This window comes from Indicator indicator, chromosome 1 (assembly GCF_027791375.1).
Source record: "Indicator indicator isolate 239-I01 chromosome 1, UM_Iind_1.1, whole genome shotgun sequence".
Lineage (NCBI taxonomy): Eukaryota > Metazoa > Chordata > Aves > Piciformes > Indicatoridae > Indicator > Indicator indicator.
The window spans coordinates 2,667,088-2,737,976 of record NC_072010.1 but is presented as its reverse complement, the minus strand read 5'-3'; the positions used below and the strand labels follow the sequence as shown (position 1 = coordinate 2,737,976).

General features: G+C 49.2%; 1 protein-coding gene across 1 annotated transcript; it reads right to left on the bottom strand.

Moving 5' to 3' along the window:
• Window positions 1-28,560: 28,560 nt before the first annotated feature.
• Window positions 28,561-50,558, bottom strand: TSKU (tsukushi, small leucine rich proteoglycan). The gene is made up of 2 exons (XM_054386874.1): window positions 50,527-50,558; window positions 28,561-29,635 (listed from the first exon to the last, which is right to left on the bottom strand). The coding sequence occupies exon 2, from the start codon at window positions 29,626-29,628 to the stop codon at window positions 28,570-28,572; it is 1,059 nt and encodes a 352-aa protein (XP_054242849.1). The 5' UTR covers window positions 29,629-29,635; window positions 50,527-50,558; the 3' UTR covers window positions 28,561-28,569.
• Between the last annotated feature and the right edge of the window lie 20,331 nt (window positions 50,559-70,889).

Genomic DNA, 70,889 nt, shown 5'->3' with positions numbered 1-70,889 from the left:
CATTAGCACAAAATCTTTTAAAATTAAAAGGGTTAATTAAAATTAAAAGAGTTACACCCCTCTTCTTGGTCTCAGCAGCCTGGCTCAGAAACCCAAGACCTGCCATTTCCTTTGAGTATCTTTTTTCTGCCTGCAAATGAAGCCTGCCTTAATTTGCTCATCTCCAATGTCTTTCCACTGGTTGGTTTTGCAGGGTGTCCATAGGGAATGAGCAGGCAGGAGCTTATTCTTCCTACTACCTTGTGTTGTGGCAAGTGTTATGGGTTTGTTATGATCCCAGCCTTCTGCTTTCTGCCTCAGTTTCCCCATCAGTAGAAGGAAGAATATGAAACCAGCTTTGGACAACGTGGGGATAACTGCTCTCCCGGACTCCTTGGGCATGCTGAGCTTCACAACTTCCTTGAGCACTCTTTACCTGAGGTCTTGCCCTGCTTCAGAAACAGAATACCTGTGACCAAAGGACAGGGGAGATCAGCTTTCCTATCAGTGTTTCTCTGCAAACACAGAGAGGCTTTCAGACAGGAGGTGAACTCCTTGATTGCCTCCTGAGCCTCCATTAGAGCCCTGCTCCATGTCTGGGGCTTTCTCCCAGCCTTCCCAGCCCCTTTGCACTTTCCCCATCTGCTCTCTGGAAGGGTTGGTCCTCTTCTGTCTGTGGTGGGTTGAAAATTCCCCCCCAACATTAACTTTGCCAGACCAGCTCAGTTGGAAGCAAATGAAAGCTGTATTTACAAGCAAAACTACAACCTACACTGGAATGCAATGAATATGTACAAAATATCCAAGATTTACAACATTTACAGGCATTTACAATTAATGAACAGCACAAGGACCCCCACCCCTGGCCAAAGACCAGGGGAGCTGCAACAGCTTCTCCCTTCTCTGCCTCCTCCTCTTCTCCCCTGTACACAAGGGACAAGAGACAGAAGCACAGAAGTTAAAACCAGTCAAAACAATGCAGCCATGGTCAAGCAGAAGCACAAAGTTAGTATCTCCCAGCCCAAGGAAGTGAAAAGATAGAGAGATTATTTTGGGAACCAAATCTTATGGCAGATATCTCTCCAATGGGATTGTTTAGAATTATCATTATTTCCCTTTTTACACCCAATAGTGATCTATTTTACATTTTGCCACTTTTCTGTTCAAGATCTGTGAAAAAATTTTAAAGGCATGGCCTAAATGTACCACAGTGTCTCAAGCATGGAAATAGCTCCCAACTTCATCCCAGTTCATTGTGAAGTGTCAGTAACTGATGGGTTCTTGGTGTGAGGAGGGAACTGTTCTCTCCATGGGCAGAAAGGGCTGTGTCTTTTAATACAGGGAACATGAAACCCCCTGATGGGGTGACCTTCCCTCCATCACCACCTGGTCTTTTGGCATGCAATCACAGAATCAGTCAGGGTTGGAAGGGACCACAAGGATCAGCCAGTTCCAACCCCCCTGCCATGGCCAGGGACACCTCACACTACAGCAGGCTGGCCACAGCTACATCCAGCCTGGCTGCAAACACCTCCAGGGATGGAGCCTCAACCACCTCCCTGGACAACCCATTCCAGGCTCTCACCACTCTCATGAGGAAGAACTTCTTCCTCGCTTCCAGCCTGAATCTCCCCACTTCCAGCTTTATTCCATTCCCCCTAGTCCTGTCACTACCTGATGTCCTAAAAAGCCCCTCCCCAGCTTTCTTGTAGGCATGGGGGATGTCTCTCTTGATAGATGTGTGCAGTGCACAACATGACACAGTTCTTCTGAAGGCTCAGCTCTGATCTTGTAGCCACAGACCTCTCTGAGGGCTAAAGGATGATCTCCAACTCCATGTCTTTGCTGGGACACATGCCCCAGCCTGGCTTTGCACCTTGTGCAGGGACGAGTCAGCCAGGTCTGTGGCCTTCATGCCCACTTTGTACCTGCTAGGCTTGAGCACTTTGGGTCTGAGCTCCCTGGTGCCAGGAGGAATGTTTTGATGCCCAGCACATGGCTGCCCCACACTGCCTGAGCTCTGTGCTGATTACAGCCCAAGGGTGAGCTTTAGTTCATTGAGTTTCCTGCAGCACTGAAATTCCATCTCTGCTCTGGCAGAAAGCCCTGGGCAGAGAGGGAGTTACAGTGGCAGTGCTTTAACCTAGAGCTTTTACTTCCTTTTTCTTTTTCTCTTTTTCTTTTTTTTCTTTTTCTTTTTCTTTTTCTTTTTCTTTTTCTTTTTCTTTTTCTTTTTCTTTTTCTTTTTCTTTTTCTTTTTCTTTTTCTTTTTCTTTTTCTTTTTCTTTTTCTTTTTCTTTTTCTTTTTCTTTTTCTTTTTCTTTTTCTTTCTCTTTTTCTTTTTCTTTTTCTTTTTTATTTCTTTTTCTTTTTCTTTTTCTTTTTCTTTTTCTTTTTCTTTTTCTTTTTCTTTTTCTTTTTCTTTTTCTTTTTCTTTTTCTTTTTCTTTTTCTTTTTCTTTTTCTTTTTCTTTTTCTTTTTCTTTTTCTTTTTCTTTTTCTTTTTCTTTTTCTTAACTTCTTTTTTCTTTTTTTTCTTTTTCTTTTTTCCTATTTTTTTTCTTCTTCTTTTTTCCTATTTTTTCTTCTTTCCTTTTCTTTTCTTTTTTTCTATGTTTTCTTTTTTTAATTATTTTTCCTTTTTTACTATATTTTTCTTTTTTGTCTGTTTCTTTCTCTTCTTTCCCCCCCCATTTTTCCTTTTTTCTTTTCTTTTTCTTCATTATTTTTTCCTATTTTTTTCTTTTTATTTTTTCCCTATTTTTCTTTTTTCTTCTTTTCCTTTTCTTTTTCCTTTTCTTTTTCCTTTTCTTTTTCCTTTTCTTTTTTCCTTCTTTTCTTTTTCCTTTCCCCTTCCCTTTTCCCTTCCCTTCCCTTCCCTTCCCTTCCCTTCCCTTCCCTTCCCTTCCCTTCCCTTCCCTTCCCTTCCCTTCCCTTCCCTTCCCTTCCCTTCCCTTCCCAAACCTTCCCTTCCCTTCCCAAACCTTCCCTTCCCTTCCCTTCCCAAACCTTCCCTTCCCAAACCTTCCCTTCCCAAACCTTCCCAAACCTTCCCAAACCTTCCCAAACCTTCCTTCCCTTCCCAAACCTTCCCTTCCCTTCCCTTCCCAAACCTTCCCTTCCCAAACCTTCCCTTCCCAAACCTTCCCAAACCTTCCCTTCCCAAACCTTCCCTTCCCTTTCCAAACCTTCCCTTCCCAAACCTTCCCTTCCCTTCCCTTCCCTTCCCTTCCCTTCCCTTCCCTTCCCTTCCCTTCCCTTCCCTTCCCTTCCCTTCCCTTCCCAAACCTTCCCTTCCCTTCCCAAACCTTCCCAACCTTCCCAAACCTTCCCTTCCCTTCCCAACCTTCCCTTCCCAAACCTTCCCTTCCCTTCCCTTCCCTTCCCTTACCTTCCCTTCCCTTACCTTCCCTTCCCTTCCCAAACCTTCCCTTCCCTTCCCAAACCTTCCCTTCCCAAACCTTCCCTTCCCTTCCCTTCCCTTCCCAAACCATCCCTTCCCAAACCTTCCCTTCCCTTCCCTTCCCTTCCCTTCCCTTCCCTTCCCTTCCCTTCCCTTCCCTTCCCTTCCCTTCCCAACCTTCCCTTCCCTTCCCAACCTTCCCTTCCCAACCTTCCCTTCCCTTCCAAACTCCCTTCCCTTCCCAAACCTTCCCTTCCCAAACCTTCCCTTCCCAAACCTTCCCAAACCTTCCCTTCCCAAACCTTCCCTTCCCTTCCCTTCCCTTCCCACTTCCCCCTTCCCCCTTCCCCCTTCTCCCTTCTCCCTTCTCCCTTCTCCCTTCTCCCTTCCCTTCCCCTCCCTTCCCTTCCCTTCCCTTCCCTTCCCTTCCCTTCCCTTCCCTTCCCTTCCCTTCCCTTCCCTTCCCTTCCCTTCCCTTCCCTTCCCTTCCCTTCCCTTCCCTTCCCTTCCCTTCCCTTCCCTTCCCTTCCCTTCCCAAACCTTCCCAAACCTTCCCTTCCCTTCCCAAACCTTCCCTTCCCAAACCTTCCCTTCCCAAACCTTCCCTTCCCAAACCTTCCCTTCCCTTCCCAAACCTTCCCTTCCCAAACCTTCCCTTCCCAAACCTTCCCTTCCCTTCCCAAACCTTCCCAAACCTTCCCTTCCCTTCCCAAACCTTCCCTTCCCTTCCCAAACCTTCCCAAACCTTCCCTTCCCTTCCCTGTAAGGGTGACAGACCACTGGAGCAGGCTGCCCAGAGAGATTGTGGAGTCTCCTTCTCCAGTATAATGGAAAATCCATCTGGAAATAATCCTAGACAACCTGCTGTAGATAGTTTAGCAGGGAAGTTGGACTAGATGATCTGTAGAGATCCCTTCCAACCCCCACCACTCTGTGATTCCATGATTCTGTGCCCTTACAGGGATGAGCAGTGAACAGGAACCTCCTTATCACTAATACCCAGGGATTTCCAAGAGGCCTGAACTGAAATTGGATTTTGTGGTTCAGTGATCAAAATGAAGAAGATAGCAAAAAAAAAAAAAAAAGTTTAAAAAAAAAATCATTTCTCTTTGAAGGAAAAGGGAGTTTCAGGAAAATGATTAAAAAAGCCTCACCAAGTAATAAAAATCACCTGAAGTCACCTCCTTGTGACTCAGTGTTTCCTTTTTGTGCATAATGAAATATTTTGGGTTTATTCTGGATTATGCATGTCTTAGCTTTATGGGTTTTTTATTTTACCTTTTTATTTTTTTTTCTTCTTCTTTTTTAAAGATACATCATTAAAGGCAAAAAAAACAAAACCCAAAAAACCCAAACAACACAAAGCCAAACAAAAAAAAAAAAAAAAAGAAGGAAAACTCCACATTTGGGCAACCACATTTTATTTCTGATGATGCTGGAATGGGACTTTGGAGCATCCTCCGCATCCAAGTGCAGGAGGCCACGGGGCAATCTGGTTTCAGAGGCACTTTGAGTCCTTCTGAAATTCCCTTTCCTCTTTAGATGACTTGTAGATGGTTCTAGAAAGATGATCAAGAAGGTCCTTTTTCACAGCTGAGAAACTGAGTCAGAGAGAGCTCTTTGCCTTAAAGAAGTATCTCCTTGCTGCAGTCCCTTCGATCTGGAGCTTCTCTGGCTCTTTGGAGTTCATCTCAGCTGGCTTCAGATGTCTCAAGTGTTACTGTCCCCATCTGTACCAATCAACCCTGGATCTCAGATGTCTCAAGTGTTACTGTCCCCATCTGTACCAATCAACCCTGGATCTCAGATGTCTCAAGTGTTACTGTCCCCATCTGTACCAATCAACCCTGGATCTCAGATGTCTCAAGTGTTACTGTCCCCATCTGTACCAATCAACCCTGGATCTCAGATGTCTCAAGTGTTACTGTCCCCATCTGTACCAATCAACCCTGGATCTCAGATGTCTCAAGTGTTACTGTCCCCATCTGTACCAATCAACCCTGGATCCCTCTGAAATCAGTGAGGAGAAACAGGCACCTTCAAGACTTGCTCCATCTGCCATACTTGGACACTTCTCCACATGGCTGAATGACTCTCAGCTTTTATTCTTGGTGGCTCTTGGCCATTGCTTTCCCTGGAGATGACACCATCCAGAAGTTTGCCTTGTTTGGATAGATTCTAGCTCTGACCACACCCCATTGTGACTTGCAACCCTTTCTCCCTCACAATCACTCTATTTGTCTGCTCTTCCCTAGTTTGCCTTCTTGTCCTCCTTCTGTTTCTGGCTCAGCTGCATGATCTCCCCCTCTACTCCACTCTGCTGAGACCCCACCTGGAATCATGGAATCATAGAATCAGTCAGGGTTGGAAGGGACCACAAGGATCATCTAGTTCCAACCCCCCTGCCATGGGTAGGGACACCTCACACCACATCAGGCTGGCCAGAGCCTCATCCAGCCTGGCTGCAAACACCTCCAGGGATGGGGCCTCAACCACCTCCCTGCACAACCCATTCCAGGCTAGTACTGTGAGTACCGTGGCCAGTTCTGGAGCCCCTATTACAAGAAAGATCTGGAAGTGCTGGAATGTGCCCAGAGAAGGGCCATGAGGATGAGCAGAGGGCTGGAGCTCCTCTGCTATGGAGACAGACTGGGAGAGTTGGGGCTGTTCAGTCTGGAGAAGAAAAGACTCCAAGGAGAACTTCCAGTATCTGAAAGGGGACTACAAGAAAGCTGGGGAGGGACTTTTTAGGATCTCAGGTAGTGATAGGACTAGGGGGAATGGAATAAAGCTGGAAGTGGGGAGATTCAGACTGGAAGTTAGGAAGAAGTTTTACACCATGAGGGTGGTGAGACACTGGAACAGGTTGCCCAGGGAGGTGCTGGAAGCCTCATCCCTGGAGGTTTTTGCAGCCAGGTGGCTCTGGGCAACCTGCTGTAGTGTGAGGTGTCCCTGCCCATGGCAGGGGGGGTTGGAACTGGCTGATCCTTGAGGTCCTTTCCAACTCTAACAATTCCATGATCTTGTTGAGTTGGTGGAAGAGTGTGTTTGGAGGCTGCTACTGCTGAGTGTCACATGAGATCTTTCTTGCTCACCTCGTGTCCTCAGCAAGATTTTAACCCTTTGGACACCTTTCCCTCCCCTGCCAGTTTAGCACAGACTGTGTCTCTTTATTGTTGTTGCAATACAAATACCAAACAAACCTCCAACCCCTCTAAGTAGTTCTGTGATTCATATGAGGTTTGAAGAAGTGTGGAGGCTTATCTGTCTTCCAGTAGGCTAATGGGAGAAGAGCCAGGAATTTCTGAGCTCTCTTCCCAGCACTGGCTCTATGTTCTTGAGCTGGGATCTCAGCCTGGATTGTTCATTTCCCCTTAATTTGCCTGGACACATCATGTAGCAGATGAAGATGGATCCTTACACAGGGGAGTTTATGCTTCCTAAATTCACAGACTGCACAGGCAGCAGGCACCATGAGGATCATTCTGTCTGACCTTCTGTATACAGAAAATAGATTTTTTTTCTTTTTCCCCCAGAAATTGGATTAGAGAATCTCCTTTCATAGATACCTAATCTTTATTTCAACATAAGAGGCACCAGTGACTTGGCAGCTCCCTTGATAAGCTGATCCAATATTTAATTACCCTCATAACAGTGGGTTGGTGTCCACTTCAAAGGTTGAATTTATCTAGTTCTATCTTCCATCCATCATGTCTTCTTACTCCCCTTATCAGCATGGCTCCTCCTCTGTTCCTGTCAGTCAGCTTTGCCCTGTGTAAATACTCACATGCAATGACCCTCCTCATCCTTCTCTTTGATGAATAAGGTTGCATTCCAAAATCTTTATGTTGGCAGTTGTGCATCTAAATAAAGTCTGAGAACCATAGATTCATTTTGGTTGGAAGAGACCTTTCAGATCAACAAGTCCAACCATTAACCCAGTACTGCCAGGCCACCACTAAACTGTGTTCCTCAGCACCACATCTACACATCTGATAAATACCTCCATGGATGGTGACTCCACCATTTCCCTGGCAGCCTGTTCCAGTGCTTGACAATCCTTTCTTTGAAGACATTTTTCCTCATAACCAACCTAAACCTCCCCAGGTGCAATTTGAGGCCACTTCCTCTTTTCCCATCACTTGTTTTTTGATCAAACCATAGAATCATAGAATCATAGAATCATAGAAACAGAATCATAGAATCCTAGAATCCTAGAATCATAGAAACATAGAATCATAGAATCATAGAATCATAGAAACAGAATCATAGAATCATAGAAACATAGAAACAGAATCATAGAAACATAGAATCATAGAATCATAGAATGATAGAATCATACAAACATAGAATCACAGAATCATAGAAACATAGAATCATAGAATCATAGAATCATAGAATCATAGAATCATAGAAACAGAATCCTAGAATCCTAGAATCCTAGAATCATAGAATCATAGAAACATAGAAACAGAATCATAGAAACATAGAATCATAGAATCATAGAATCATAGAAACAGAATCCTAGAATCCTAGAATCCTAGAATCATAGAATTATAGAAACATAGAAACATAGAATCATAGAATCATAGAAACATAGAAACATAGAATCATAGAATCATAGACTCATAGAATCATAGAAACAGAATCCTAGAATCCTAGAATCATAGAATCATACAAACATACAATCACAGAATCATAGAAACAGAATAATAGAATCATAGAAACATAGAATCATAGAATCATAGAAACATAGAATCATAGAATCATGGAATCATAGAAACATAGAATCATAGAATCATAGAATGATAGAATCATACAAACATAGAATCACAGAATCATAGAAACAGAATCATAGAAACATAGAATCATAGAAACATAGAATCATAGAATCAGAATCATAGAAACATAGAATCATAGAATCATAGAAACATAGAATCACAGAATCATAGAAACAATAATAGAATCATAGAAACATAGAAACATAGAATCATAGAAACATAGAATCATAGAAACATAGAATCATACAAACATAGAATCATACAAACATAGAATCATACAAACATAGAATCACAGAATCATAGAAACATAGAAACATAGAATCATAGAAACATAGAATCATAGAATCATAGAAACATAGAATCATAGAATCATAGAATCATAGAATCATAGAATCATAGACTCATAGAATGGTCTGGGTTGGAAGGGACCTCCAAAGGTCACCCAGTCCAAGCCCCTCTGCAGTCAGCAGGGACATCCTCAACTAGATCACCTTGAATATCTCCAGGGATGGGGCCCCAACCACCTCCCGGGGTAAACTGTTCCAGTGTTCCACCACCCTCATAGTAAAGAACCTGCTCCTGATATCCACTCTAAATCTCCTCTTCTCTAGTTTGAAGCCATTGCCTCTTGTCCTAGCACTGCAGGCCTTTGTAAACAGTCTCTCTCCAACCTTCTTGCAACCCCCTTCAGGTACTGGAAGGTTGCTATTAGGTCTCCCTGGAACCTTCCCTTCTCCAGGCTGAACACCCTCAGTTCCCTCAGCCTGTCCTCCTAGCAGAGATGCTCCTGGTGATCATTTTTGTGGCCCTCCTCTGGACCTGCTCCATCAGCTCTATGTCCTTCCTACATTGAGGGCTCCAGAGCTGGATGCAATACTCCAGGTGAGGTCTCAGCAGAGGAAAGTGGCAGAATCACCTCTCTGGATCTGCTGGCAATGCTGCTTTTGATGCAGCCCAGAATCCCTGGCCCTCTGCTGTTTCACCAGTCTCTGGTGTGTGGCCACTGGCCTGTCACCTCCCAGCAGCCTTAGCCTGCAGTCTACTATCACAAGAAGGTGTCCTATCTGCAGGACATTTCTTTGTTTTGGATGCTCAAGACCTTTTTGGACCTCTTCTGGCACATCAGCTTGGCCTGGCTCTCACCCATCCCCAGCTCACTGCAGTTCAAGGCAATCTCTCACCCTTTAGGAATGAAATACTTTCTGATGGACTATCTGCTCTCCAAGGCAATATCCCTTTGACTCTCTCTCCCTCTGTGGATTCACCTGTGCATCAGCTCAGGATGTTTCACATCCTACAAACCAAACTCTGTGGGTCAGAGGAAGGCAGCTGAGTGGGAGTGGGTCCAGAGAAGAGCAATGAAGCTCGTGAAGGGTCCAGAGGAAAAGTCTAATGAGGACTGGCTGAGGGAACTGGGATTATTTCATCTATCTGGAGAAAGGGAGGCTGAGAGGAGACCTCATTGCTTTCTACAGCTTCCTGAAAGGAGGTTGGAGCTAGGTGGGGGTTGGTCTCTTTTCCCTAGTAACAAGCAATAGAAGAAGAGGAAATGGCCTCAAGCTGTACCAGGGGAGTTTTAGATTGGATGTTAGAAGAAATTTCTCCAGTGAAAGGGTTCTCAAACACTGGACTAGGTTTCCTAGGGAGGTGGTTGAATCCCCCTCCTGAAGGTGCTGAAAAGTGGCAGAGATGTGGTGCTGAGGGACATGGTGTAGGGGTGGACTTGGCCATGCTGGGTTAATGGTTGGACTCAGTGATCTTAAAGGTCTCTTCCAACCAAAACAATTCCATGATTCTATGATTCTGTGATTCTATGACTCTTCTATGATTCTGTGACTCTTCTATGATTCTGTGACTCTTCTATGATTCTATGTTTCTATGTTTCTGTGACTCCATGCTTCTGTGATTCTATGCTTCTATGATTCTGTGATTCTATGACTCTTCTATGATTATGATTCTGTGATTCTGTGAATCTTCTATGATTCTATGATTCTTCTATGGTTATGATTCTATGATTCTATGACTCTTCTATGATTCTGTGGCTCTTCTATAATTCTATGATTCTGTGATTCTATGATTCTAGGATTCTATGATTCTGTGATTCTGTGACTTTATGATTCTATGATTCTGTGATTCTTGACTCTATGCTTCTATGATTCTGTGACTCTATGATTCTAGGATTCTATCATTCTGTGATTCTGTGACTTTATGATTCTATGATTCTGTGATTCTATGACTCTGTGACTGTATGATTCTATGACCTGCTCCCACATACCCCATTTACTTGTCAGTCCCCTTGCAGTCCTTCTGCACCTTCCTCCAGTGTCTCCTTCCCAGCTTGGGAGGAGGTGCACAACAACTTTAAGGGGAGACTTAGACTCAATATTAGAAGAAACCTCTTTACTGAAAGAGTTTTCAAACATTGGCACAGACTCCCAAGGGGCATAGTTGAATCCCCATCCCCAGAGCTGTTTAAAAAGACACAGAGATGTGATGGTTCCTGAGCCTGCCTTGGAGGTTTGAGCTCTTTAATCATAGACTCCTAGAATCAGTCAGTGTTGGAAGGGACCTCAAGGATCATCCAGTTCCAACCCCCCTGCCATGGCCAGGGACACCTCACACTACATCAGGCTGCCCAGAGCCTCATCCAGCCTGGCTGCAAACACCTCCAGGGATGGAGCCTCAACCACCTCCCTGCACAACCCATTCCAGGCTCTCACCACTCTCATGGGGAAGAACTTCTTCCTCACCTCCACTCTGAATCTCCCCACTTCCAGCTTTACTCCATTCCCCCCAGTCCTGTTACTACCTGATAGCCTAAAATGTCCCTCCCCAGCTTTCTTGGAGCCCCCTTCAGATCCTGGAAGGCCACAAGAAGGTCACCTCAGAGCCTTCTCTTCTCCAGACTGAGCAGCCCCAACTCTTTCAGTCTGTCCTCATAGGAGAGGTGCTCCAGCCTCTGCTCATCCTGGTGGCCCTTCTCTGGACACCTTCCAGCATGTCCATAGCCCTCTTGGAACAGAGGCTCCAGAACTGGATGCAGTACTCCAGGTGGGGTCTCAGCAGAGCTGAGCAGAGGGGGAGAATCACCTCCCTTGCCCTGCTGGCCACACTTCTCTTGCTGCAGCCCAGGCTCTGCTTGGCTTTCTGGGCTGCAAGTGCACATTGACAGCTCCTGCTGAGCTTCTCATCCCCCAGCACCCCCAAGTCCCTCTCCTCAGGGCTGCTCTCCAGCCAGTCCCTGCCCAGCCTGCATTTGTGCTTGGCATTGCCTCCACCCAGCTGCAGGACCCTGCCCTTGGTCTTGTTGAACCTCCTGAGGGTTGCTTGTGCCCACCTCTCCAGCCTGTCCAGGTCCCTCTGGATGGATCCCTTCCCTCCAGCCTGTCTGCTGCACCACACAGCTTGGTGTCAGCAGCAAACTTGCTGAGGCTGCACTCAATGCCACTCTCCATGGCACCCACAAAGATGTTGACCAAGCCTGGTCCCAGGACTGAGCCCTGAGGGACTCCACTTGTCCCTGGCCTCCACTGGGACATGGAGCCATTGACAGCCTCCCTGGACAGCCTATTCCTCTTTGCAAATGCCTGGAGAGATAGAAAGAGGGCCAATGGCTTCAAACTAGAGAAGAGCAGATTTAGATTGGATGTTAGGAACAAGTTCTGCACCATGAGGGTATTGGAACACTGGAACAGGTTGCTCAGGGAGGTTGTTGGGGCTCCATCCCTGGAGTTATTCAGTGAGGCTCAATAGGTCTGTGGGCAACCTGATCTAGTTTGGGATGTCCCTGCTGACTGCAGAGGGGGTTGGACTAGGTGACCTTTGGAGGTCCCTTCCAACCCAGAGCACTCTGTGATTCTGTGAAAGGAGTGTGGGTGGTGTCCTTCATTTCCCAGTGCCACTGCCTTGAGCCATGGTGAATGGCTTCCTCTCTGGGGAAGAACGTTTCCTTGCATGAATGAATTTGGTGGCTGTGCTCTGTCTCTGGTGATCTTGCTGCCACACACCAATGCAGGTGTCACAGGACATCTGCAGGCACTGCCTGACAGTGATCTGCACTCATGCACTCCTTCTCCAGGGCTTTGCTTCTGGAATGCCCAGAGACTTGCTGTGCTTTATTATTTAGCAGTGACTTGGATCCCTGATGTAGGTGGCAGTGGACTCTGCTCCTGGCACCAGAGTTGGTGCATTGGCTTCTCTTCCTGACAGGATTATCTCAAGGTTGGAAGAGGTGCCATAGAATCATTGAATGTTTTGAGTTGGAAGGGACCTTTGAAGGTCATCTAGTCCACCTCCCCTGGAGTCAACAGGTGCATCAGGTAGTGAGGTGGATTGTGGTTCAAAGAAATTCAGAGAGTTGTGGTCAATGGCACTGAGTCTAGTAGAGGACTCTATCTAGTGGAGACCCTCAGGGGTCAGTACTTGGAGCATGGAAACTTGAGAAATTTTTGTTTTCCCAGTGAGGGTGACAGTACACTGGAACAGGCTGCCCAGGGAGGTTGTGGAGTCTCCCTCTCTGGAGATACTCAAGACCTGCCTGGCTGTGTTCCTGTGTGATCTGCTGTAGGTGATCCTGCTCTGGCAGAGGGGTTGGACTGGATGATTTTACAATCTCCCTTCCATCCCCTAACATTCTGTGATGACTCTGTGATCTTTACCCAGAGCAGGTTACTCAGAGCCCCATCCAACCTGACCTTGGTTACTTCTGGTGTTTGTTTTACCATCTCTCTGGGCAACCTTGGCCAGTTTCACAGGTATCTCACTGTAAAAAAAAAAAAAAAAGAAAAGAAATTCTTCCAGTCTAAATCTCCCTTTTTATTTTAGCCATCACCCCTTGTCCTGTCACAACAAGCCCTGCTAAAAAGTCTGTCCCTGCCTTTCTTATAGCCCCCCCTTTAAGTGCTGAAAGGCTGCAATAAGATCTCCCTGCAGCCCTCTCTTCTCCAGGCAGAACAACCCCAACCCCCTCAGCCTGTCTTCACAACAGAGGGGTTCCAGCCCTCTGGTCATCATTGTGACCTCCTCTGGCCCCAACAGATCCCTGTCTCTCCTGTACTGAGGAACCCAGAGCTGGACCCAGCAATGCAGATGGATTCTCAGCAGAGCAGAGGGCTGGATTCACTCCTCTTTACCTGCTGGCCACACTGCTTTGGATGCAGCCCAGGGTATGATTGCCCTGCTGGGCTGTGAGCACACAGTGCCAGCTCATCTCCGACTTTTCATCCACTTTAGCACTCCCAAGTCCTTCTCTGCAGGTCTGCTCTCCATCCCTTCATCTCCCAGTCTGTTCTGATACCAAAGATTACCCTGACCCAGGTGCAGGACCTTGTACTTGGTCTTGTTGCACCTCCTGAGGTTCACACAGACTCACTTCTCAGTCCAGGTTCTGCTGGAGGGCAATATTTTATTATAAGAGGTCCAGAACTCTCAGAACCAGGAGTTACAGGCAGGGATCTAATCTCTTATTTCCCCCCATGAATGCATGCAGCTTTGGAAAAGACACAGACAACCTGTGTCACCCTCTTGGCAGCTGGGGGTGTTGGCAGCACTGCTCTGCTGCAGTGGCTGTGAAGGGGATGGAGCCACAATCAGCTACCCTCCCCAGACCCAAATCCCCTCTGAGCTTCACTTCTACCTGTCCCAGCCCAAAGCCACCCTGACTGGAGTTCACAGAAGCTCTGCTCTTACCATTATTTATCTAGGATGGGGCAATTTCTGTCCTTATCTCCTGCCAGCAGAGCATCTTCTGCTGTCTGCTCCCTGGGTAACCTGCCAAGCATGGCAGGTGCCTGGGAGGAGAGCAGGTCCCTGCAGTGAATGCCTTGCTCAGCTGATAAAAATGCTATCTGCTGTGTCCCAGGCTCTGCCTAGTGCTGGAAGGTGGTTAATGAGGGAACCACCTTCCAGCAGAGGCTCAGCAGCTCAATCATAGCTGATACACAGAGTCATTGCCTGCCAGCCATTAATTTTGGGGCCTCATCTCTGGGGGCAAGGTCAAGGAGTCGTCTGCTCAAGCTGCAGCTAGCAGTGATTCAAGTTAGAGGCCAAGGAGAAGGTTTAGATTTGACATAAGGAAGAGTTTTTTTATGGTAAAGGTAAAGGTAAAGGTATGGTAAAAGTAAAGCTAAAAGACACTGGAACAGGTTGCCCACAGGAGCTGTGGATGTGTTCATCCTGCAAGCATTCAGGGTCAGGTGGGATGGGGCTTTGAGCAGCCTGGTCTAGTGGAAGATGTCCCAGCCCATGGGCTAAATGATTTTTTTTCCCAACCCAACCAATTCCATGATTCTATAATTCTAAATCTCTGTCCTTGGACAACCGAGAACTTGCAAGGAAGTGTTTGAATCTCAAGGATCTTTGGATACACAAAGAGGTTTGGAATCTGAACAGCTCTCCTCTGACTCCCAAGTCTGTAGCTCCCCTGGGCAGACACACCAGCTTGCTCTGTCCATGCTGAACCAAGAGGGTAGGGAAGTGCAATGAGGAAAGAACCAAGCTGGTGGGACAGAAGCCAGGCAGGTCCAGCTGCAGCCAGAATGCCTTGGCCAGGTGTCAGCTGAGCTTAGTGCCAAAGCTAATAAGTCTGCCAGGAGCCAAGGTTTCCTTGCTTGGATATAAAAAGTAGGCTAATGGTGCTTGGCTGGCTCCAAAGGTCTGCTGGAAGCTGCAGAGCTCTGCTCAACCACGTGAAGCTGCTGCTTCAGACAGGACAACCAGCATCTCTCCTGCAGTAGGTAACTCAGGGATCTGAGGCACTGAATTGTCACAGAATTACAGAATGGTGAAGGTTGGAAGGGGTCTCTGAGGATCATCCAGTCCAACACCCCTGCTAAAGCAGCTACACCCAGAGCAGGTTGCACAGGATCATGTCCAGGTGAGTTTGGAATCTCTCCAGAGAAGGAGACTCCCCAGCCTCTCTGGGCAGCTTTTTCCAGTGCTCTATCACCCTCAAAGGAAGGAAGATTTTCCTCATGTTCAGGTGGAACCTCCTGTGTTCTAGTTTGTGCCCATTGCTCCTTTGTTCTGTCAGGGGGCATCAGTGGAAACAGTCTGGCCCCATCCTCTTGACCCCCAACCCTTTAGATATTGATAAGCATTGGGAAGATCCTTTCTTAGTCTTCTCTTCTGCAGGCTGAAGAGCCCCAGGTCTCTCAGCCTTTGCCCACAAGAGAGATGCTTCAGTCCTCTCAGCAACTTCATAGCTTCCATTGGACTCTCTCAAGTAGTTCTGGCACTGGGGAGCCCTGAACTGGAAATGGAACTGGAGATACAGCCTCACTAGGGCAAAGCAGAAGGGAAGGAGAACCTGCCTCAACCTGCTGGCCACACTTAATAACCCTCAGCATACCACTGGCTTTCTTGGCCACAAGAGCACACTGCTGGCTCTTGGTGAACTTGGCCACCAGCACTCCCAGGTCCTTCTCTGGGGAGTTGCTTTCCAGCAAGTCAATCCCTAACCTCTACTGGTGCAGGGAGTTATTCCTCCCCAGAGGGATAACTACACTCCTACTACCCTTGAACTTCATTAGATTCCCTTCTGCCCAGCTCTCCAGCCTGTCCAGGTCTCGCTGAATGGTATCACAGCCTTCTGCTGTGCCACCCACTCCTCCCATTTCTGTGTCACCAACTTGTTGAGGGTACATCCCTTCATCCCATTTACCTGGACCTGAGCAAAGCTTTCCACACTGTCCCACACCACATCCTGGTCTCCAAACTGGTGACACATGGGTTTCATGGGTGGACCATGAGATGGATAAAGAACTGGCTTGATGGCTGCACCCAAAGAGTGGCTGTCAATGGCTCCATGTCCCAGTGGAGGCCAGGGACAAGTGGAGTCCCTCAGGGCTCAGTCCTGGGACCAGGCTTGGTCAACATCCTTGTGGGTGCCATGGAGAGTGGCATTGAGTGCACCCTCAGCAAGTTTGCTGATGACACCAAGCTGTGTGGTGCAGCAGACAGGCTGGAGGGAAGGGATCCATCCAGAGGGACCTGGACAGGCTGGAGAGGTGGGCACAAGCCAACCTCAGGAGGTTCAACAAGACCAAGGGCAGGGTCCTGCAGCTGGGTCGAGGCAATGCCAAGCACAAATGCAGGCTGGACAGGGACTGGCTGGAGAGCAGCCCTGAGGAGAGGGACTTGGGGGTGCTGGGGGATGAGAAGCTCAGCAGGAGCTGTCAATGTGCACTTGCAGCCCAGAAAGCCAAGCAGAGCCTGGGCTGCAGCAAGAGAAGTGTGGCCAGCAGGGCAAGGGAGGTGATTCTCCCCCTCTGCTCAGCTCTGCTGAGACCCCACCTGGAGTACTGCATCCAGTTCTGGAGCCTCTATTACAAGAGGGATATGGACATGCTGGAAGGTGTCCAGAGAAGGGCCAGAAGGATGAGTAGAGGGCTGGAGCACCTCTCCTATGAGGAGAGACTGAAAGAGTTGGGGCTGCTCAGTGTGGAGAAGAGAAGGCTCTGAGGTGACCTTCTTGTGGCCTTCCAGTATCTGAAGGGTGCTCCAAGAAAGCTGGGGAGGGACTTTTTAGGATCTCAGGTAGTGACAGGACTGGGGGGAATGGAATAAAGCTGGAAGTGGGGAGATTCAGGCTGGAGGTGAGGATGAAGTTCTTCCTCATGAGAGTGGTGAGAGCCTGGAATGGGTTGTGCAGGGAGGTGGTTGAGGCTCCATCCCTGGAGGTGTTTGCAGCCAGGCTGGATGAGGCTGTGGCCAGCCTGCTGTAGTGTGAGGTGTCCCTGGCCATGGCAGGGGGGTTGGAACTGGCTGATCCTTGTGGTCCCGTCCCACCCTGACTTATTCTATGATCCAGGTCATTGATGTCTGGCTTGACAAAAGGGTTTTCCTGTAGTCCTTCTCTTCTGCTGTGGCCTGAAGAGAGAAAACAAAGGAACTACCACCTCATTTCCACCAGGCTGCTGGTTATTGTTGTGCTCATGATTACTGTAATTTCAGTGTCCCCTTGGTGACTGTAGGATGGGGTCCCTGCCAGTTGTGCTGCTGCCATTCTGCTCTGGGAAGCTGGCATGACACTTTACAGCTCTGCTTTTACCTTCAGCAAGAGGGAAGCTGAAGCAATTTCAAACAGAGCTTTTGAATGCCTGAATTCATTGCCCATGAACTGCAGGCTGTGACTGGGGGGATGTCCTCCATGCTTAAAGGACCTACCACTGCTTTTCTGAAGCTGCTGGAACCCAGCAAACTGTATTTGGAGACCCACCATGGAGAAGTCCTATTTTCCTCCCAAAGGAACAGAACAGAAATCCACTGTGAGCCTGGTAGAGCTCTTTTCTAGGACAGCATCAAGTGCCCAGCGTCCTCCTGTGGAGCAAAGACTTGCCTGCCTGTGTGTGAACATAAAAACAGCTGAGGAGCAGATGCAGAAGCAAGAATATTCTTATGAGGACAACTTTGGGGTGGAAATGTGCCTCACTGGTGGCTTCCAATCCAGTTGTGACACAGCCTCCAAAGTGAGAAGCCCACTGGACTTGCTCAAGTGCTTCACACACTGTTAGGGCAACCTCACAGCAAGCAGCTATGGACTAGATGGAACCAGTGTGGGTTCCTGAAGTGATCAGTGAGAAAATACAGCTTTGTGGTGAAGCCTTGGGAAAACTGACTGCAACCAAGTCCTAACCTTCCAATGTTTCTGTGGTAATATTCTCTTTGGAGGTCTTCTCTGGGGCAGGGTCAAGAAGCAGTGTTGATCTGGGAGGCTGAGGATCACAGAATCACAGAACCACAGAATGCATTGGGTTGGAAGGGACCCTTGAAGGTCATCCTGTCCAGCCCTCTGCAGTGAGCAGGGACACCTCCAGCTAGATCAGGTTGATCAGGGGCCCAGGATGCTGCAGGGCATTTAAAAAAACAGTGGTAAAAATAGCACTGTGGCTCACTTGCCACTGTGGATTATGCAGGCATTTCCCAAGGGATATCACAGGGCTCTACCCTGTGCCCTCCTCCTTTCCAGTTTATTCAAGGGGATTTTCACCTCTGTGGTCCTCAGGATGCAAGGTCCCAGATGGCACAAAGACAAACAGGCAGCTGTTGGGTGGGTTGGTGCTTTTGGATGGCAGTCATCACTTTACAGACAAATGAAATGAGAAAAATTCTATCCCAGTCTCACAGTATATCAGAGGTTGGAAGGGACCTCAAGAGATCATCAGGTCCAACCCCCCTGCCAGAGCAGGATCACTTAGGGTAGTCTGCACAGGAATGCATCCAGGTGGGTTTGGAAAGTCTCCAGAGAAGGAGACTCCACAACCCCCCTGGGCAGCCTGTTCCAGTGCTCTGTCACCCTCACTGGAAAGAAGTTTCTCCTCATGCAGAGCTGAAATCTTGAAATCTTTCCTGGGAAAAGGAAGAATTTTTATACTGGTGATTTGGATTAGAAAGGGAGGGAAACATCCTGCCCCTTGTGGTCCTGCAAAAGGGGCTGTGGGGAAGGACCAAAACAGGACACAGTTAAATAACCACAGAATCACAGGGGTTGGAAGGGACATCTGAAGACCATCTAGACCAACCCTCCTGACAGAGCAGGAGCACCTGGAGCAAATCACACAGCACCATGTTCAGGTGGGTCTGGAATGCCCCCAGAGAAGGAGACTCCACAACCTCTCTGGGCAGCCTGGTCCAGTGCTCTGCCACCCTCAAACATTTCCTTTCCTTTCCTTTACTTGGAACTTTCTGTGTTCCAGTTTGTGTCTATTGTCCCTTGTCCTGTCCTGACACTCACCATTTAGGTATTGATAAGATCTCCTCTCAGTCTCCTCTTCTGCAGCTTAAACAGCCCCAGCTCTCTCAGCCTTTCCTTCCAAGGGTGTCTCCATGTGTGCCTCCAACTCCAAAAGAAGGAATGGACCCAATTTAAGTTGGACTCAATGATGTTTCCCCACCAGGCTATTCTGTGACCCAACTCTTTCATTGGGCAGTGTAATGACATAAATTTAGGGCCAGAAGAATGTTTGGACTTGATGATCTAAAAGATCTTTTCCAACAGAAACAATCCTATTATTCTAAGGAGCCAACAGGAATTTGTTTTCCTCATCATATCTCACAGGAAAAGCTACTCCCTCTTGAGGAGTTTCTTACCTTAATCAGAGCCAGCAGCTTAGCAGGGCTGAGAATTACCTCCAGAGAGGCCCAGAAAATAAATCTCTCCATTATTTGAAGTTTGGGGACCACTGAAGCATTGAGAGAAACGATGGCAGTGAGCATGGCTAAAGCAAAATAGGAATAAAAAGGGAGGAAAAAAAAAGAAAGCAAGCCTGCAGAAACATCCTAAAGGTTATGGAGCAGCACAGATTGATTCATGCTTTAAGAAGAGTTCTCAGATGTTTGCTCAATGCTATGGGGTTTTTAGGAGTGCAGCTGAGCTGTGGTAACAGTAATGCACTTGTAGAATCATAGAACTGTCAGGGTTGGAAGGGATCTCAAGGCTCAGCCAGTTCCAACCCCCCTGCCATGGGCAGGGACACCTCACACTACATCAGGCTGCTCACAGCCACATCCAGCCTGGCTGCAAAAACCTCCAGGGATGAGGCTTCCACCACCTCCCTGGGCAACCTGTTCTAGTGTCTCACCACCCTCATGGGGAAGAATTTCTTCCTAACATCACTTCCCTGTTGGCCACGCTCTTGCTGGTCCCCACGCACTGCTCAGCAGCACATCACTGCCAACCTCATTGCTAGTTAAAACCCAGCAGCCCTCACCTGCTGGGCTCCCCTCACAAGGGGCTTCTGGGAGGAAGAAGCCATGAGTTTGCATTAACCTACAATGAAGCAAAGCAGTTCAAAGAGAAGGAAAAGGAGGTTAACAATCTCTTTGAAATGTAGGTTCAAATTCCCAGCACGGCCCCAGTCCATTGCCAGCCAGCGCCGTGGCACACATCCACTGCTAACGAGGAAGCAGAGGGGGGCACCTGGCATGGAGGTCCAGCAGGCAGCAGGCAGGGAAAGTTTCCAGAAGGAAAACTGTGTGGATTTTTTTTTTTTTCCTCAGGCTAATCCATCCCCATGGTGTGCACCCAGAGGGAGAAGCTGGAGCACTGGAGGGCTGGTGGCAGCGCAGCCCTCTGCCCCCATCGCAGCTGGCAGGGCTTTTGGGAAGGATGTTGAGCCCCTGGCATGACACGCTGCTGCTTTCTCCAGGGTCCTTCCCCGTGGCAGAGTGAACCACTTCTATTTTCATGGCATTAATGAAAGGCAGCAGAGGGGTGGGGATGGGGACAGGCCGGGGTGGGGGGACGGGACTGGCTTGTTCTGGCACTGAGGGTTGTGTGCACACAGGCATACCAATGCTAGGAGACAAAGCCTGTGATTAAGGGCTGCTTCCCCTACTCCCTCCTTGTTGCAGGGAAGGATTTATCTGATGGCCTAGTTTCAGCTCCAGTTTTCCACCTTTTAATCAGGTTCCCAGGTCTCTTGGCCCACTCTCTGGGATGGTGTGGCAGGAATGATGCTACAGTGCTACCTCCAGAAACATGTAAGGAGCAGAGGGTGTCTCTGCCCCAGAGCTTTCCCAGGAGGCAGATCCTGGGGCAGCCAGAAGAGCTATGCCCGACCATGCAGCATTATTTTCTGGCATGGCAAGAGTGCATCTGTGCTTTTTTTTTTTTTCCCCAGCCTGACCAAGCCAGGGTGTGTGGAACAAACGTGCTGGAAATAAAAAAGCTTCCTGCAAAATGGAAAATGTACAGAGGAGCAGCTATTTATAAAAGGGACAGCACCTACTGCTGCTATGAAGTCAGTCACATAATCAGTCAGCCAGGGACTTCTGTAGGCTGACAGCTGACAGCCAGGAGAAACACCTCCAGCAGACTGGCAAGAAGAAAATGGGGAGGTTTTGGATACCAGGAGGTTCATGTTTTCAAATAAAGAGAAGAAAGTGCTCCTACACTGGCCTGGGCACAGTCTGGATGTGGGGAAGCAACCCTCTTTCCCAACAGGCTGGAAAGGAGGGGGAGATGCTCCCTCCAGCAGGAAGAGTCCTGCAAGCAAACGCCAGCTCAGCCACTTCTCCCTCCCCACCACACCCCAGCCTACCCTTCTGGCCCAGCCTCCGCTGAGGTTTTCCTGCTTCTAAAAATATTCAGCCTCCAATTAAAATGCCCATCTTGCTTGCCAGGGCAAATTTATTCAACCACAGAGCAGAGCTGGTCCTGGAGACAGCCAGAGCTTGCAGCTAGCCAGCCTGGCCAGCTTTCCTGGCATGGGTGGCTTGGGTGATGTCTGACAGCAGGGTTTAGTCCGTCATGCTGTGTTACCAAGCTGACAGCAGCTGCAGGAAGCTGACATGAGAGCCTCCTCAAATTTACCAACCCTGAAGCTACTGGATGTCCTTTTCTCCTTGGTGTAGACATGTCCAGAGAACAGCCACGAGGGTGATCAGAGGGCTGGAGCACCTCTCCTGTAAGGACAGACTGAGGAGGTTGGGGCTGTTCAGTCTGGAGAAGAGAAGGCTCTGAGGTGACCTTCTTGTGGCCTTCCAGCGTCTGAAGGGGGCTCCAAGAAAGCTGGGGAGGGACTCTTCAGGGTGTCAGGGAGTGATAGGACTAGAGGGAATGGATCCAAGCTAGAGCAGGAGGTGGAAGCCTCATCCCTGGAGGTTTTTAAGGCCAGGCTGGATGTGGCTCTGAGCAACCTGATGTAGTGTGAGGTGTCCCTGGCCAAGGCAGGGGGGCTTGGAACTAGATGGTCCTTGGTGTCCCTTCCAAGCTTCGCAATTCTGTGATTCTGTGACATTGGTGCTCTGTTTCTGGTGTCCTGTGGTGGACAGAGAGAAGCCATGCATGGGTGATGTGGGGGCTCATGCTCCTGATAGAGGCTTGTGATCTTTTTGCTATCCAAGAAGGCTTCAGAATGGTTATTTAAGCAGCAAAAGTCACTAGCAAAATAAGAAGAAATTAAGGCAAGAAGGCAAAGGGTTACTGGGAGGCATTGGAATGGGCTGGGCAGGGATGTGGTTGAGTCACCACCCCTGGATGTGTTTCAAGGTGGTTTGGCTGTGGTGCTTGGGGATATGGTTTAGGGATGAACCTTGTAGAGTAGGGTTATTGGTTGCACTTGGTGTTCCTGAGGCCCTTTTCCAACCTGAATGTTTCTGTGATTCTGTGGGAGGAACAAGGGCCACTACAGTGCTGGAGAATCTTGTAAATTCATAAGGAAGTGAGAGAATCCAGCTTCAGACCCATCACTCCCAGGGTAGTGACCTTCCCCAGGACAGCAGGACACTCTCCATTGCTCCAGCTGAGCCCGCATCCCAGGGCAGGAGGGATCCCATCCAGAAGGGATGTGATGGTGTAGCCTCATGGTGACAGCCTAATGAAGGACACCACTGGAGCACTCATCTCCAAGGTTTGGTGATGGCTTTTCCCCTACAGTCCAGTGCAGTGCTGGGAGCAAGATCTGGCCTCTCCTGGAGATAACAACCTCCAGGTACGGTCTGACTGCACTTGGTAGGCCATGCTGGAGGGTAGGGCAGTATTGGAAAGCAGACAGGGAACCAGCAGGCTCTTCCAGGCAGCCTGCAGCTCTGCCTGCCTGGCTGGAAGATGCAGTTGTTCCTTCAGGCTTGGGAGGACTGGGAACACTGCAGCTTCCTGGAGGCGGTTTCCTCCCTGGGCTCTGCTTGCATCACTTCTATACACTGCACTGAGAAGTGCTTCAAATTAAATTTGCTATTTAAGAACAGGCAAAGCCCTCCTGAGAGGTTTCTGTTTATTCTTTGGTTGCAATAGCTCTGCGTGCTCTTAGCCCTTCAAGCAGCAACCCCTGCTCCTCAGAGAGTGGTGTTGAGACTGGACCGTGGCTATCTTGCTGCCAAAAGCTCTGTGGTCTGGCAGCATGCAGCTTGCCCTGCCATGGGATCCCTCCTGCACCCAGAAGCTTTTCCCTACCCCCCTGGTCTTGAGAAAAACCTTGTGGGGTCTCCCCTACATCACTCACTCTGCAAATCACAGAATCCCAGCATGGTGGAGGTTGGAAGGGACCTCTGGGGATTATCCAGACCCCTTTTCGTGCTAAAGTAGGATTGCTGAGAGATGCTTGCACAGGATAATGTTCTCCAGAGAAGGAGACTCCAAAAGCTTGTGTGGCAGCCTGTTCCAGTGCTCAGGAAATAAATATTTCCTCATGTTCTAATGCAACCTCCTGTGTTCCAGTGTATGCTTGTTACCCCTTCTTCTGTCACAGGGAACCACTGCAAAGAGTCTGAATCCATCTTCCTGACCCCCACCTATTAGATGTTGATAAGCACTGAGAAGTCTTCTCCAGGCTAAACAGCCTCAGGTCTCTCAGCCTTTCCTTGTAAGAGAGATGCTCCTGTCCCACCATCACCTTTGTAGCCCTCAGCTAGATCCTTTCCAGTAGTTCCTTGTCTCTCTTGAACTGGGGAGCCCAGAACTGGACACAGTACTCCAGATGTGGCCTCATTAGGGCAAAGTGGATGGAGAAGAGAGACTTCCTTGACCTGCTGGACACACTCTTCTTAATGCACCCTAGGATAGCACTGGTTTTGTTGGTGCCATGATTAACTTCTCCAGCCTTTCAACTCTATCAGATCATGTCCTGGGCTTGTCAAATCCATACAGAGATCCTCAATATCTGTAACAAGCTGAGCCTGGAGCAGGAAAATTGCTCAGGAGACTCTTGTGCTGCTTCACTGCCACGCGTCCATAATTTCCTTTGAGTCAGCCAGCAAAGCTCTCAGTCTTTTCTGCCAGGGAGGAGCCCAGCAAGCTGAACACAAGTGGGACTAATCCTGCCCTGAGTCTGGAGATGTAACACCCACCAGGCTGATGGGGCTGAGCAGCTCAAGGCAAGAAACCATGCTGCGCTTTGAGCCCAGCGACAGCTGCTGCCCTCGCAGCGCTGAGGGAATAAATCCCTGGGATCTGGGTTTATTCTCCTCCAAATCACTTTATTTTATTCTGACTAATCACAAAGCCTTACAATGCTGCAGAGGCTCTTTCCAATGCAAACCAAAAGGAAAAAACCTCAGCTAACACAGTAGCCACGTTTTGCTGCTTTTCTAAGGCTCGTTGAGCCAGCAGCTAGTGTGCCTTGCAGTCTTCTGCTGGATTGTCACATTGGGTTGGCAACTTAACCACAGTGGCACAAAGACAGCAGCTCTGACAGGCTCTGACCCCTGAAATGTTTCATCTACCTACAGACTTAGAAAACTAAACAACTTCTTCCAAACCTACATTTGCTGCCAGCAGAAAAAGAATTCTCTTAAAAGGGCAAGATTCACTAAAAAAAAAAAAAAAAAAAAAAAAGAGTGAAAAAAAAACCCTCTTCCTCCCAAGCTGTCCCCATCTTGCTCTGCAGTTGGTTGCTGGTCCCCTTCAGATCCTGGTTGCTGGTCCCATTCAGATCCTGGTTGCTGGCCCCCTTCAGATTCTGGTTGCTGGTCCCCTTCAGATCCTGGTTGCTGGTCCCCTTCAGATTCTGGTTGCTGGTCCCCTTTAGATCCTGGTTGCTGGTCCCCTTCAGATTCTGGTTGCTGGTCCCCTTCAGATCCTGGTTGCTGGTCCCCTTCAGATCCTGGTTGCTGGCCCCCTTCAGATTCTGGTTGCTGGTCCCCTTCAGATTCTGGTTGCTGGTCCCCTTTAGATCCTGGTTGCTGGTCCCATTCAGATCTGGTTGCTGGTCCCCTTCAGATCCTGGTTGCTGGTCCCCTTCAGATTCTGGTTGCTGGTCCCCTTCAGATTCTGGTTGCTGGTCCCCTTCAGATCCTGGTTGCTGGTCCCATTCAGATCCTGGTTGCTGGCCCCCTTCAGATTCTGGTTGCTGGTCCCCTTTAGATCCTGGTTGCTGGTTGCTGGTCCCCTTTAGATCCTGGTTGCTGGTCCCATTCAGATCCTGGTTGCTGGTCCCATTCAGATCCTGGTTTGGTCCCTTCAGATCCTGGTTGCTGGCCCCCTTCAGATTCTGGTTGCTGGTCCCCTTTAGATCCTGGTTGCTGGTCCCCTTCAGATCCTGGTTGCTGGTCCCATTCAGATCCTGGTTGCTGGTCCCATTCAGATCCTGGTTGCTGGCCCCCTTCAGATCCTGGTTGCTGGTCCCCTTCAGATCCTGGTTGTTGGTCCCCTTTAGATCCTGGTTGTTGGTCCCCTTTAGATCCTGGTTGCTGGTCCCCTTTAGATCCTGGTTGCTGGTCCCCTTCACATTCTGGTTGCTGGTCCCATTCAGATCCTGGTTGCTGGCCCCCTTCAGATCTCTGCCTGCACACAGTTCCATTGCCTTTTTAAGACAATCAGTGTTTCTTGTGACTGTGAAAGGTGGTCCAGCATTGCAGGAGCTTCACAGAGGGGGAGAAACCCCAGCAGTGAAAGGGTTAAAATCCCACCCTAAGACCTGTGATTGAAAACAAGATGGATGGAAATGATGGGAACACTGGAAGAGGCTGCCCATGGGGGGTTGGAGTCTCCCTCTCTGCAGATATTCCAAGCCCACCTGGATGTGTTCCTGTGTGATCTGGTGTGGGTGCTCCTGCTCTGGCAGGGGGGTTGGACTGGATGATCTTTTGAGGTCCCTTCCAGTCCCTAACATTCTGTGATCCTGTGAAAATGTGCCAGAGGGATTTCAGTATCCAAAGGGAGTTGCTGACTCCAGCTTTCATGCACTCACTGAATTGCTAGGTGGACAAGAGAGTTTCCATCTGCAAAGACCTTTGGGGGTATGAGGATGAAGATTGAGCTTCTCCCCACATTCCCAAGAAGTGTTATGGGATGGATTTATACCTGCATCCCTTTTGCACGGACCCCCCTAAACCAGCTTCAAACAATGAAGGTCACCCTGATGCAAGGCTAGTGTGGAGACCAAGCTGCAGATCAGCCCCAGCAGGACCCTCAGCCACAACATCCCTTCCCATCCCCAGGGCAGAGTGTGCCAGATGTGGATCAGACCTCAGCAGACATGTGATGCCCAGTGACAGGACAAAGGGCAATAGGTGGAAGTTGAGACATGGGAAGTTCCATGGGAACAGAAGGAAGAATTATTTCCCTGTGAGGGTGACAGAAGACTGGAACAGGCTGCCCAAGGAACAAAACTAGAAGTGGATAGATTCACATTGGATGTGAGGAAGAAGTTCTTCCTCATGAGGGTGGTGAGACACTGGAACAGGTGGAAGAAGCCTCATCCATGGAGGTGTTTAAGGCCAGGCTGGATGTGGCTGTGAGCAACCTGATGTAGTGTGAGGTGTCCCTGCCCATGGCAGGGGGGTTGGAACTGGCTGATCCTTGAGGTCCCTTCCAACCCAGACAATTCATTGATTCTATGAGATAAAAATGAGTAAACCTCTGAAGACCAGGGCTTTTTATCAGATGTCAGCTGGCAACCAAGGAGCTGTGTGAGAGAAAGAAAAGCCACAACTCTGGAAAACCCACACAGCCCCAAGCCCTTTTCCCTGCTAAGCAAAGTGCTGCAGGATCACAGGTGTCAGTGTTAATTCTTCCCCTGGTGCATTCTGGAGAGCCTTTCTGTGCTGGAAATTGCCTCACACAAGCTCAGCTGAGTCACAGATCTGACCTAAAGATGGATAACATCAGCAGGGAAACAGCTTACTCCTACGCCCTCTGCATCTTGGTTTGATGAGGTCATCGAGACAAGAATCTCTGTCAGAGTTTTCTTCTGAGTGTACCCAGATAAGGAGGAAGGATTTTTTTTATTGGGGTTTTATTATTATTATTATTTATTTATTTTAAGCTGGGCTACATGATCTCTTCACTTTGCAGCTTAGGTAATTTGCTTCAGCAGAGGCTGGTTCCTAGAGATGTGGCTGCTAGAAGCATAGAATGGTAAAGGTTGGAAGGGAAGGGGTTGGAAGGGAGCTCTGGAGATCATCTAGTCCAACCCCTTTGCTCACAGAGGTTTGCCTAGATCAGGTTGAACAGGAACACATCCAGGTGGGTTTTAAAAGTCTCCAGAGAAGGAGACTCCTCAGCCTCTCTTGAGCAGCCTGTCCCAGTGCTCCATCACCCTCAAAATAAAGAAATTTCTCCTTAAGTTCAAGTGAAACCTCCTGTGTTCTTGTTTGTACCCACTGCCCCTTGTCCTCCCAAGGTAGATCCTTCTGCTTCCCTTACTCTGCTTCACATTGCCTCTGAGCAATGGCTCCCTAAGGACAGGATGTTGCCAAGGCTGGACCTAAAGTATTTAGGCATTGAAAGGATCAAGGTGGGAAAACGGAGAAATCTGTGGGCAAACAGAGAGAACAGACTGAGAGAGTTGAGGCTGTTCAATCTAGAGAAGAGAAGGCTCTGAGCAGACCTTCTTGTGGCCTTCCAGTATCTGAAGGGGGCTACAAGAAAGCTGGGGAGGGACTTTTTAGGGTGTCAGGTAGTGATAGGACTGGGGGGAATGGAGCAAAACTAGAAGTGGGTAGATTCAGATTGGATGTTAGGAAGAAGTTCTTCAGCATGAGTGTGGTGAGACACTGGAGCAGGTTGCCCAGGGAGGTGGTGGAAGCCTCATCCCTGGAGGTTTTGAAGGCCAGGCTGGATGTGGCTGTGAGCAACCTGCTGTAGTGTGAGGTGTCCCTACCCATGGCAGGGGTGTTGGAACTGGATGATCCTTGAGGTCCCTTCCAACCCTGACAATTCTATGAAAATTGTGGGCAAACAGGGAGAAAATTGTGGACAAAGTTCTCAGCTCACCATTCCTTGCACACCTATGCAAATAACATGTCAAAAGCAGCACATTAGGAGCACCCTGCGCTCAGGTCTGTCTGGAAATGTTTCTTCAAGACTGAAAGTGCCTGAGAAGGAACAGGGTGCTGGTGATGAAGGCAACATCTTGAAGGCACTTCCTGGGGAGTGGTAATGAAAAGCAGGGTGATGGATGGGCTTGTAAGCAAGCAATTACAGAGTTGGTATGCTTTACCCAAGGAAGTGGTTGAATATCTCCAGGGAAGGGGCCCCAAAGTGAGGCTCAGCTTGGCCCTGGGGCACCTGATCTAGTTGGGGATGTCCCTGCTGAGTGTGGGGAGGTCAGACTGGATGAGCTTTGGAGGTCCCTTCTGGCCTGGACTGTGCTATGATTCTATGTTCTGGAGAGAGGTAGCTTTGCTCCTACTAGCATGTCTGGGGCATGAAGGCTCGCTCCAGACCAACTGTCCTGCCCTTGGAGCTGCAGGACAGCTTGGTGCCCACTGCCCAATCTGACCTCTGGTGAGCTAACAGGCTTGGAGAAGGACCTCACTGCCCCAGCATTAAAACCTGAAGCATACAGACGAGACGGCTCAGGATCGGAGAGTTTATAAAATCCACCAAGAACCCAGTGTTGGCATGTACAAATAGATATAAATTATGGACAATTTACAAAAGGCACACTGCAAGCCAGCTCAGTCTGACCCCTGTACAAATCCCACCACCCTCCCTCCCTCCCCCAGCCCTCCTGCTGAGCTTTCATCACAAAACGTAAGGCGCCGTCGCCACGGATCCGTGGCTGTCGTGGCAGCTGAGGACCTCTCTTCTGGTCAGCCCAGTTTGTCGGTGGTACTGTCCTTCTTTGATGGTCTTAAAGCACTGTATGTCCTTCCCCAAGGTGATGCTTTTGATGGCAGGCAGGTATTTCAGCACAGCTTTTGGCAAGGCTGACACGCCTGTCCCGGAAAGGTTGAGCTCTTGGAGGGAGTTCAGGCCAAAGACGACTTCAGCAGACAGCGTCTTCAAGTTGGGATTGTTGGATAAATCCAGAACTTGGAGGGCTGGTAGATCCTTGAAGCTATAAGGAGCTAACTCTCCAAAGCCATGCAGGCCACTGAGGGACAAATGAATCAAATCTTTCAGCCCTGTGAAGTCTCCTTTCTCAATCTTGAGCAGAGGGTTGCCGTCAAGATTTAAGTATCGGAGAGGAAGCCCTTGAAGGTTTGGCACTGATGTGAGCCTATTCTCAGAAAGATTTAAGTTCTGGATGTTGGGGCTGCTCTTGTCACGCTGCCTTGTAACTGTGGTGAGCATATTATTGGATAGATCCACGCTCAGGGGCTTCCCTTGGCCTTTTGAAGCAAAAAGGTCCATAGCTATACCCGAAAGCTTGTTGCTGCTCAAATCTATGTCGCTCAGAGGAGAACTGGAGAAGCAGTCCTCAGGGAGGACTTCCAGAGAGTTATGGCTCAGATCCAAGGACTCCAGGTAACGAAGCCTGGAGAAGGTTGTGGAGGAAATCTTGGCAATTTTGTTGTAGCTCAGGTCAAGGCTCACCAAGGTGGTGTATCCAGGGCCAGTAAGCATTGACTCGTTGATTGTTTCCAGTTTGTTCGATGATAGATCCAAGTAGGAGGTATCCAGAGGGATTGGGACAGGAACAATGTGGGAGCCTATTCCACTGCAGTCCACCTTGGTCAGGCTAAAGCTGTCAAAGAGACCAAAGCTTTCCACTTCACAGTGACAACCAGGGAAGCAGGTTTTGGTGGCACCAAAACAAGGAAGGAGGAGCAGCAGATTGAACCAGGCTAGGAAATGCATTGTTGACCTGGAAAACAAGAGGAGAAGAAAATAGATTTAATTGTCATAGAAACTGCTTTACTGCAGAAGTCCAAGAGGTTTGAGTTGTGCAGTCTTCTCCTCTGCCTTTCCAAAGGGATAGATTAAGTAGAAGCTTAAATAGGATGGATGTCCAAAACAATCACAAAATCATAGAATGGCCTCAGGTTGGAAGGAACCTCAGAGATCATCTGCTCCAACCTCCCCACCATGCACAGGGATGCCTCTCAGCTAGACTCAGATGCTCAAGGCCTCAACCAACCTGGCCTTGAACACCCCAAGGGAAGAGGCATCCACAACCTCCCTGGAGCTTATTCCAGAGTCTCACCAGCCTCCTACTGAAGAACTTCTTCCTAAGATCCAGTCTAAACCTACTCTCTTTCAGCTTGAAACCATTCCCCTTATCCTATCTCTAGACACCCTTTATGAAAAGTCTCTCTGCAGCCTTCCTGTAGGATCCCTTCAGGTATTGGAAGTCAGCTCTAAGGTCCCCCTGGAGTCTTCTTTTCTCCAGGCTGAACAACCCCAGCTCCCTCAGCCTATCCTCATAGCAGAGGTGCTCCAGCCCTTGGGTCATCTTTTTGGCCCTCCTCTGGACTTGTTCTAACAGCTCTGTGTTGTGCTCATGATGGGGACACTAGCTCTTGTGTTGTGAACCCCACTGGGAAATGAATGGAGAAAATAAGTGGGGTCAACAAGCACTGCAGGTAGAGCCAAGTTAAAACACAACTGGCAACCAGCTGTAAGAGCAGCAGGCTGCCCTACAGCAAGATGTGTCCAACATGCATCCTTTTGACTGGGCCATGTGTGAGGTTGACCAACAGCTCAAGCACTAAATTTGCCACAGCCTGGCACACTTCAGCACACAGAAGTCTTCATGCCAGGGCATCCTTGTGAGATTTGGGAGCACCCTGCATGGACAGGTTGGAGAAATTATTTAAACTGTGAGCTCAGTGGGAGCCTTGGGTGTCCAAAATGCTTTCAGGGACGGAAAGCTTAAAGCTGTGTTCAAACTTCCTATAGGTGACAAAGATAGCAGCATCATCAGAACATCATGGGTCCAGTTCTGGGCCCCTCAATTCAAGAAAGATGTTGAGTTGCTTGAACATGTCCAGAGAAGGGCAACAAAGGTGAGGAGGGATCTGGAGCACAGCCCTGTGAGGAGAGGCTGAGGGAGCTGGGGGTGTTTAACCTGGAGAAGGAGGAGGCTCAGGGGAGACCTTGTTGCTCTCTACAACTACCTGAAGGGAGGTTGTAGCCAGGTGGGGGTTGGTCTCTTTTCCAAGGCAACCAGAAACAGAACAAGCTATGCAGGGGTAAGTTTAGGCTTGATCTTAGAAAGAAGTTCTTCCCAGAAAGAGAGATTGGCCATTGGAATGGGCTGCCCAGGGAGGTGGTGGGGCCAATGTCCCTGGAGGTTAAGAAAAGCCTGGATGAGGCACTTGGTGCCATGGTCTAGTTGATTAGATGGTGTTGGGTGATAGGTTGGACTGGATGATCTTGAGGTCTCTTCCAAACTGGCTAATTCTTAATCTTGATTCTTATTCTTAATTCTTAATCATCCAGGATGAACAGCTAGGAAAGCCAGCTCCCTGCTGCCCAAGTGGACTGCAGGTCTCCTTTGCTTAGACTTTAGATGCAAATTTAGAGGTGTTTAGGTAGGTAAGGCTACTACTTTCTGTCAGGTGGCTAGAAGTAGCCCTCCTTGGGTTAGCAGCAGGCAGGACAGACAATGGACACTTGGCTCTTCACCTACTGGAGCAGAGGAACCAATCTGCTCAATCTAACCCAGGCTTTGCTGTGATGGACCCAGCCTTCTGCACAGGCACTGAGTGGAGAGAGCCAATTTGTTTCCTACAGAGCCTCTGGGGAGCTTTTGTTAATTACATTAAGTAGTCTTGCTGATGAATGATACCAGCAAGCAAGGAGTTCTCTCCATCACTGGTTTTGCTTCTTCTCCAGCTGAGGAATTTCAGTCCCTCCACTGTTGCAGCTGAGGGAGGAAGAGAGCTTATCTGCACCTCAGCAGCTTTGTTGGACCTCTTCAGATCAGATCCTAACAGCTCCTCCACACAAGTGTGAGCAACAGCAGCTGTGTGGTTTCAAGAGCCAGACAAAAAAGCTTCAGCTCTGCATCTCTGGAGAGGGTACATGGGAGCATGCCAGCATCCTGCAGGTCAGCAAGCTCAGCAAGGGCTGCCTGCCCTGGTTCCCAGTCATGGCTGACGAGTTCATAGAATCCTAGAATGGGCTGAGTTAGAAGGGATCTCTGAAGGTCATCTAGTCCAACCCCCCTGCAGTCAGCAGGGACATCCTCAGGTTGCCCAGAGCCCTCTTGAGCCTCACCTTGAATATCTCCAGGGATGGGGCCACAGCCACCTCTTTGGGTAACCTGTTCCAGTGTCTCACCACCCTCATAGTAATGAACCTGTTCCTAACATCCAATCTACAAATGCTCTGCTCTAGTTCGAAGCCAGTGCCCCTCATCCTATCACTGCAGGCCTTTGTAAACATTCTCTCTGCAGCCTTCTTGTGGCCCTCTTCAGGTACTGGCAGGCTGCTATTAGGTCTCCCCAGAGCCTTCTCTTCTCCAGGCTGAACACCCCCAGCTCCCTCAGCCTGGCCTCAGAGCAGAGCTGCTCCAACCCCCTGAGCATTTTCCTGGCCCTCCTCTGGACCTGCTCCATCAGGTCTGTGTCCTTCCTGTATTGAGGGCTCCAGAGCTGCACACAGCACTGCAGCTGAGGTCTCCCCAGAGCAGAGCCAAGTGGCAGAATCACCTCTCTGGCTCTGCTGCCAACACTGCTTTGGCTGCAGCCCAGGCTGCCCTTGGCCTTCTGTGCTGCAAGCTCACACTGCCTGCTCCTGTCCAGCTTCTCATCCATCAGCACCCCAAAGCCCTTTTCCACAGGGCTGCTTTCTATCATGCTTTAAAAAGCCTACAGGAGGCTGGCAGCTGAAGTTCCCACCAAAGCAGGCAGACAGATCCATCACCACCTCTCTTTGGCTACACTGCTGGAGATAAGCAGAGGCTCACGTGCCAAGCACTCATTTAGCCAAAACAAGAGCAAAAATATCCCCTTTAAAGCTGTGCTCCCATTCCCACTTCAGCTCCCCTGGTCTCTATTCTCACTCTCCCACCAGTCTTTAACAACACTTTATTGACTTCCTCCCAGGATCATCTTTGCCACAGAGCCTTTGATCCGGCTGAGGCACTTTCCCCACAGCCCTTGCACCTTCCCAGAAGCATTTCCTAGAAGTTCAAGCTTCCTTTCATCTTCCTTCACCCATCCCTTGGCAGCAGTTTCTCTCCCTTTCCAGCATGGTCTTCCTGGCCTTGTTCACTTTCCCAGGAGAACAATCAGGGACTGCTTGCCAGTGTGTAAAAGGAGTGCAAAGGGAGAAAAGTGTTGCAAACACATTGTCCTGATCACTGATATGATTTGTCTGGTGGTAACTCCCAGATCTGCAAACAGAGAGCAGGGGTTGGGACTCTGGCCAAAGTGCCTGCAAGCAAATCATTGCTGAAGGCCAACACGCAGTCCTCTGGGGTCTGTTAGGCTATGAAACAACAGCAAACCAGTGAGATGAGCTCTGGTCCCAGCCCATCCCAACTGTTCTGTGAGGAAACACACATGTGGGGAGGGGGGACACAGAGGGTAGAGCTTCCTTCTGCAGACTTGTTTCCAGATATCCCTTTGCTAATGACATCAAAGCTGATCCCCTCTGGCTCTGTGCAGACAGACCATAGCTTGCTCCCTCCTGCAGTTTCTCCTAAATTAAATACTTCTTTCTTTTCTTTCTTTTTTTTTTTTTTTTTTTCATGGAGCTGCAGTTGGAATGCACTGAAATGGTTTAGTACCTGGGGAAATCACAGCAGTGGGGAGCTCTTTGGGAACTCAAAAAGGCAAAAATGCAAATGTTAAATGTCTCACAGATGTGTCAGCTCAGTCTAACAGTATTTCTGCTCCCAAATCCCACCTGGTGGTTATTCCCAAGATGGAGAGTGCCTCTTAACTTTTCCTTTCAAAACCCAGCTCAGCTCTTCATGGTATTCTGTTGGCTCTGGTGGGAGCTGGATCAGACCCCAGCAGATCCAAAGACACATCAGTGTAAGACTTGGTTTTCTGAGCACTGCTAAGACCTTCATGGGCCCTGCTGGGCCACCTGAAGAAAAGCAAGGGGGCAACCTCCAAAGTCCCAGTTTAACTTGGAACAGGCTTTTTAATCATAGAATCAGCCAGGTTGGAAGAGACCTCCAAGATCATCCAGTCCAACCTATCACCCAGCCCTGTCCAGTCAACCAGACCATGGCACCAAGTGCCTCATCCAGGCTTCTCTTGAACATCTCCAGGGAGGGTGACTCCACCACCTCCCTGGGCAGCACATTCCAATGTGCAACCTCTCTCTCTGTGAAGAACTTCCTCCTAACATCCAGCCTAAACCTCCCCTGGCACAACTTGAGACAGTGTCCCCTCCTTCTGCTGCTGGTTGCCTGGGAGAAGAGCCCAACCCCCACCTGGCTACAACCTCCCCTCAGGTAGTTGTAGACAGCAATGAGGTCTGCCCTGAGCCTCCTCTTCTCCAGGCTAAACACCCCCAGCTCCTTCAGCCTCTCCTCACAGGGTTTGTGCTCCAGACTTCTCCCCAGCTTTGTTGCCCTTCTCTGGACACCTTCCAGTCCCTCAACATCTCTCTTGAATTGAGGAGCCCAGAACTGGACACAGCACTCAAGGGGTGGCCTGAGCAGAGCTGAGTACAAGGGAAGAAGAACCTCCCTTGTCCTGCTGGCCACACTATTCCTGATGCAGGCCAGGATGCCATTGGCTCTCCTGGCCACCTGGGCACACTGCTGGCTCCTGTTCAGATAGGTCCTGTAACAACAGGACAAGGACTACATGTTCTAAACTGAAAAAAAGAAAAAAAAAAAAAGAATAAAAAGGAGATTTAGATTGAGGAAGAAATCCTTCACTCTGAGGATGGTGAGGATCTGGAACATGTTACCCAGAGAAGTGTGGATGCCCCATCCCTGAAAGTGTTCAAGGCCAGCTTGGATAGGGTTTGAAGCAACCTGATCTAGTGGAAGGTGTCCATGCCTTGGGGCATGGCAGGGGGGTTGGGACTACAACTGGGAAGGTTGGTGAGACATGGGAACAGGCTTCCTGGGGAGGAGGTGGAGTTGCCATCCTTGGAGGTGTTCAAAAACTAAGTAGGTGTGGCACTTCAGGACATGGCCTATTGGTCTTGGAGGTGTTGGGGAGAAGGTTGGCCTTGATCATCTTAGAGGTCTTTTCCAACCTTAATGATTCTATGACTTTACATGATCTTCACTTTCCAATCCAAACCATCCTGGGATGCTATGAGGTGAGAAGAGAATGAAAAGCCAGAGCTGGGCTTTGATATGCAGCTGCTCAAATCCCTTTTGACATGTGAAATTCCCTTCCCAGTCAGCCTCAGAAATGATCACTAGAAGTGGGCAGATTGAGTCCCACTGTAACACAGAATCATAGAATAGTTTGGGTTGGAAAGGACCTCCAAAGGTCATCTTGTCCACGCCCCTCTGCAGTCAGCAGGGATATCCTCCGCTAGATCAGGTTGCCCAGAGCCCTGTAGAGCCTCACCTGGAATATATCCAAGGATGGAGCCTCAACTACCTGCCTGGGCAACCTTTTCCAGTGTCCCACTACTTGTTCCTAACATCCAACCTAAATCTCCTCTTCTCTAATTTCAAACCATTGCCCCTCATCCTATCACTGCAGGCTTTTGTAAACAGTCTCTCTCCAGGCTTCTTGGAAGCTCCAGCCAGCAGCATGTACAAAAAGCATCCCAGAGCAGAAACACAGCACACAAAAAGCTCAGCTGAGGCATTTGCACAGCATTTAGGGCCTCTTTCCTCTTCACAGCACTGCCCCAGATTCCCCCCTGTTGGCTCTGCAATTGCTTTGTAGATGAGATGCCATCCACTAGCACCAGTTCAAGAGTCCCTGATGGAGCAGCACAAAGCATTCATAGGCTAACAAGCCACTTGGAGAAGAGCTTTGATGCAAGCTAGGAGAAATAATGGCACTGGTCATCTTCCAGGCCAAGAAAGAGACTCCTTGCATTGCCAGAGAATCAATGAAGAGCTTAGTCAGGTAGAGGCACGCTTTGTCATCATGTGGAGCAATCAATAGCTCTCTTTGAAACAGGGAAGGAAACAAGCCACAGGCATCTAGAGTTCATCTGTGTACAGCCTGCGCTTGAAACCGCATCAAATTGCCTTGGGATTGCTGCCTGCCAGCTGCTCTGTTGATAGAGGCAGGAAGCCAAGGTGTCCCCTAGCAAAAGGAAGAGGAGTTATCCTCCTGCAGCACATGGAGGAAAGACCACAGGCCTGAAACCCTTGGCGCCACCACAGAATTATAGAATCTTGGAATCACGGAATCCTGGAATTATGGAATCATAGAATCTTAGAATCATAGAACCATAGAATCTTAGAATATTAGAATCTTAGAATCGGAGAATCTTAAAATAATAGAATCATAGTAGAATCTTAGAATCATAGAATCAGAGAAGCTTAGAATCATAGAATCAGAGAATCATAGAAGCATAGAATCAGAGAATCATAGTAGAATCTCAGAATCATAGAAGAATCATAGAATCATAGAATCTTAGAATCATAGAATCTTAAAATAACAGAATCATAGTAGAATCTTAGAATCATAGAAGAATCATAGAATCTTAGAATCTTAAAATCAGAGAATCTTAGAATCAGAGAATCTTAGAACCATAGAATCTTAGAATATTAGAATCATAGAATCTGAAAATCGTAGAATCATAGAATCTGAAAATCGTAGAATCATAGAATCTTAGACTCATAGAAGAATCATAGAATCTTAAAATCATAGAATCATAGAATCAGTCAGGGTTGGAAGGGACCACAAGGATCATCTAGTTCCAACCCCCCTGCCATGGGCAGGGACACCTCACACTACAGCAGGCTGTCCAGAGCCAAAAGAGTCATTGAGAACCTCAGCCTTTTCTACATCACTTGTGACCATAGAATCTTAGAATCATAGAAGAATCATAGAATCTTAGAATCATAGATTCATAGCATCTTAGAATCACAGAATCATAGAAGAATCATAGAAGAATCATAGAAGAATCATAGAAGAATCATAGAAGAATCATAGAAGAATCATAGATTCATAGCATCTTAGAATCACAGAATCATAGAAGAATCATAGCATCTTAGAATCACAGAATCATAGAAGAATCATAGAATCTTAGAATCATAGATTCATAGCATCTTAGAATCACAGAATCATAGAAGAATCATAGACTCTTAGAATCACAGAATCTTAGAAACACAGAATCTTAGAACCACAGAATGGTTTCTGTTGGAAGGAACCTTAAATATCAGCTAGTTCCAACACCCATGCCACAGGCAGAGACACTGTCCACCAGCCCAGGTTGCTCAAGGCCTCCTCCAACCTGGCCTTGAACACCTCCAGGGAGGGCTCATCCACAACCTCCCTGGGCAGCCTGTTCCAGTGTCTCATGACTTTCGCTGTCAAGAATTTCTTCCTAATCTCCAGTCTAAATCTCTTCCAGCTTAAATGCGTTTCCCTTTGTCTTATCATAACCTTTGAGATCATCAAGTCCAACCACTCCCACAGAGTTCACAATCCCACAACTGCTGCTAAGCCACTATCTCTAAACTTTGTCCCATCCACTCACCTTTTGAACACCTCCAGGGTGTGACTCCACCACCTCCCTGGGCAGCCTGTTCCAATGCTTTACAACCCTTTCTGTGAAGACGTTTTTCCTAACAGCCAACCTGAACCTCCCCTGGCACAACCTGGGGATGGTGAGCACAAAGCCACCAGGAGAAAGCAGCCCACTTTTGGGCTGGTTCAGCCATGACTTCTTCACATTTCTATGGCTGTTGTGGCGTGGAGAGATGATAAGGATAAACTCTGGCCATCTGGCAGCTCTTTGGGGGCTTGTTATGCCCACTGGTTTCTGCAGGAGCTTCTGGGGGTGCAATATTTGCTCCCACACTTCAGGTTGGCCAAGGTGGCTGCAGGGATTTGATCTTTGTATCTCTCTCATCCTTTCTGCAGAGCACATCTCCTGAAACAACCCCAAGGAGACCAAGTGGTGGGTAACAGAGCCAAGGTTGAACCAAGATCCTAGCAGGGTGCCAATCTTCTCCCCCAAGCCCCACATCTCTGCCTAAGCCTACAGGTGCCCCCATGCCTGCTCCCTGCACTGTCGTGTGGCAGGATCTGGGCAGAAACCTTACACTGAGGTTTCCCTGCCAAAAAAAACCCAAAAAAACACTGAAATCTGACTTAAAAACCAGACAGCAGAGGAAATCCAAGTCTCAGCTGATGGCTGGGGGGGTGGGAGCAAGGAAAGCCTTGCTGTGGTGGTGCTGCAAATTCATGCTTCTCACTGTGTTTGATTTCCTCCTTCTCCTCTTCCTTAAAAACTTTTCTCACTCATCTCCCCTCATCCACAGCTGGGACTTTTCCACCTCATTCCCACCCAAGGTAGATGTACTACCACGTCCCACCCTGGATGGAAGCCCATTACCCAGGGACTGGTTCCCCCCCTCAGGAATGTGGAGATGAAGAGGATGCTACCTAAGCTACCTTCCAGTTACCCTGGCAACCACCAAGTCAGAAATCCCTAATTAAAAATAATACAGAGGGAGGTGTTTGAAAGTTGGCTGTTTGATGGAGTCAGGATACAGCCTCCCCTTCTCATGCTGCACCCCTTGGCCTCTTTGAATGTGTCATTTGGCAAAGTGTCAGCTGAAAGGCAGCTGGAGTTAGGGCTGAACACCCAAAGGCATCCAATGAAGGTGGAGAAACCCCAGGAGGTCCCTACAACGAGGTGAAGAGAAAGAAATTGCTGCAGAAGGGGTTGAAACCCACCTAAGATCAGAGCCATCCTTGGAGAAACCCTATTCCTCCCTTGTCTGTGGTGGGACAGGATGTCCAGCCTCCCTGGAACACTGCTTCCCACTTCATCCTTGGCTGCTTCCTCCAAACCTAAGTCCCAGCCAGCAACCAGGTGCACTCAGGATTAATCAGGTTTTGTTCACTCATCCAACAACAACCACCACCACCAATCCTGATTTTCCTTTTCTCCCTTTGGTGGGTCAGTTTTCCAGCAAACTGGACTGCCCAGCTCCAGGGTTACCAGCTTGGACACAGGAATGGGGAGAACAGGACCTGTCTTTTCAACAACCACCTGCCATTAGAGCAGATCAGGTATGACATGAATCCCTGTGCCTAGGATGGTTAACAGCTGGGCTCAAAAGATCTTAAAGGTCTTTTCCAACCTAAAGAGTTCTGTGATGTGCTCTTGGTCCAGAAAGCCTGGGCTGCATCCAAAGCAATCCAGAAGGTCAAAGGAGGTCACTCTGCTCCTCTGCTCAGCTCTAGTGAAATCCCACCTGCAGTAGTTGGTACAGCTTTGCAGTCCTTGGCACAAGAAGCTCATGGACTTGTTAGAGCAGATCCAGAGGAGACCACAACAATGATCCAAGGGCTGGAACCCCTCTGCTGTGAGGACAGGCTGAGAGAGCTGGGGTTGTTCAGCCTGAAGAGGGATCCATGGAGACTTTATTGCAGCCTTTCAGTACTCAAAGGGAGCTATAAGAAAGCTGGGGACAGAATTTTTATCAGGGCCTGTTGTGACAGGACAAGAGCTGATGGTTTGAAACTAAAAGAGGGAGATTTAGACTAGGTAGAAGGAAGAAATGTTTTACACTGAGGGTGGTGAGAGAACTGTCCTAGGATACCCAGGGAAGTGGCAGATGCCCCATCCCTGGAAGCATTCCAGGTCAGGTTGGAGGGGGCACTGAGCAACCTGCTCTGCTTGAAGATGTCCCTGCTTTCTGAAGGGGAATTGGACTAGATGACCTTCAGAGATCCCTTGTAGCCCAAACTATTCTTTCATTCTATGACTCTAAGATGATCCTGGTAATTTCCAGGTTCCCTGCTGGCTAGGGAGGCACCTTTTAGGATCTCAGGTAGTGACAGGACTGGGGGGAATGGAATAAAGCTGGAAGTGGGGAGATTCAGGCTGGAGGTGAGGAAGAAGTTCTTCCCCATGAGAGTGGTGAGAGCCTGGAATGGGTTGTCCAGGGAGGTGGTTGAGGCTCCATCCCTGGAGGTGTTTGCAGCCAGGCTGGATGAGGCTGTGGGCAGCCTGCTGTAGTGTGAGGTGTCCCTGGCCATGGCAGGGGGGTTGGAACTGGATGCTCCTTGTGGTCCCTTCCAACCCTGACTGATTCTATGAGCAAATAGAGCAACCTTTACAGGAAAGAGGCATAAAGTCCACCTCCTCTATCATGAATTCATTGACTGAGGATGGAAGGGTTGGATTAGGACAAATACTTCATCAGGAAGAAAATTTGGGAATTGTCTTCTGCCTCTTGCATCAGCCAAGTGAAAAAAAACAAAAATCCTTTATAGTGTGGCCCAGAAGTCCACTTGGCTGCATTCCCTAGGGGATAGGGGAAAGGGAACATTATTGGAAAGCAAAACAAGCTTCACAGATCATAAACCCTCCAGACTTGGGGGAAAAAAATTTAAAAGGGAAAATAAAAAGAAGAGATTTGCCTCTTTCTTTAAATACTTGCAAGAGGCAACTGGGATCAGAGCTCCAGCAGATTGCTCTGGAGCACCAGGAGGCTCCTGAGTTTCTTCTGCAATAAAAAAACTGCTTTAGAGATGTTGGTTTTTTTTTTTCCTTTTCCCCTCCCATTAATTACTTTGCAAAATAGGAATAATTACCAGATAAAATGCAGCACTAGCAACAATTGCACTTCCCCAGTGTGGCCTGAGTCCAAATGGCTCCATGGATGCAATCACAGCTCCATCTCTAGATCCCATACACCAAAGTCAGCAGGCAGCAAAACTGGCTCAAACCAGCCTATGACCAGAGACTACTAATCCCTGAACTTGCAGGCACACATCCCTCACAGGATAAAGGAACTGCTGCTGACAAACTTAGTATTTCTGGCCTGGGTTTTTTTTTGGTGTCAATGCATTAAAAGTAAAGATCAGCCAGGCTTTTTGCTCTGCAGGAAGGATCCCCACATGCCTACAGCAAAAAGCTGTGCTTACCCCTCTATAAAGCTCATTAAATCAATTAATTCTTCCTCACAAAGGAGTTTTGGTGACAATGGGAATGGGACTTCTCTGACCCATTTGTTATTTTTTGCTGTTTGCTGCTGCAAATATGCCTGGTCCTGGTTTTATACTCGGTGTTTGTGGCTTCCATAAATCAATTAAATCAATCAGTTCTTCCTCACAAAGGAGTTTGGGTGTCAATGGGAATGGGACTTTTCTGCCCCATTTGTTATTTTTTTGCTGTTTGCTGCTTTGCTGTTTGTTGTTTGCTGCTGCAAATATGCCTGGTCCTGTTTTTATTCTCAGTGTTTGTGGCTTCTTGGGTTTAGGGAGAGCAGAGCTAATGAGAATCCAAGAAGTATCTGCTACTGAGGTTTGAGCCTTCACTTGCTGAGGTGGGCTTAGGGGAGCTCAGTGGAGTTATTCTAGGTGTCAGTGACAGCAGGATGAGAATTAGTCTCTTGGCTCTTCTAAATTCAGCTTCAATTCAGTTCAAATCAGTTCAAGAGAGACAGAGACCTGCTGGAGAGAAGCTAACACAGAGCTACAAGGATGCTTAGGGGACTTGAGCATCTCCCCTGTGAAGAGAGACTGAGAGCCCTGGGGCTGTTTAGTGTGGAGAACACAAGACTGAGAGAAGATCTGATCAATGTCTATCAATATGTGAGGGGTGGGTGTCAAGGGGAGGGGGCCAGGCTCTTTTCAATGGTGCACAGTAATAAGACAAGGGACAATGGGTTCAAACTAGAACAGAGAAGATTTCAGCTCAATGTGAGGAGAAACTTCTTTCCAGTGAGGGTGACAGAGCCCTGGAACAGGCTGCCCAGGGGGGTTGTGGAGTCTCCTTCTCTGGAGACTTTCCAAACCCACCTGGATGTATTCCTGTGCAGACTACCCTAAGTGATCCTGCTCTGGCAGGGGGGTTGGACCTGATGATCTCTTGAGGTCCCTTCCAACCTCTACTGTGATACTGTGATTTCATGCAGCCCTCCTTTGGGTGGTAAGTTATCACCCTTCACTTCACAATGATGTTTAATCAGTGGGAAGTGCAAAGCTCCTTGGACAGCAGAGCCATCCCCAATTATCCATCATAATGTAACAAAGGGGATGTGTAACCCAGTCCTGCCCTTCTCCCCACCCTATTTTCCCCACCAGTGTATATAAGGATTGGGATGGGGAGAAACCCAGCCACTGGGAAAGTGCCTTTAGCTCTTACGACTCAGTGAGAGTTGGGGTTGTTCAGTTTGGAGAAGGGAAGGCTCCAAAGGATCTGGAGGTGTTGGAACGTCCAGAGAAGGACCACAAGGGTGATTAGAGGGCTGGAGTTCCTCTCCTGTGAGGACAGACTGAGAGAGTTAGGACTATTCTGTCTGGAGAAGAGAAGACTCCAAGGAGACCTTCTTGTGGCCTTCCAGTATCTGAAGGGGGCTACAAGAAACCTGGGGAGGGACTTTTTAGGGTGTAAGGGAGTGATAGGACTGGGGGGAATGGAGCAAAACTAGAAGTGGGGAGATTCAGATTGGATGTTAGGAAGAAGTTCTCCAGCATGAGGGTGATGAGACACTGGAACAGGTTGCCCAGGGGGTGGTGGAAGCCTCATTCCTGGAAGTTTCAGGCTGGATGTGGCTGTGGGCAACATGATGTAGTGTGAGGTGTCCCTGCCCATGGCAGGGGGGTTGGAACTGGATGATCCTTGAGGTTCCTTCCAACCTTGACAATTCTATGATTCTATACAGAGACAATGAGGGCTGGAACAGGACCTAAAATCAGAATCTGTGCCACCAGAGTTCCTGTGGTTGATTTTTCTTTTTCCTGATTTCACAGGAATCCCTTGAAAGGTCCTCAAAGATCATCTGGTCCAACCTTTCTTGGGAAAAAAACATGCTCTAAGCAAGAGGACCAAACACCCTGTTCAGCTGAATCTTCAAAGTGTCCAATGTTAGCAACGTTATGCTGCAGTTACCTGAACACTCTTTTGTTTTGCTCCATTTTCTTGCTCACTAAGGAAAATCAGAATTGAATGCAGGAAATGAGGAAAAAAAAATAAAGGAAAAAAAATGAAAGAAAAGATTCCTCTATGAATTCCTTTCTGCTTTAATGCTTTCTTAATAGTGGTTATAAAAGTATCTCCTTCACATTCAGTCAAGAGCTCCACCACCAAAGGGGAAGTTGTTAGCAAGCAATTAACTCAGTGGATCTACATTACCAGGCAGCAGAAGAATAAAACTGGTGGAGTTAGAGAATGGTTGGACTTGATGATCTTAAGAGCCATTGTTTTCAACCAAAACAATTCCATGATTCTGTTAAAACACAACAGGATGGATCTAGGGATGGAAAGGAGAAGACATCTCTCCTGCCTCAGGGCTGAGATGTGGCTGTATTTAAGACAGACCAAAGTGGGAGACAGGAGGGGATGGGTGGGATCAGGACAGGATTTATTGTCTCTGACCTGTGGGTCACCAAGGATCACAGGAAGTAGCCAAGACAAGCAGATCTTGAGCCAGTGGTTTATTTGCTCTGTGGGGTGCCTTTCCTCCCTTCAGGTGATTTCAAGAGGACACGAAACTGCTATAAACAGAGACAAGATGCTGCCCCCAGATCCAGAGAAGAACCACATTACCCTGCATGAAGTCTGTCTTTACAAGACCTTGAATATCACAAAACCAAACCAACCCAAACCAAACCAAATGAAACCGAACAAAACCCAACCCAAACCAAACCAAATGAAACCAAACAAAACCCAACCCAAACCAAACCAAATGAAACCAAACAAAACCCAACCCAAACCAAACCAAATGAAACCAAACAAAACCCAACCCAAACCAAACCAAATGAAACCGAACAAAACCCAACCCAAACCAAACCAAATGAAACCAAACAAAACCCAACCCAAACCAAACCAAATGAAACCAAACAAAACCCAACCCAAACCAAACCAAATGAAACCAAACAAAACCCAACCCAAACCAAACCAAATGAAACCAAACAAAACCCAACCCAAACCAAACCAAACGAAACCAAACAAAACCCAACCCAAACCAAACCAAACCCAAACCCAAACAAAACCAAACCCAAACCCAAACCAAACCAAACCCAAACCCAAACCAAACCAAACCCAAACCCAAACCAAACCCAAACCCAAACCAAACCCAAACCCAAACCCAAACCAACCCAACCCAACCATGGAATTTGAGTTGTGGGTAACTAGAAGAGGTGAGAAAGGGGAAAAAAACTAAGACATCATTCCTTATTTTCCCCAGATCTGAGTTGTCTCTGTTCTCTTTTCTCAGCTACAAACAGAGAGAAACTGCTGAACCCAAACCACAATGATTAACCAGCATCCCACCCATCCTCTCCATTCCTCAGGGAGACTTTTGGAGACAGTAGAGGAGATGGGAGAGATAAGGTTAGCAAGAGCAAAGCCAAATTTCTGAGCACCAGAAGCATTTCACCACCCCAAAGCCAAAACTGAGCAGCCCCTCAAAACCACCAGGAGGGCTGTGGAGAAGACACATTGCGACTGATCTAGAGAGAACTCAGCATCCCCCAAACCCTACAGCTTCACACTAAGGGTTTGTTTTCAAACATGTGGCAGCCCTTGCTCAGCTGAAACAGCCTCTGCTCTGTTTATTTCTTTAAAGTGGAGAAGAAATTGAGAGACCTCTTTAGAAAAGAAGCAGAGAGTCCTATTAAAATAATCTTTGCTCCAACTGTTCATGTCACAAATCCCATCTGCTTTGCAAGAGGCCACTGGTAATTCATCACCCCTAGTGTTTAAACAGCTAACAGTTTATTCCATTTGTGCAATCTCCCTCCTCCAGCATCCCTTTATCCACCCTCCCCCCTCCTCCCAAGCAGGAAATCAAGGTGCATTTGGGGCTCTGACAAAAGGAAACCTGTGCCGGCAAGTCTGACAGCTCACACGATGAATTCCAGCTGATTTACACCCCTGGCTGAAACGTGGACAATTTGTGTCACTCCAAGAGCTGTGTGCCTCAAAAAGAAAAAAAAAAAAAAAAAAAAAAAAAAAAAAAGGGCCACATCTTGGAAGGGAACAGCAGCCCAGCTCCTGGGAATTTTGCCTTGAGTGGGGAAAAAAGTTGATGCTACGTCTGGAAAATTAGGAATGAAATCATCATCACGGCAGGGATTTGCACAAAAATCCCCTTCCCTGCTCAGACCAGGAAGCTGTCAGGTTACAAGTGGTTTTATCTGGGATGGGGGAATAGTCTCCCGTGGCTTTTGAAAGCAATTTCGCTCACCAGCCTCCTGCCGAGCTGTGCTTGTGCCCGGAGGAGGCGTTCCCAAAAGGAAATGAGGTTTGCCAAGCCTCGGGAGCGGCTGCAGGCAGGGGAAGGCAGCGTCGGGCCAGCGATGGGACCTCCTTCCAGCACTGGGGGAGGGAGGGGGAGTCACGGCACTCAGTGGGAGCAGAGGGGACATGAGCATCCTGGTCCCACAGTTCCCTCCTGGTGGGATCACTCGAACTGGGAGCATCATCAGCCACCCGGGGTTCCCAGCAGCCCAGGAAGCACGGGATCAAGCAAGGTGCCCAAGAGGAATGCAGGACCTCAGGGCTTCCTCTGCAACCTGCTTTAGATGAACCTGGCTCTGGCAGGGAGGTTGGGCTTGATGATCTCCAGAGGTCTCTTCCAAACCCTATTATTCTGTGATTTTGTGATTCTCCTGCTCCAGCATCACCCAAGGGTGAGCAACTCAAGTCCTTTAACCTCCCATGACCCCCTGCTCCGCTTTTTAACCATGAGCAATTCCAGGAACAGGAGGTTTTGTTATCCCAGCACTCACTGAGTGTAACAGAGACCTCATCTCAGCCAGGAACACAAATATTTTCTTAACCACCTCAAACTCAGCCCCAGTCAGACCTTTATCAGAAAGCCAGCGACACATCCCAGATCAGGAGGGCTCCTGCTGCAGAGGAGTTGTTTTGGCACAGCCAAGAGGACAGAGCAGCCCTTCACCGTGCCACTTCACAGCAAAAGCAGAGGGTTACACCAAGTTTTACTCCACAGAGCCACAGAATGCTAAGGGTTGGAAGGGACCTCTGGGGATCATCTGCTGAAGCAGAAGAGGCTGCCCAGGATCACAACGTCCAGGCAGGTTTTGAATCCCTCCAAAGAAGGAGACTCCACAACCTTTCTGGGCAGCCTGTTCCAGTGCTCCATCACCTTCTCAGGAAGGAAGTTCTCCCTCAAGTTCAAGTGAAGACAGCCCTAATGCATTCAGTTATAGAAGGACCTGATGAAGCCACCAACAGATCCCCCCTGCCCCTTCATCTCTAGTGCCCAAGTGTTCACTGGGATGCATGGAAGGAGGCTGCATGCACCCAGGCTTTACCCAAACCACAGAAGCACCCTTGGGAGGATTAAACCATCCTTCCTCAGGGCTGCCAACTAGATTTTTTGCACAAAGACCAATTCCAAACTGCTGGCTCAAAGCTTCATCTGCAATGTTGGGTTTGCACATAACTTCTCCCTCCTCTCTGGTCATTCATGGTGTCACACAAAGACAGCCAAGAAGCTGATGTTAATTTTTTAAAGCATGGAACACCTGAGGCAGGACCATTTTTCTTAGCTGGTCAATTATTGAAAGCTAAATGAGCCCAGCAAGCTTCTCCTGTAACCTCAGCCCTTGACAATTCTCTCCTACACCTGACCTACAACCCCAGCTGGTTCCCGTGCTGGCTGCTGCTGTTGTGATTATTTTTGTAGCACTCCAGCTCCCAGAGGTGTGATATCATTCCAGAGGAATGCAGTCTGGGATGGACAGCATCTCCAGACCAGGGAGGAACAGTAAGAAAGAGAGAAGAAACCTCCCACCCATGATGGGCACTTCTGAACTGTTCACAGAGCTGCTCAGCCGTATCATCTGGGAAGTTCCATGTGCCATGCATCACACTGGGATGGCATAGGCCCTTCTGGGTGAGACATGTTCCATCACAAGCAGCCCTATCATCCTCTGTCTCTAAGGGCTTTCCAGCTCTTCTCCTTGTATCAGATTAAAATGTGGCCAGCAGGCCCAGGGAAATGGTCATCCTTCTGTACTTGGCCCTGGTGAGGCTGCACCTCAAAAACTGGGCTCAGCTTTGGGCTCCTCACTACAAGGAGGACACTGAGGTGATGCAGCATGCCCAAAGAAAGGACAATGAAACTGGTGAAGGGTCTGGGGGACCAATTTTGTGAAAACTGTCTGAGCTTGGGGAAAAGGAGGATGAGGGGAGATCTGTCCACTCTCTACAACTACCTGAAAGGAGGCTGTAGTGAGCTGAGGGTCAATCTCTTCTCCCTGGTAACAAGCAATAGGCCAAGAGGAACTGGCCTCCAGTGGCTTCAGGGAAGGTTTAGGTTAAGCATTAGGAAAAATTTCTTCCCCAGAAGGGTTGTCAAACCCTGAAACAGGCTGCCCAGGGAAGTGGTGGAGTCCCCATTCCTGAAGGGATTTAAAATCCATGTAGATGTGGTGCTGAGGGACATGGCTTAGTGGTGACCTGGCAGTGCTGGGTTAACAGCTGGACTTGATAATCTTAAAGATCTTTTCCAACCTAAATGGTTCTATGATTCTCTGTTTTATGACACAGAGGTGGCTGCACATCAGCTGTCCAAGCATCACACCTTGGTGCTCTGCCTGGTTTCAGCAAGCAGAAGCAGCTGGCACTGGCTGAAATCATGCAAAAAGCAGAGAGAAAAGAAATTCCCCCCTAGTGGGACTCTGGCTGGGCAATGCCTCCAACCCTGGCAGAAGGGTTTTAGGAAGGCCTCATGTGGCTTTAGCTGTCTGGAATGCAGCAGCTCCAAACCTCCCTTCTCCTACAAGCCCTGTGGAGCTGCTGGCCTCGATAAGGTTGGACAAAGTGAAGAGGCAACATTTGACTGGGTGCCCCTTGGAGCTGCCCCAGCCAACCCAGGGCTCCTTTTGGGGCTTTTTCTTTATTTTTATTGGTTTGGTTATGTTTTTTTTTTTTTTTTTTTTTTTCTATGCACAATAATCTCTAGCCCTTGTAGCTGCCTGTGGCTCTCAGCATGCAGCTGCAGACCCTCCACCCAGGAGATAATAAATTCAATCTTGGCCATTATTGTTGCAAACAGCACAGCTGGAGGCTCCCATCTCCTTCCCCTCCCAGTCTTTCTTCTTCCCCCCATGCAATAATTCTTGCAGTGTGACACTGTGAACAATGAACCCCAGCAAGACCACTCAGTGGAGCATCAGCCAGGGCTTCAGGAGCTTCTCCCACCCCAGCAAAGCATGTGAGACATTTGCTATGTCTGCTAGGTCTCCTACAAGATTTGGGAAGGAGAGATTTGGAGAGGGGAATGAGGTCTGGGTAATACTGACAAAGGGTTTAGCAGCAAGGCATTGCCCCCACAAGGTTCCCAGCCCAAAAGATGCTTCACTGCCCCAGTAATGTGATGGTGTGGCATCTCCTTTGCTCTTTGCCTCCCCTTCTTGGCCCAGGATCCTCTAGCCCCTCTTAGCTGGTGCAATGTCTTGGAGAAGAAGGGCCATCTAATGCAGAATGGGAGAATCATATCTGCAGCAGGACCCAGTTCTCACCACTGACTTTACCACAGGACCCAATTCAAGTGCCTCAGTTTCCCTTCTGATACCTTCAGGTTGACTAACCCCAGGGTTCAGAGGTGTTCATTCCCTTGTGAGGATGAGGATACCATCCTCAGGTTCAAACCCCCCCCAGTTTAACTGGGAAGGGAGCCCAAGCCAAGATGCCCTGATCTCACCCAGCACAGAAGCCTTCAGGCTGATGCTGCCACTGCCACAACTGGTCCAGCTAAATGCCACCACTGTCCTTATGCACTGTGTCCATCTCCTGCCCTGCTTGGACACTCTGGGACACCAGCCCTGCTTTGACCCCTGTGAAATGGGCAGCCAGGCTGGGGGACAGGGAAGGGGAGATCTGGCGAGGTGGTTGTGGAGAAGTATCTAAGCACTTCTCAAGTCAGTATTTGTGGACTCTGAAGCACAGCTGCAACCTCAGTGTCTGCCAACAGCAGATTTGCCTCTCCAGGGACCTCTGCCCATCCCTGCTGCCCACCTCCCCAGATCCATCCTGTCCCTGCCCCCTTGTTTTGGGAGCAGTTGTGTTGCACTTCTGCCACTCCATGGAGCTGCCAGTCAAGCAGGACACACACAACCATCTTCCTTTACCTCTTAACCCGGTGTTAAACCACCTCCTAACCCCATCTGACCTGATTTCACTGGCTGGCAGAGTGAGACTTGCCCAGTTACAGCAGCCTCATGTATGTCCTCTAGGGGCTCCATGCAGCCTACTCCTTCCCCCAAACCCAGGGAAGGCAACCATGCACCATGCTGAGAACACAGGAGGTGGGGACAGCACCCTGGGACACTAGGGGACAGCACAAATCCCCAGTGCTCTCTTCCAGTGCATGAGACCTGCCAGGGTCAGAGCTACCCTGTGATCTTCTGGGTTGGAGAACTCTTGCAAGAGGTTGCAATGCTCCAACCCTGAGTAGATTCAGGAGCTGCACCTCGGGTGGGAACTGAGCCTTTGCAATGGGATTAAAGGCTTTGGAGGAAGGGTCTCCTCTGTCCAGGTCTCCTCCTGGTTGAAGCCTAGCTTTGTTGTGTGCCCTGCTAGACATCTCACTCTCAAGGCTGGGAGGAAAATGGGTAATTTTGGGGTCAGGGATGTGTCCTGCCTCACTTGGAGAGCTCTGCATGCATCTGTCACTTCAGATGTGATGAGGGTGAGGACTCACACCTGGTTTGACCCATCTGCCACAGCCTTTAAGTCTGTTTTTGCTCATGAGGCTTTGCTTATTCAAAGCCCCCAAAAAGAAAAGGTTCTTATTTGTCTCCCAACCCATGGGTTTTTGCTGCCAGGCACCACCCAGGGGAGAGGAGAGGGTTCAACATTACAGACACATGGGCAACAACAACAACAAGAAAAGCAGGAGGCTGGGAAGGGGGAAGGAGAAAAAAAACCCAGGGATGCTGGCACTCAGCTGTTACACACAGCACATGGCCCTCTGCTCAGCTACAGCACAGATAAAGTGCTTGGGTTTTGTTTTGTTTTTTTTTTTTTTTTTTTTTTTTCCTTCCCATTTTGCCACTGCTCCAACAGGCAGATTTCCAGCCTGGTTCATGCAACTCAGGAATGTCCCATGTTAAGGCAGCCAGGTTGGTTTAATCTCTTGCAGAGTCTGCAAGCAGGGTGGGGGGAGGCCAGGGTGATTCTCAGAGCTCTTGTTTCCTTCCCTCCCTGCTCCACATCTTAAATACTCCAAGAGGGAATGATGGAAACTCCCAGAAAGTATAAGATACATATATACACACACATATAAATTATATTACAAATGGAAATGTCAGGACTTCCCTGTAATGAATGGCTCAGCTCTTCATACATTCCCCTTGATAGGTCCAGGTGCCAAGTTTTAAGACAAGAAGCAGCTTGCTCCAGCCAGCCTTTATCTCTTCCCAACCCTCAACATCTCCACGTTCGGAAGTTTCTTTTGATAGCCTGCCAGGCAGCCAGTACTGTGGCTTCTGAGCACAGCCTGGGGGTGCTGGGGGGGTCAGGAAGGCTGCTGGACAAGGATGCCTTGTCTTATCCCACCCTCCTCTGTTTCTCCCTACCACCAAACAGGGAGAAGAGATCGAAAGAGGAGAGGGAAAAAAAAAAAGAAAAAAAAGAAAAAAAAGAAAGGCAGTTAGGGATGGAGGGAAAACTCTGAACCTCCAGAAGATGCTGGCTCACCTTTTTTTTTCCCCAGCTCTGTCTCAATTCGGGGTGGCCCAAAGTGCTGCTCACTGCAGGGCTGAGGGACCACAGGATGCTTTCTCCTGTATCCAAAAAAACCAAAAAACAAAAAACAAACAAAAAAAAATTAGAAGCCACCCCAAAGACTTTTCATATTTTCTTGGTTTACAGCTCTCTTCACCCAATTTCCTCTCACTCAGTGCTGCACTTAATCTTAAATTCAATTCCTTGCCCTCAGTCCTAAAGCACAGATCCTCACCACGCCAGCCCTGCAGCCTTCCCTGCCACTCCACCTCAGAGAATAACGTCCCCTGGGATGTCTGTCACGTCCTCCGGGCATTCTGTAATTGCTCCCCACTGCCTCCGCCAGCAGCTGCTCCGATTCATTCACAAGCCAGCAGCGTCTCCCCGCAGCACGCCCGCTCCGGGATGCCGCAAGGGAAAAGCCGTGGCCGGCTGCTGCCACCCAACCTCCTGCCCGCCCTGCTGCTGAGCATCGCTCCCCCCACGTACCCAACACCTCCACGGAGGGACCCCGCAGCGGAAGGGCGACGCCTGAGCACAGGTCAGGGCCTCGCCGAGCCTTTTATAACCCTCATGCCAGCAAGCACCTCCCATGTCGTCTCCGGGACAGAGGCTGGCTCCCGTGGCTGATGAAGGGACACGAACTGTCCCCACGCCAGGTCCACGGCAAACATTAACCCACTTCGCCTTCGCAGCGCTTGGCTGCCGCTGGCGAGCAGCCAGCCGAGTATCTAGACTGCAAATCCTCCCAGGGACGTACCAGGCTCCCTCTGGTCTTTCCAAGCATCTAACAACAGATCCGAGGCGCTCCTTATTCCCAGCAAGGCGTTGATCTAACCCTGCCTCTCCTCCCGGTGTTCCCGCTGCGATCGAGCCCCGCAGGCTGCCAGGCGAGCTCCGGAGCGGCGATCAATGCAATATTTCAGCGCAACGCCAGCGACCAGCGCCGGCTGCTCTCCGCAGAGCAATAGCACAGTGTCCACCCAGACAAGTTTCCTACTGTAACTTCAGTGAATGCAGTTATTCAGCCTCACGGCAGCTGATTTATCATGGCAGACACCCGGGGAAATCTTGCGCCTGGGAGCCCCTCGCCGGGAGCTGGGCTCGGTGGCTCTCGCCGTGCGCTCTCCTCACCCCCCGCTGCCACCGGATTGCGTTAGCTAACCGCGATGGGGAGCGGCGGTTAACGGCGGCGATGCCTCCTCCCCAAAGGCGCAACCCACCAGCTCCATCGCTCACCTCCTCTGCTCCCGAGCTTCCCAAATCCCAGGCAGAGGAGGAAAGTTGATGGTCGCTTTTGTTTTCCAGCGAGCTGGCAGCACGTGTTGCGGTTTTACTGGGCTAATAAAACCTGCCGTGGTCTGCGCCTTTTAATGACTGCAGCATTAATAACAAGTTTCCATGGAGCTGCCCCAAAGTTTACAGGGTGTGTGCCTTATCAGGGGAACCCCGTGCTTTCTGACCTGCTGCTTCAGAAGTCACAACCAGCAGCTGGGTTGTTGGGTTTGGGTTTTTTTTGGTGTGTGTGTTTGTTGCCCCCTCTCCCCCTTGCAATAGCAGAACAAATAAAGCCTGGTTTGCTTTCTCTCCCTTCCCTCCCACCTCCCCAAACACACCTTCCCCTCCAGCTTAAGCCATTTGCAGGCATGGGAAATTCCCAGGCTTTGCTCTGCCTTTCTCTCTGCAGCACAGAGGGAGAGGACCCCACTCTGCACCTTCCAGCCTCTTCAACCCGCACAGGAGACCTCCTCTATACCTTCCAGCACCTTACTCTACCCAGACTACCTTCTCTATATGTTTCCAACCTTTTCACCCTATCCAGGCAATTCTCTTTATACGTTTCCAGGCTCTTCACCCCATCCAGGCGACCTCCTCTCTGCACCTTCCAGCCTCTTTACCCTATCAGGATCACCACACCATCTCTATACATTTCCAGCCCTTTCACCCCATCCAGACAAACACCTTTATGCCTTCCAGCCTCTTCAGTTCCACCCGGATGAGCCTCTCCATACATTTCCAATATCTTCACCCCATTCAGACGACCCCCACTATGCCTTCCATCCTCTTCACTCCGTTCAGACAAGCGTCTTCATACATTTACAGCCTCTTCACCCCATTCAGGAGACTCCCACTACACCTTCCAGCCTCTTCACCTCATCCAAGCATCCCACCTTTCTCCTTCCCCCCCCTTACCTTGGGCAAACTGCAAACCCCTGCGAGCTTCCCACCACCAGAACTTGACAAAAAAAAGAAGAAAAAAAAAAGCCTCTCTCTCTCTTTCTGTCTTTTCTCCCAGACCGCCGTGCTGGGAGGGGAGGGCCGGGAAAAGGGAGTGAGGAGGGGGGTGTGTGGAATGGGGAGGGGGGAGAGGAGGGGAAACAGGGAGCTCTGTGTGAAATCAAAGCCCCGAAACCGGGCACGGGAGGCGGTGCGGAGCCTCCAGCTGCTACTCGGATTACTTTGCAGCCGTGGCAATCCCGAGCACTCTCCAAACCACCATTGCACCGGGGGAAGGAGGAGAAGGGAAGAAGAGATCCCGGCTGGACACACTTCATATCCCCCCCCAACCCCACCCCCAATCCCCCTTTCCCTGGCTGCATCCTACCGGAGTGAGGGAAACAGGACTGGGGGCTCGGACACACTCACTGCACCCCAAAATTCCTCCAGAGGAGGGGAAAAAGTAGTTTATCCTCACCCAAAACCTAGATTCTCCCCCCATAACTCTACCCGAGGTGGTTTGCAGATGCCCTCTCCCCACCCAGCACCATCAGTCGCCACGCAAAACTCATCATACACACAAAGTTTCTCCACTCGAAGGTTTGGGGTGGGATGTTCCCAGCAGACACCCCCCAGGGCTGGCCCTTGAGCATCCCAGGTTTCCCGGGGTGGGGATGACGGGGAGGGACTCACCGAGGCCAGGGTCGGTTCCCACAGCGGGGAGCGGGAGCAAAGCTTGGGGCCGGGTGTCCCCTTTCTCCCTCCTCCTCCTTCTCGTCCCAGGCGTGCAGCTGGCCGGGCAAACGGGGCTGCCCCTTTTCCTCGCAGGAGGGAGGGAGGAGGGAGCTCAACAGATGGCTGCACACAAGGGAACATCTGGGAGGAGGAGGAGGAGGAGGAGGAGAAGGAAGGAGGAGGAGGAGGAAGAAGGAGGCAGGAGGAGGCGCTCGGCTGTGCCACTCCTGAGCTGGCAGACACCCGCACCCCTCTCTCCCCCCTCCCATTATGGGAGAAAGGGGGTGTGTGTCAAGCTGGCTTTGAACACCAACACTCCCCCTCCCCACTACCCCCTCCCAACCAAGTCTTTTGTTGTCCCTTTGCTTCCTTGGGGATCAGTCCAGAGCTGACACCACACCAGAGCCTTGTTACCAGCCATGATCTCTGCAAGGAGGGACTTGCTGGAGTGGGTCCTATTCCTAAAGACCACCTGAACCCACTTTTCCAGGTGTACAGGGACAGCTCTGGCACCCCAGGATGTGGAGCAGGACAAGGGAGTACTGAAGTGGGTGAAAAGCTGGACATGAGCTGGCACTGTGTGCTCGCAGCCCAGAAGCCAGTGGTGTCCTGGGCTACATCCCCAGCAGCAGGAGCAGCAGGTGGAGGGAGGGCATCCTGCCCCTCTGCTCCACTCTGATGAGACCCCACTTGCACTGCTGGGTCCAGCTCTGGAATCCTCCTTACAGGAGAGACCTGGACCTGTTGGAGAGGGGGCAGAGGAGGACACAGTGATAGGGGGGGCCTGGAACCCATCTGCCATGAGGTCAGGCTGAGAGAGTTGTGACTGTTGAGCAAGGAGAAGAGAAAGCTCTGGGGAGACCTTGTGGCCTTTCAGTGCTTAAAGGGGTCCTGCAAGAAAGATGGGGACAAACTTTTTATCAGGGCCTGTTGTGACAGGACAAGGGGTGAGGGTTTTAAACTCAAAGAAGGAGATTCAGACTAGGTACAAGGAAGAAACTTTTCACACTGAGGGTGGTGAGGCAGAGTCCCAGGTTTCCCAGAGAGGTGGTAGATGCCCCATCCCTGAAAACATTCCAGGACAGGTTGTTTGAGACTCTGAGCAACCTGCTCTAGTTGCAAATATCCCTGCCCATGGCAGAGAGGCTGGGCTAGGTGACCTTGGCAGATACTTTCCAACCCAAACCATTCTATGACTTTGATTCTATGAGGTCTGAGCAATGACATCAGGCAGGAGATTTTGGCTTATAAATGGTGAGGTGCAACCTCTGAAATAAAGGAAAGGGATAAAGGGAATTAAAAACATAAAAATGCAGGTAGGAAACCACAGTTTGGGGCACAGAGTTTAGATCCCTTCACAGTAGGATGGCCAGCTTCTGGGACTCCTCCAAGGAGGCTGTGGAAGAGCAGCTCTGCACCAGAATTCATTGACTGTGAGGCGTAATGGTCTGGTAGAGGCTCAAGTTGTGATACTGGTACTGGAAAAAAAAGCAGGAGGCAGGTTCCATACTGTGTGGGTGCTTGACTCTCAAGATGTTTTAGCTAGCAAGGTGCTGCCAGGCTCCCTGTGTTTGCCTGGTGCTTTGGCATCTGCTCCATACTAATGACTGAAGTTTGCTCAGACCATGGCCATCAAGAAAGTCTGTTGCTGAGATTTGTGTTTAGCACCACTTAGGGATGAGAAGGTGGAGAAAAAGCATTTTGCTCTGCTCTGTTGCTTCCTCCAAGCACATCACAGAATCTTGCAATGGTTTGGTAAAGACCTCTAAGATCATGGAATCCAAACATTGACCCAACACCACCATGCTCACTAAACCATGTCCTGAAGCCCCATGTCCACATGTTTAGAATCATAGAATCACAGAATTGTTAGGGTTGGAAGGGACCTCAAAGGATCATCCAGTTCCAAACCCCCTGCCATGGGCAGGGACTCCTCACACTACATCAGGTTGCTCAGAGCCACATCCAGCCTGGCCTTAAAAACCTCCAGGGATGAGGCTTCCAGCACCTCCCTGGGCAAACCTGTTCCAGTGTCTCACCTCCGTTATGGGGAAGAACTTCTTCCTAACATCCAATCTGAATCTATCCACTTCTAGTTTTGCTCCATTCCCCTCAGTCCTATCACTCCCTGACACCTTAAAAAGTCCCTCCCCAGCTTTCTTGTAGCCCCCTTCAGATAGTGGAAGGCCAGACAGAATAGTCCTAACTCTCTCAGTCTTTCCTCATAGGAGAGGAACTCCAGCCCTCTAATCACCCTTGTGGTCCTTCTCTGGACCTTCCAACACCTCCAGATCCCTCCTGTAATAGGGGCTCCAGAACTGGACACAGTACTCCAGGTGGAATCTCAGCAGAGTGGAGTGTCATAGAATCATAGAATCAACCAGGTTGGAAGAGACCTCCAAGATCATCCAGTCCAACCTATCACCTAGCCCCATCTAATCAACCAGACCATGGCACCAAGTGCCCCATCCAGGCTTTTCTTGAACATCTCCAGGGTCAGTGACTCCACCACCTCCCTGGGCAGCACATTCCAATGGGCAATCTCTCTCTCTGGGAAGAACTTCCTCCTAACCTCCAGCCTAGACCTCCCCTGGCACAACTTGAGACAGTGGCCTCTTGTTCTGCTGCTGGTTGCCTGGGAGAAGAGACCAAACCCCACCTGGCTACAACCTCCCTTCAGTAGAGAGGGAAAATCACTTCCTTCAACCTGCTGGCCACACTTCTCTTGAAGCAGCCCAGGATGTGATTTGCTTTCTGGGCTGCAAGTGCACACTGCTGGCTCATGTTGAGCTTCTCATCCACCAGCACTCCCAAGTCCCTTTCTTCAGGGCTGCTTTCAAGCCAGTCCCTCCCAGCCTATATCAGTGCCTGGCATTGCCCTGACCCAGCTGCAGGACCTTGCACTTGGTCTGGTTGAACCTCATGAGGTTGACTTGGGCCCAGCTCTCCAGCCTGTCAAGGTCCCTCTGGATGGTATCCCTTCCCTTGTCCTTCCCCATGTCCTTCTTGAAGACCTCTACGGATGGGAACTCCACCACCTGGGCAGCCTGTTCCAATGCCTGTCCACTCTTTCTGTAAAGAAATTTTTCCTAATATCCAATCTAAGCCTCCCCAGGTCATATGATCACTCCACAACCTTCCTGAAGATCCATAGGGTGACCCTCCCCAGGCTCCCAGCTCATTAAAGGGAGTGGGGATCAAGACAGAAGATACCAGGGCCATGAAGAGGAACTTGCAGTGGTTCCTTTCCACCTCCTGAATATCCAAGTGTGGCTCATGTGGTTTATGTTGCTCTCTCTATGTCCATGTTTCAGGAGCTGCTTCTTGGGAACCATGATCAGACTTCAAGACCTCTGCCAAGGAGGGGACAAGCAGCCCCAGGGGAGAATCATAGAATGGAAGGGGTTGGAAGGGACCTCTGTAGATCACCAAGTCCAACCCTCCATGCCAAAGCAGGATCATCTAGGGCAGGCCACATAGGATCAGGTCCAGACAGGTCTTGAAAGTCCCTAGAGAAGAAGACTCTACAACCTCTCTGGGCAGCCTGTTCCAATGCTCCTCACAGTAAAGAAGTTTTGTTTTGTTTTTTTTTTTTTTTTTTTTCTCATGTTGAGGTGGAACTTCCTGTGTTCCAGAAGCAGACACAGGAAATCTCTGCTCAGGACTCTGCTGAGCCAAGTGCTCTTTTGGGAAAACCCTGGGAAACTCCTTAATCTGGGCTGTGATTTTCCATGTGAAGGCTGTGGTGTTATCTCCAGACACCAACAGTCTGCTCTAAGGTTCTGTCCACCCAGATCTTTGCACTGTTCATTTTTATAGCTCTGGGTAGGGGAAGTTGCCAAGCTGGAAGCTTTTGTTTAATTTTCCATTCTGTTCATTTTTTCCCATGCCTCACATGAGGCTTTTGCTATGCCAAAGTTGGCCTCAGGAAAGAAAGACACCAGTTTGAAGCTGGAGGAACTGGGAATTGAACTCCCTAGCTGAGATAAAATCCAGTGGTCAGCACTGCCAGGTCTGCTGATTTGAAAGGAAGAGCTGAAAACCATGAACCTGACTTAAAATCTCTGAATTTTGTTAAAGAAAGGTCTTTAAATGTTGTTTTATGTATTTGAAGCCCAAAATCACAGGATCACAGGATGTTAGAGGTTGGGAGGGACCTCTGGAGATCATTAGCTCCAACTCCCCTGCCACAGCAGGACCATAGAATCTGGTGCAGATCACACAGGAACACATCCACACAGGAACAGACAGGGCTTGAAAGTCTCCAGAGAAGGAGACTCCACAACCTCTCTGGGCAGCCTGTTCCAGTGCTCTGAGACCCTCCCAGTGAAGAAGTTCCTCCTCATGTTGAGGTGGAACCTCCTGTGCTGGAGTTTCCATCCATTGCCCCTTGTCTTAGCACAAGGCACAACTGAGCAGAGCCTGTCCCTTCCTCCTTGGCCCCCAGCCTTCAGGTATTTATAAACATTTATTAAATCCCCTCTCAGCCTTTTCCTCTCCAGACTAACCAGCCCCAGGGCTCTCAGCCTTTCCTCACAAGTCCCTTAACCATCTTTGTAGCCCTCTGTTGGACTCTCCCAGACAGATCCCTCTCCCTCCTGAACTAGGGAACCTGCTTTGAAATACCTGCTGGTGATGGACATGGGAAAACTGAGTCGTCAGGAATTTTGTGGCTCAGATGACAAAAACAATCAGCTGGGAGGTGTTCTGGCTGCAGCCTCTAATGCTGAGAGAGATTTTAATAAAATTTCTCCAGTTTGATGGGGTTGGCTAAAATTATGCCAGGAAAAGGGCTAAGAATGTAATTCTGGGTGGTCTGGGGGGTAAGGTTTAGCCCTGGTGTGGTGCTAACACAACAGTAGCCCTGGTGTGTGTCCATCTCTGCTTCTTAGCTTCTCCAACCATCTCCCACTGAAATCCAGAGTCTCCTGAAAGGAGATGTCCTCCTCCTGCTGCTCAGTCTGTGCTTTGCAGAGATGCAGCAAAGCTGCTGAAGGGCTTGGAGAATAAATCTGATGAAGAGCAACTGAAGGAGCTGGGGATGGTTAGTTTGGAAAAGAGGAGGCTGAGGGGAGACCTCATTGCTGTCTACAACTACTTGAAAGGATGCTGTGGAGAGGCTGGTGCTGGTCTCTTCTCTTCTCATGGGTAATTAGTGACAGAACAAGAGGGAATGGCCTCAAGCTGCAACTGGGTAGGTTTAGACTGGACATTAGGAAACCTTTTTTCCCAGGAAGAGTGGTCAGGGATTGGAATATGCTGGGCAGGGAGGTGGTTGAGTCCCCAAGCCTGGATGTGTTTAGAGGTGGTTTGGATGTGGTGCTTGCGGCTCTGGTTTCAGGGTGAGCCTTGTAGAGTTCTGGGTTGGACTTGGTGATCCTGAGGTCTTTTCCAACCTGAATGTTCCTGTGATTCTGTGATTCTGTGATGGATGACAAAGTGATGCCCCATGGTCCACACCTCTGCTGTGAATCCCTTCATTGCAAGGTCCCTTGACTGGGCAGTCCATGGAGGGCTGCTCCCTCCATGGCAGCTCAAACCCAGTTAATTACCATGAGAACACTAAGGGCATTTTTAGAGGACATTTACTCTTAAGGTCATGTTTCCCACCACTGCTGTTTCTATTGCTTTGCCTCATGGGATCACCTTTTCTTAAACACACAGAGGGGTTTTCCCAGAGCTGTGTGGTCTCGTGAGCTGAAGCTTGCCCAGACACATTGTGTTTGGAGAAATTTCCCCACCTGTCTCAGTTCACTGGCTAAATCATAGAGTAGTTTAGGTTGAAGAAGACCTTTAAGGTCATTGAGTCTGACCTTTAACCCAGCACTGCCAGGTCACCACTAAACCATGACCCCAGCACTGCATCTACAAGTCTTTTAAATCCCCCCCAGGGGTGGTGACTCCACCACTTCCCTGGACAGGCTGTTCCAGGGCTTGACAAGCAGTTTGGGGAAGAATGTTTTCCTAACATCCAACCTAAACCTCCCCTGGCACAACTTGAGGCCATTTCCTCTTGTCCTATTACTCGTTCCTTGGGAGAAGAGACCAACTCCCACCTCTCTCCAACCTCCTTTCAGGTAGCTGTAGGGGGCAATGAGGTCTCACATCAGTCTCCTCTTCTCCAGACTAAACCACCCCAGTCCCCTCAGCTGCTCCTCAGAAGACTTGTTCTGCAGACCCACAATACAGCAGGCCAGGGTGAAAAATGGAAACAGAACAGGATTTGCTTGGTCATACAGCACCAAATGATGCTAGGAGTGGGTTTAGCCACAAGAGATTTTTGGAACAACATGTAACATAATGTTGCCACGTTGAAACTTCAGAAAGCTGAGAGTCAGATCTCTGTGCTGGCTCTCAGCTCTCAGCTTCTTTCCCCTCTTGTTCTCTCCAGGTGTGAGGGTTCTGTCTGAGTTTATAGCCCATTTCTCCATCTCAGCTCTGCACCAGCACAGATGGATTTAAGTTTTCTCTCTGACCCTGCAGGTGTAAACAGCATCACTCCCAATCTGTCTGAGCCAGGCTCTTCTCAGTGATACCCAAGGACAGGACGAGGGGCAATGGGTGGAAGTTGAGGCACAGGAAGTTCCATGGAAACATGAGGAATTTTTTTTTCCCTATGAGGGTGACAGAACACTGAACAGGCTGCCCAGGGGGCTTGTGGAGTCTCCCTCTCTGGAGATATTTAAAACCCACCTGGATGCATTCCTGTGTGATCTGCTCTAGGTGATGCTGCTCTGGCAGGGGGGTTGGACTGGATGATCTTTCAAGGTCCCTTCCAGCCCCTAACATTTTGTGAAATCACCTCTGTACCCTGCTCCTGCAGAGACCCTGACAGCTCTGGGCACCTCGAGACATCTTCTCCTATCCCAGTTATTACAGGACCATGCTGGGCTGGGTCCTCTGACCTTCTGTTTCCAGAAGACACCAGCTCAGTTCCTTGTTTCTTGACAACTGACAGCATCATGCCTGGCGTGGCTTGTTAAAATCCAGACAACTCTTAAGCCAACATAAAGATATCTGAGTCACCCTGAGTTTCTCCAGGACAAACTCTAAGACACAGATCAGGCAAAAAGAGTTGCAGACTAAATGGGGATGACATAAGCTGGATTAGTAAGAGCTAGTGTTGGAGTTTTGCCTTGTGGTGTTTGAGTCCCTCCCTGAGATCTCATTTCCCTTCCCCTTCTTATGCAATCCCAGCACAGGAGGTTTCTCCTGCAACCAAACCGTTGCAAAAAGCCACAAAGCCAGATGGGAACTGTGCAATCTCTGACTCTGATCTTCTCCCCAACCTATTCCCCCACTCCCTGGGTATTGCTGCAGAGGAAGGAGCCTTCCCTTTCTGCTGTGCAAGCTGAGGAACCTTCTCCTTTGTGGCTAAGAGAGAGCAGATGCCTTAGGAAGTTGTCCAAGCTTGATGGGATTTCTCAGAAGGAAGCACCTACAGCAGCAGCCAACCTGATTGCTTGTGGGTGAGCTCAGTTACTGCAAGAAGACAGGGGGGGGGGAAATAAAAGCTGCCCACAATAAAAACAACCAACCACCAGCAGTCCCCACTGGGCAAATGTGGAAGACCTAGGTCTGTCTGTCTTTCTGTCCTTGTGAGAGTCCTGTAGCAAGTCAGAACTGGAAGTAGAGATGTTTGAACTTCTCTAATAAGAAAGACTTTAAAAAAAAAACCAAAAAACTAATAGCTGCAGCTGTGTCTATAGCACTCAAGAGAGCTTGGCTGTCTTGGACTCTGCTGTCCAAAAATGCAGGTTGTCCTGCAGGTCCACCCTCACTCAGTCACTGGACCATGCCTTATGAGTGGAAGTTCACTCATCAGTGTTTGACTGCAGCCAGCTCAGCTGAGCTGTGGGGATCCATGGCCTTGTGTGGAAAAGGCTGTCACCTCTTTGCTCAGCAGGTAGGTCAGAGCTCTGAACTGAGGGCCAGGAGGCAAAGCACACAAAAGGAGTGTTTGAAAAAGGAGGCAGAACCCAGCTCCTCCTGGTTGAAGTCCCATGGCTGGCTGCAAGGGTCAAGGCTCCTCCTGCTTGTTCTTCCTGCATGGCCACAGGAATTTTCTTCTCCTCATGTCTGGTGAGCCAGCTTGAGCAAAATGGACAGAGAAAAGTTCCTACCTCACTGTTTATTCCCTGTCCTTGCTGCCTCCTCACCCCAGTTGCTCCACAACCAGGTGGATTTAGAATCCTAGAATCAGTCAGGATTGGAAGGGACCACGAGGATCATCCAGTTCCAACCCCCCTGCCATGGCCAGGGACACCTCACACTACAGCAGGCTGGCCAGAGCCTCATCCAGCCTGGCTGCAAACACCTCCAGGGATGGAGCCTCAACCACCTCCCTGCACAACCCATTCCAGGCTCTCACCACTCTCATGGGGAAGAACTTCATCCTCACATCCACTCTGAATCTCCCTACTTCCAGCTTTATTCCATTCCCCCCAGTCCTATCACTACCTGAGATCCTAAAAAGTCCCTCCCCAGCTTTCTTGTAGCCCCCTTCAGATACTGGAAGGCCACAAGAAGGTCACCTCAGAGCCTTCTCTTCTCCAGACTGAACAGCCCCAACTCTCTCAGTCTCTCCTCATAGGAGAGGTGCTCCAGCCCTCTGCTCATCCTGGTGGCCCTTCTCTGGACACCTTCCAGCATGTCCATAGCCCTCTTGGAATAGAGGCTCCAGAACTGGATGCAGTACTCCAGGTGGGGTCTCAGCAGAGCTGAGCAGAGGGGGAGCATCACCTCCCTTGATCTGCTGGCCACACTTCTCTTGCTGCAGCCCAGGCTCTGCTTGGCTCTCTGGGCTGCAAGTGCACATTGACAGCTCCTGCTGAGCTTCTCATCCCCCAGCACCCCCAAGTCCCTCTCCTCAGGGCTGCTTTCCAGCCAGTCCCTGCCCAGCCTGCATTTGTGCTTGGGATTGCCTCCACCCAGCTGCAGGACCCTGCCCTTGGTCTTGTTGAACCTCCTGAGGTTGGCTTGTGCCCAGCTCTGCAGCCTGTCCAGGTCCCTCTGGATGGATCCCTTCCCTCCAGCCTGTCTGCTGCACCACACAGCTTGGTGTCATCAGCAAACTTGCTGAGGCTGCACTCAATGCCACTGTCCATGGCACCCACAAAGATGTTGACCAAGCCTGGTCCCAGGACTGAGCCCCGAGGGACTCCCCTTGTCACTGGCCTCAATGTTGTTTTTTCTAGTGGGATCTATGGATTACGACTCAGTTGGGCTGAGGCTGCCTTCTTTGCTTCCTTTTGGCCAAAATTCACCAGCAGGAAAGGGACAGCAGCTCCCCCCCCTTGATGTTCACAGCCTCACTCACAGAGTATCACAGAGTCATTGAATAGTTTGGGTTGTAAGGGACCTTTAAAGGTCATTCAGTCCAACTTCTCTGTAGTGATTAGGGGCATCTTTTAGCAGCTCAAGTTGCTCAGAGCCCCATCCAGCCTTCCCTTGCATCACCCCTAGATTCCTTCTGTCCATGAATGATGGAAGAAGCCCAGGTACTTCTGACAGTTCTGTCCCCACACAGAGGCCAAGCATCTACCTTTCAGGTATTGTGGAGTCTAAACAGCCTGTCCAAGAGATATGTGAGCTTCTTCTGTCCATCTGCTGCTCCTGGCAAGTGGGTGGCTGTTTCCCAGCAAGCTGCTCACTGGGTGGTTTCTTTTCTCAATATGTTTGGTCTCTCATTGCAGATATTGACTTCTCTTTGACATCAGTCATTAATTAGCTCTTGAGTCAATACATATGCAGATTGGCTTGGATGTAACTACAGAATCACAGAATTCTCAGAGTTGGAAGGGATCTCAAGGATCATCTAGTTCCAACCCCCATGGTTTTCCCAAGAAAGGTTGGACCAGATGATCTTTGAGGTCCTTTCAAGGGATTTCTGTGAAATCAGGAGAAAATAAAGTGATCGACCACAGGAACTCTGGTGGCACAGATTCTGAGTTCAGGTCCTGTTCCAGCCCTTGCTGTCTCTTTACAGAACCATAGAATTGTCAGGCTTGGAAGGATCATCCAGTTCCACCCCCCCTGCCATGGACAGGGACACCTCACACCAGATCAGGTTGCTCAGAGCCATATCCAGCCTGGCTTTGAAAACTCCCAGGGATGAGGCTTCTATCACCTCCCTGGGCAACCTGTTCCAGTGTCTCACCACCCTTATGGTGAAGAACTTCTTCCTAACACCTAATCTAAATCTACCTTCCTCTAATCAATGTGTCCTGAGTTCTTTCTTCTACTTTTCATGGTAAAGCCTTGGTTCCAATGGGTGAGAAAACCTTGTCATGCTTTCCAGACCTGTTTCTGCAACGGTATGAGGAGACTGAGTCCATTCTGTTCATGCAAGGTCACATCCTCAGTGCTGAGTGCTGCCTGGAGTCACCCTGGTTTATAAGGTCACCCAAGGGAGAAAGCAAAGCACAGGGATTTTTGCTTTCTTCTCAGTTTCATGTTGGCATCAGCAGGTCAATCTGTAGATTGAATAGGAGTTGGCATCCTTCTAATCTCATGTTGGGGTTTCCACTTGCTTCCATGTCTTTGGATCCTCTATCCCAGAGGCTTCTTCATCTCTCTTTCCTGTGTAAACCTGATGGAATCAGAATCCCTTTGAGAAGGTGACAATCTATGAAAATCAAAGCCAGACTGTTTCAGGTGGAAAAGGCCTCTGAAATCATCAAGTCCAACCATCAACCTAACACCAGCCATGCCTCAAAGTGCCATGTCCACACATTTCTTGAACATCTCTGTGGATGGTGACTCCACCACCTTCCTGGGCAACCTGTTCCAGTGCCTGACCACTCTTTCTGGAAAGAAATATTTCCTGATATTCAATCTAAACCTCCCCTGGCACAACCTGAGGCCATTTCCTCTCATCTTATCACTAGTTACTTGGAGCAGAGACCAGCATCCACCTCACTCCATCCTCCCTTCAGGGAGTTGTAGAGAGCAATCCACACTGTAAGAGTCTGCATGGTGTATTCAGGGAACCATCACCCTACTTGGAAGCTGTAAGTTGCTTTGGTCATCTTATCTCCAAAAAGGAAACTGAAGCATGTGTTGGGGCCTTTTATCCAGGCAATCAGAGACTTGAAAATCCTCTTGGAAGACAGCCTGGAAAATAAGCCTAATTTGCATTGACAAGGCAAGAACTGAGGAGAAAGTCCTGGAGCATTTCTGTCAGGAGGAAAGTCTGAGAGACCTGAAGCTGTTTAGCCTGGGGAAGAGAAGACTGAGAGGGGATTTTTCTCAAAGCTTATAAATATCTAAAGTGTCAAGAGGATAGGGCCAGACTCTTGGCACTGGTGCCCAGCAACAGGACACGGGGCAACAGGCACAAAAAGTGACACAGGAATTTCCACCTAAACATGAGGAAAATCTTCACATGGAAAGTGAAAGAGCACTGGAAGAGGCTGCCTGGAGAGGCTGTGGAGTCTCCTTCTCCAGAGGGCACTCCAGACCTGCCTGGTTCCTGTGCAGGTGACCCTGCTTTAAGAGAGAGGTTGAGCTAGATGCTCTCCAGAGGTCATTTCAACCCCTACCATTCTGTGATCCTGTCACTCAGTTGCAGGTAGGGTGCCTGTGACACCAGCTGGAGGACCAGTAGGCTTTCACTGACTGATCACTTGGTCACCTTGTCCAGCTTCCCTGCAACGAGCAGGGGCATAGATCAGGTTGCTCAGGGCCCCACCAAGTTTGACCTTGAATGTCAACATGGATGGGTCCTCAACCACAACCCTGGGCAACCTGTTCCAGTGTTTCACTACCTTCATGGTGAAGAATTTCCTCCTAATGTCCAACCTAAATCTACCCTGCTCTACTTTCAAACCATTGCCCCTTGTCCTGTGGTTACAGGCCCTTCCAAACAGACCCTCTCCAGCCTTCCTGCAGGTCCCCTTCAGACATTGAAATGCCACTGTAAGGTCTCCCCAGAGCCTTCTCTTCTCCAGGCTGAACAGTCTCAGCTCTCTCAGCTTGTCTCTGGAGGAGAGGTGTTCCAGCCCTCTGATCATCTTTGTGCCCTCCTCTGGACCATCTCCAGGAGGTCCATGCCCTTCCTGTGTTGACCACAAGGGCATCATTTTGTCCAAGAACCAAGCTAGAGGAGCAAGTACCTCCAGGCCCAATAAAAGACAGCATTATTTTTTCCCCCTATTCTTCAGGTTTTTTTTCAGTTCAAGGCAAAGTGGCTCTGAACATTTTTTCCCTTCTTTTAATTTGGAAGATAAAATTCACCTATGCACTGAAGCCTGGTAAGCAAGTTCCTAGCCCAAAGCAGAAAATCATTACTAGATGAAGTTAGCCTTTGAGCAGCCCAATTTCAAACAAAAACATTGACTTGGGCTGCTTTTGCTTGTCACTGGAGAAGATTAAGCACCATATAGTGGAGAATCAAGACAACAGGAGGCCAAATGCTGGGGAAATCTTTCATCTGGTGGAATTGCTTGCTAAGGGAAGCAAGGGATGCCCTTGTGGCTGATACTTTTAAAGTTAGATTAAGGACAAGAATGAAAACACCTGCTGCCTAATATCTGGAGCGTGCTTCTTGTCATCTTAATGAAAATATTCTGACTGCAGAGAGTTCAGCACAGTCTTCTCCCTTATCTGTCTGCTAATCACTCTCTCCCTCCTCTGAAGCTACCTATAATGTCCATTGCTATGGCAACAGAGCATGGTATGTATCCCAGACAAGATGACATAGGCATCTTTTCCTGCTTTAATAGCTCCTCTGTTTAGGCTGCAGCTTCCTCTCGTTGCTGAGTTCCCCCAAGGACCTCTGTGTGCTGACTTCAGGGGTTTGTGTCTCAGCTGCCACTCTCACCCCTTGAACCACTGCTGCTGGTGGGCTGCCATTCAAACCAGCTTTGCACAGCCCAGAAATTGAGGATGTGCTCCTCTGAGGTTTAATTAGGTGTGTTTTCAACTGAGTGCCAAGGAGATGCATTGGGAGAAACCACCAGTTCATTGAGCTGGAAGTTTAATGACCCAACAGCTAAACACACCTGGAAATGTGGAAGTTACTCTGCTCCTGGCTTTGTCAGGCAGGTCAGCCATTAAAGTTTAACAAAAGGAGCCAATATTTTATCTCAGCCAGCATGCACCAGAGAACATTGCTCCACTGGGTGTTTGTTCATCCTCCAAACTACACACCCAGCAATACTCAGAGGCCTTGGGAACCCAAGGGTGGGGGCAGAGTGAGAGAAGTTGAGAGTTGTAGGCAATGCTTAAAAGATTTACATCAGCTCCTAGTGATCGTGGTAAAGGTAGGAGCTGCTCTTCTCCAGCACAGAATGATGTGTGGGGTGGTATTGGAATCAATCATGGAATTGTTTGGGCTGGAAGAGACCTTCAGGATCAGAATCACAGAATCACAGAAGCATTCAGGTTGGAAAAGGCCCTCAGGATCACCAAGTCCAACCCAGAACCCTGCTCTACGAAGTGTCACCCCTAAACCATGTCCCCAAGCACCACATCCAAACCACCTGGAAACACATCCAGGATTAGTGATTCAAGTTCATCAAGGCAAACCATTAATGATGAGGGGATTCAGTGTATCCTCAGCAAGATCATTGATGATACAAAACTTTGGGGGTGGCCAGCATTCCATCAGGCTGTGCAGCATCCAATGAGATCTGGACAGGCTGAGAGCTGGGTGCAGGCAAAGCTCATGAAGTTCAATAAGGACAAGTGCAGGGTCCTGCATCTGGGGAGAAATAACAACAGGCACCAGGACAGGTTAGAGGCTGCCCTGCTGGAAAGCAGCTCCACAGAGAAAGACCTTGGAGTGCTGGTGGACAGCAAGTTCTGCATGGGACAGCAATGTGCCCTTGTGGCCAAGAGAGCCAATGGGATCCTGGGATGCATCAGGAAAGGTGTGCCCAGCAGGGCTAGGGAAGTTCTTCTACCTCTCTACTCTGCCCTGCTGAGACCACAGCTGGAATCCTGTGTCCAGTTCTGGGCTCCCCAGTTCAAGAGATCTGCCAGAGAGAGTCCAATAGAGAGCCAGGAGGATGCTTAGGGGAGTTGACATCTCCCCTGTGAAGAGACTGAGAGCCCTGGGGCTGTTTAGTCTGGAGAAGAGAAGACTGAGAGGGGATCTTATCAGTGTCTATCAATGTGTGAGGGGTGGGTGTCAAGGGGAGAGGATCAATCTCTTTTTGGTAGTGCACAGGAATAAGCCAAGGAACTTGGGTTCAAACTTGAACATAGAAGATTTCAGTTCAACAGGAGGAGAAACTTCTTTCCAGTGAGGGTGACAGAGCACTGGAACAGGCTGCCCAGAGAGGTTGTGGAGTCTCCTTCTCTGGAGACTTTCCAAAGCCACCTGGATGCATTCCTGTGCAGACTACCCTAAGTGATCCTGCTCTGTCAGGGGGGTTGATGATGATCTCTGGAGGTCCCTTCCAACCTCTGACATTCTGTGATTAACTCAGCACTGCTACTTCACCACTGAAATAATGTCCCTCAACACCACATCTACAGATCTTTTAAATCCCTCCAGGGGATGAGGTGCTTGGGGCTATGGTTTAGGGGTGAGCCTTGCAGAGTAGGGTTCTGGGTTGGACTTGATGATCCTGAGGGTCTTTTCCAACCTGAAAGTTTCTGTGATTCTGTGGTTCTGTCTGGATATGATGGGGCAGAAAGGTATCATAGCTGGAAATGTGATGCTTTCTCTCTCAAGTTGTGAGATAGAGCTAGCAAGACATAGATAAAATGGCCCAGAAGGTTTTGCTAATTCTTTGAGCATCATCATATTTAATATCTGTGGGCAAAACCATAGCTATTTGGTGGGTTTCATCTCCCTCCTTTACCCTCTTTTCCTCTTACTCTGCCCTCCTGCCAGCAGCAAAGCCCCCAGGAGCTGCTTTCTTACCCAAATGCCAAACCTGCAGCCCTGTGGTTTCCTCTGAAGCATACACTGGTGACTCAGAGCATGATGAGGAGCCAGGCAGTGAGGAGTGGGCTCCACGGGAGAGAAAAGCTGCATTGTCCTTATGGAAGTCATGAAGCTGCCTGAGTTATGCTGAGATAAAAAAGTGAGGAAGATAAGGCAGCTCTGTTTGACTGGGAGGTTCATTTGTGGGAACCAGAACCACACTTCAACACATAAACAGCTGAAGTGTCTCCTTGCTGGGCTGGTAGGCTTTGTGCACATTTTCCTGCCTAGGTAAAAGCATGTTGTGTGTGTCACAGAATCACAGAATCACAGGTTGGAAGGGAGCTCCAGACATCATCCAGTTCAACCCCCTTGCCAAAGCAGGGTCACCCAGGGTAGTCTGCACAGGAATGCATCCAGGTGGCTTTGGAAAGTCTCCAGAGAAGGAGACTCCACAACCTCTCTGGGCAGCCTGTTCCAGTGCCTGAATTTTAGTCTGGTTCCTCTTTGTGTCTTAGTAAAACTCAGTTCCTCTGTGGACAGATGTCCCACACCTCGAGGTGACATGTGCCTATGAATCCTTGTCTTGCCTTGAGTTCACTCCATGGTAGCTGTGCCCTGTTGACTTTACAGGAGACAGGACAACCTAAGTGTAATGACATCTCATGATGGAAGTTTTGTCCTGATTTCAGGCATTGTTTAACTTGTGATGTGGCCAGAGGTTTGTTCCAGGACTGTAACTCCATCCAGACACCTTCATAGAATCATAGAACATTAGAGGTTGGAAGGGACCTCCAGAGATCATCCAGTTCAACTCCCCTGCCAGAGCAGGATCACCCAGGGTTGTCTGCACAGGAATGAATCCAGGTGGGTTTGGAAAGTCTCCAGAGAAGGAGACTCCACAACCTACCTGGGCAGCCTCTTCCAGTGCTCTGTCACCCTCACTGCAAAGAAGTTTCTCCTCATGTTGAGATGAAACCTTCTATATTCTAGTTTGAACACATTGTTCCTTGGTTTATCACTGTGAAGCACCCAAAAGAGCCTGGCCCCCTCCCCTTGACACCCACCCCTCACATATTGATAGACATTGATCAGATCCCCTCTCAGTCTTCTCTTCTCCAGACTAAACAGCCCCAGGGCTCTCAATCTCTCTTCATAGGGGAAATGCTCAAGTCCCCTAAGCATCCTCCTGGCTCTCTGTTGGATTCTCTCCAGCAGAGCTTTTGAACTGGGAAGCCCAGAACTGGACACAGTATTGCAGGTGTGGTCTCAGCAGGGCAGAGTAAAGGGAGAGAAAAACCTCCCTAGACCTGCTGGACACACTTCTCTTGATGCATTCCAGGATCCCATTGGCTCTCTTGACCACATGGTCACATTCCTGTCCACTAGAACTCCAAGGTCTTTCTCCAGGTGGCATTAGTCTGGGTTTCCAACTGAGCTACCTCTCTCAGCAGATTATTTTTTATCCTGAGTGATATAAAGATTTCCTGCTCTCTCTGCCTGTAGTCTCCTCCCCCACTGAGTGTTTTGGTGAGGCTGCTGGACTCTGGTGTCCAAACTGTTTAGACATAATCATGGATGAACAAATGAATAGCTGAGATCTGGGCTTCCCAGGGGAAGCCTGCTTTATCCAAGCCCAAGGAAATGTGATTGCCCTCAAGTTTCTCTGTTGGCTAACAGTGATGAGGTGTTGGCCAGCAGCACATGGAGGGGCTAAGGCAGAGAGAAGTGATGTGAACCCCTAATTTAACAGCAAACAAAGTGAAACACACAGATTTCTTAGGAGCAAGGAGAAGCTTTGACTTATGTGGTGATACCATACAAGTAGGAGAGATGTCCCTGGTAGTTTCTTGGTTTCTCTGGGCTTTGGTTGATTTGGGGTTTTTTTTGGGTTTTTTTTTGTCTTTTCAACAGTGTAACAAGGTTAAAAGGCCTCAGATTGACTGCAGCTTCCTGGAGGCACTTTTAGGTTTTTTTTGGATCATTCCCTGATTGTAGCAACATTAATAGATGACGGGTGAGCAACTGATGTCATTGACCTGGACACATGGGTTTGATGGGTGGACCACGAGATGGATAAAGAACTGCCTTGATGGCTACACCCAAAGATGGCTGTCAATGGCTCCATGTCCCAGTGGAGGCCAGGGACAAGTGGAGTCCCTCAGGGCTCAGTCCTGGGACCAGGCTTGGTCAACATCTTTGTGGGTGCCATGGACAGTGGCACTGAGTGCACCCTCAGCAAGTTTGCTGCTGACACCAAGCTGTGTGGTGCAGCAGACAGGCTGGAGGGAAGGGATCCATCCAGAGGGACCTGGACAGGCTGGAGAGGTGGACACAAGCCAACCTCAGGAGGTTCAACAAAACCAAGGGCAGGGTCCTGCATCTGGGTGGAGGCAATGCCAAGCACAAATGCAGGCTGGGCAGGGAGTGGCTGGAGAGCAGCCCTGAGGAGAGGGACTTGGGGGTGCTGGGGGATGAGAAGCTCAGCAGGAGCTGTCAATGTGCA

What these genes read in the sequence shown, in the direction of transcription:
- TSKU (XM_054386874.1), bottom strand. Translation starts at nt 29,628, where the DNA reads ATGCATTTCCTAGCCTGGTTCAATCTGCTGCTCCTCCTTCCTTGTTTT.